The sequence below is a fragment of the Symphodus melops genome (genome assembly GCF_947650265.1).
Source record: "Symphodus melops genome assembly, chromosome: 20".
Lineage (NCBI taxonomy): Eukaryota > Metazoa > Chordata > Actinopteri > Labriformes > Labridae > Symphodus > Symphodus melops.
This window is the reverse complement of record NC_136710.1, coordinates 3653804-3725175: the sequence shown is the minus strand read 5'-3', so window position 1 is coordinate 3725175 and position 71372 is coordinate 3653804. Positions and strand designations below refer to the sequence as shown.

Genomic DNA, 71372 nt, shown 5'->3' with positions numbered 1-71372 from the left:
GAGAGCACGGCACCACCCCTCCTCTCTCAGGTTAGATCCTGCAAGCACGCGCACACCTCTTTAAACCTTTCCCATCTTCTCCAATCCAAACAGGGGATCTAAGTAATGCAAATTCAATTAAATGATAAGACGGCGTTGGAGTGTGTGGGAGAGGCGATGTTATAAGCAGATCGTGTGGATTTCCCCAGATATAAACTGTTGCTCGGAGCCAACACAAACAAATCCAGCCAGCTGGTCAATTACAGCCAAACCCTCTTCCTCTAACAAGGAGTTTTTTTATGACTTGTCTTACCAAAAATTCAACACTGCTTCTGCTTTTACATCCTGGCATTTATTTCCAGTAAGCGCAGTCAGCTGGGCAACACTGTTCAAGCTTGTGAAGGTGCATTGTGGGAAATTTTTGTGGGCTAAAGTCACAATTTTTCACATTCTCTCAGCTTTGTCTGCCTAAAAACAATGGACAGAGGGGCTTATTAGCCACAGCTTTTGGACTCACTCCATTCAGATTTATGGACATTTCTCAGTTGGTTTGGTCTAGGTTCCCGTGAAGCCTCCAGTCATGTGTCTGCTGCTGCCATGCAGAAAGTTGTGGGGTAAAATAATACAATATAATGAAGCAGTCTTTGTGACATCCTTGTTTTTCTTTCTCAATTTCACGCTGTCTGGATTGAGGACATTTTTCCACCCTGGAGAAATTGAAACCCCCTTTTAAAATCCATTGGACTCACTCAAAAATGCTCGCAGGCCGATGTACTGTCGCTGAAACTGGTCAAACTGAAGCTGAGATTTCAAAGATGAAGGTTAACAGCAATGGCGTGTTAACTCCTGATTTTTTTTGTTCAACCCCTTAACTCTTTGTGTCCCCTATCTGTTGAACTACTCCTCAGGTCTTTTCAGTCCTGGAGTCCACCTATCAGCACGACAGTCTTCGCTACCTCCTGGACTACTTCGTCCCCGCTAAGCACCTCCTGCACAAACTCCAGCAGCACGCCTGTGTGAGTACCATAATGCAAACACTGTGGATGGGAACACACACGTTGATGTTTAATCAGACGCAGAATCAGCTGTCGAACGTAAAAAAAAAATTTAAAAAAAAAAGTGTGAGAACGCTATTTCATTTGCTTTCATGGTCTTGTTTAAGTCTTTGAGGCAACCGAGCACAAGTTCAAGTCAAGTTCCACAACCTCAGTCTCAAGCCCTTGTTTTTGTGCCATGAATCTAATTGTCAGGTCTTCAGTCTCCTATCACAGTACCATATAACAGATCCACGAGTGCAAAGGAGAGTTCAAGGCATTTATAATTTGACACATGTGTGACCTGACTTGCGCTGTGGAGGGTTGAGACTTCTCTAAAGCTGTGCACCGCCGTCGAAATGAGCGAAAGTGGCTGGTGAAATTTGAGCTCTCCCAGCCGCTTGTGACCCGCAGACAAAAGGGGTTGTTTCCTGCCTTGGAAGCTGCACTGAATGGACGGAGATGAATGAAATACAGTGTAGTCGAGTGTAAATAAAAACTTCTGATGGTTATTTCTGCATGGTAGCAGTATGCTATAGAGTGCATAAGGCACGCTGCGAGTTTGCGACTCTGACTTTGTGTTCTCACATCATTCTTTGGTTTCTGTTTACACTGAACAGCATTCCTTTAGTTCAACTTCCAAACACACACACACACACACACACACACACACACACACACAGACACACACACACACACACAGACACGGATAAACAACGCACAGAGTTTAGCAGAAGCTTGGAGGCTAAGAACTGTCTCATTTTCCCCCTTTACGGTTTCTCTAGACTTACACACACACACACACACTCACACACACACGCACACACATATGCACAGGCATTGTGAGAAAACTGTGTTTTCATTGTCGCTGAGTGGAGCAGCCTGGGACGGGAGTTAGACTGTGAGTCATGGCAATAATTTCTTCCATATGTGAGTGTGTTAGCTGTGGGAGAAAGAGAGAGTGAGGATTGGCGAAGGAGAGAATGAGCATGTCTTCCATTCACAGTCTGCGCTCACTTGATGTGCGTGCTCGCGTGTGCTTAAAAAAAAAAAAAAGTGAATGCTGGCCTTCGTGGATTAGAGTAGACTGATTGAGGGATTTCTGCGCGGTGGTAGGTGTGGTAGATGGAGCAAACACTGGGGTACATTGAGGGAGAAGCAAAAGGGGGGGAAGGAGGGGCAAAGTGGAGAGGTTGTAGAGGGTTACAGAATGTGGACTGACTCGAAACAGACAGGAGAAGTAACACATGCCTTTAAATGCTAAATACCCTGACAGATATCAGCGTTTACTCTCCCAAAGTCTTCGCAAGAGAAAAGGCAAAAGGAGAGACTTTGAAGAGAAGAAATATAATAAGGTACAGAGATACAGGCGAGGTTGGAGAGGTTGAGCAAGGAATATAATTTGATCATGACTCGTGAGTCTGGAGGGCCCGGAGAGGGAGCAGCCTCGTGTCAGTCGATTAGATGAGACTGAGATGGGTTCTTCTACCTCAGACTGCAAAAGAGAGGACGCAGAGCTGACACGGAATTGATTAAGGCGTGCATAGCGTTTGGACTGAGGTGCTCTTTCATTCTTTCCGCCGAGGTTCACATAGCTCTCTAGTCGACGGCTCCTTGGGAAGCGTTCTATATTTAGAGCCTTTTCGCTCAGTGTGCTTTATTTAGATCGATTTCCTCAGTCTTTGGGAGGTTCTCGTCGGGCTTTCTGCTTGTGAAACGGCGGACTGTCTAAACAGTGGCAGACTGTTGTGACGAGGTGGTCATCAGTCTTTCTGACTCACTCTGCTGCTCTCTGGAGTCTTCCCATTGTGTCATGCCAGCTATGCTGAAAACACCGAGTGAGTCACATGTCTGATGCTTGTATGTGGCGCTGGCGTTCGGCCAGCTGCAGCCAGCAGATTCTGCTGACTGGTGCAGGTATCAGTTCTGGAAATTCGACTCATTGAATAGCTAAGCCAAGGGCTGACATGCAAGCAGCCTCCAATTGGCTCACGTGGGCTGGGATTTGTGAATGGGCCTGCAAGATTGTGCATGAGCATTAAATTGGATATTCTTTGGTGAAAGGGGGCTCTAAAGGACAGATTAGCACGCTATCTAAAGAGGTACAGAAAGAAGACTTGGCACACTATACTCGTTTTTCTTTCTCTTATTCAACACACTCTTTTCCTCTTCCTCTTGTCTTGTCAACACAGTCTCAGTACCTGGGTTGCTTGTTCCTTCACTCCGGCTGGCCTCTGTGTCTTGGCGAGAAAGTGGTTGTGCAGCTCTCCACCTTGGACTGGAGGCTCCTGCGCAGTAACGACTTCTACCTGCAGGTGGTGCCCTTCTCGACACGTTGCCCCCGGCTTGCTCTGAAATGTCTGGCCCCTGGGGGTCGCACCGTTCAGGAGATCCTGGTACCCGAGTCTCAGCATCCTCTTGTGTTCACCACTGAGTGGCTGCACAGCATCAACAAAGAACGAGGCCACAAGAGGGAAGGTAAGAGATCTTCGTCCTGCGCTGCTGTTTTTGAGTTTCTTTAGTTTCGTGCCCTGGCACACCAGGCAGACGGCAAAGAAGATGTTCAAAAACTTTGCTCTGCCTTTTGATGAAATTGGTCTTTTAATCTGTTCATAGTTGGAGGAGGACTGGACACCTGCTTGGTCAGTACCTGTGATGGTGTTGTACGACTTCCGTGGAAGGAGGTTGTCTACCCTAAGTTCATCCACGACCCTTCGGAGGGGCTTGGCCTGATGTCCAACCACGACAACCGCCTGCCCAGTGAGGGGGGCAGCAGCCTCGGGGGCTGGGGTGGCTCATCCTCTGGAGAACCTGACTCCTGGTCCTGGGATGAGGAGGAAGATGATAGTATACCACCAGATGGCGTGGACCAGGGGCCTGCGCTTCCCAGGCGAAGGCGCAGTGAAGATGGGCTCGGGCGGACAGCGAGGCACCCTCAGCTGGACGGGGACTATGTTGAGCTGTTGGAGCCTAGATTGGGTCCTGATGGAGGGGTTGATACAAAGCAGAGGTACCTGGAGATGCATGGCATTTGCAAGACCAAGACTTTGCCTTTGGTCAGGAGGGGTAAAGCTATCAAACTCAGGAAGGGTAAAGCTTGGGGATACGGTCGCCTGGAAGGGTCAGGAAGCTTTCGTTCTGTCCTTGGCGCCAAAAGAGACACATTATCCCCAAAGGGTGACATTTTACCACCTCGGCCTCCATTGGTGGTCCCTGAACCTGGGAGAGGGAGGCGCTCCTACTCCTCTTCCGTCCAGGACTCTGACGAAGGAGATAAAATAAGCAGAGACTCGGAAGGCCTGGAAAGCCATCGACTGTTTTTTGACGGTCCATTCAAAGAGAGAAAGCCTGGCGTGGGCAAAGAGAGAGACAGTAACAGTCTCCCGCAACTGAGCAGAGAAGACCACAGAGTAAAAGACTCAGAGAGTGGTGAAAGTTTGGTCCCAAATGGAAACATTGGAACGACGAACCACAACATCGGGCTTGGTATTGAGGGCCACTCCGATTGGTCTCAGTCAGACTCTGTTTTCGAGGACACGGATAAACCGCTGAGTGGAGACAGTGATGCCACCACTCCAACATCAGATGCACCTGAGAGACCGTTCACTGGGGTTTTGGAAAGTGTAGACACAACCAACAGTGGATCTAAAATGAAAAGCTCCTCGAACCCAGAAGAAAAGGACGAAGGAAAGACTGAGGAGAGGACGTGTCCCAGGGGAAAGGAAGTGAAAACAGCGGGATTCAGAGCGCCAAGGTACTGATTCATGTCTTTTTGGACACCATGTCCCTTCTTCGTATTTCTTTTTATTTTCCATATGAATGTGCAGATCTCTAACACTTTGGTGCAAACTCTTCGCACACCGTTTAGGTTGTTCCAACTTTTGCACATTTTTTCCCCCGAAAGTGATGGCGCAAAACAAACCCTCTAAAACTCATTCTATTTCAAAACAATGTGATTCCTAAAGTACAATACGAATGATTAACTGTCTGCTGTACACCATTCGGACTTCCTGTGCTTTGTCTTTAGGAGGAAAAGGAAGGGAAAGGGGGCCAAAAGTAGGGCCAGGTCTGGGGGACGCGCACACCAGAGAGGCTCAAAACCGCAGGGGAAAGCCTTGCAACCAAGTCCCACTGTCACCTCTGCTATGGCTAACCTGCCAATCACAGAGGAGAACCAACTGGAGCAAAGAGAGCAGGCAGATGAACCGGATGGAGTGCCCACTTCCACTAATGAGGCGACAGGAGGCACAATGATAAGCAGTACAGGTGAGTGGAATATTTAAGACTTAACGCATGACTCAAAAAGTCCAAAACAACAACAACAACAATCGCTGTAACTTGTTTTTGATCTCTCAACAGACACAGACGTTGATTCCACGCCAATCTGCAATGGCCAATCAGGAACATCCCTACTTAACAGCTCAAATGCTGAGACAGGTTCAGGAGAGACAAGTCCCGTCCAGCTTAATGGGCTCGTATCTAAAGACCCCCCTCTTCTGAGAGAGCTCGACACAGAGCTTCTCCAATCAGGGAAGCTAAAGTTGACAGGTACATTTGTTGTCGAGGTTGTTTCAGCTAGTTCAAACTTCTGTTAGCCTTGCCGCTAATAGCTCAACCTGATGCCTTTTGATCGCAGGTACAGTGGACAGACTGGGACGTGCTCTGGTAGTCATGGACACGGATGCATCAGAGGAGAGCCAGTCAGAGGAGGAGATTGCCCGGGTCCTGGCCTGTTTCCACAGAATCACGCGGTAAAGGCTGCTACGTCTATCAGTCCATAGATATGCTTCAGTGTGAAGAAAGTCACAGAGCGTGACAGTCGACCTGGCACGCCATTTGTCTTTTTGTCTGAACAAGATTAAGAAATCTAGTATTACATGAGGAACTATATTTAAACTGTTTGATGTCCTATTTGTTTCTGGGCAGCAACGCCTTTCCAAAGAAGTTGGGACAATGACAACAAGAAAAATAAGTTTTTTAAAGGAGGTGTTTGAAATGATCACATTGAAAATGTAAAGAACACGCAAATAATTCATCATTTTTAGTTTCCGCTTTTGCCATGTTCACTTCTTTATGAGGTTTCAATGGTTTGCAAATCCTAACCTTCTGTTGTTATTTACATTTAATGCAAAGCCCACACTGTTTAGGAAATGTTTTTGTAGAATAAAACTCTTCTTTTTCATAAATTCATACATAAATGTTCTCTTTATCAGGCCTGACGCCAAAGAAAAAGGTTTGACAGTGTTAATGGACAGCAGACGCTCTCCGCCCTCCACTCTCTGCCTCTCTGCTCTTAAATTGTTCCAGGTGAGATTTAAAAAAAAAAAACAAACACAAAGTTGTTCTGCCAAAATGTGCTTCATGTTTGCCTGTGTGGTGTTGTGATAAAGTAGCTAAAACACGTTTCTGTGTGTGTGTGTTTCTTTTGCTAATTTCCAGGTGTTGGTTCCTGGCGGTCTGGGATCTGTTCTGGTTCTTGTTGAGGAGCAGCAGGAGTCCCCTTCTCCTAACCTGGAAGGAGCAGAGGTGAGCTCATACTCATCACATGTTTCACATTTTTATCATCCAGCACACTGAGCGGAGCCTTTGTCTCAGTTAGTTTAATTTCTCCTGTTTGCACGACTAAATGTTAAAACAGGTTCGAACACCCACGTGGAACATTAGCTGAAATGAAAGTTCCTGAACCCTCCATCATCCATTATCATCATAAAAGCGGCGATAATTGCTCATATGTGAAATGCAAATAGTTCAATCAGGGAATAAAAATTTATAAACCAAGCTTTGGTTCCATTCATTGCTAAAATTAGATCAATAACAGATGCTTTCAGCCGCAGCCAACAACATTCACAAAGTGCATTAAAATCTAAATGAACCTGATTTCCACACATTCGGCACATGTGGCGTTGCAAATAACGTCCATTATAGCAGGTAATTCAAAATCGTTCGTTTTTTTCTTCTGTTACACACACGTCTGATATTATTTCAGAGGTAAAATGTCACATGTTAAGATGGAAATCCCATCCAAAATCAGTGCCGCAAACACCGCAAGAAAAACAGCTTCTGCAGATCTGACCCGTTTTAATACTCGGAAGTAATTATTTGCACTCCTTTGGGTAATTAAGAGTCTATAAAGAATGGACGGTGAAACACCTCACCTGAAGTGAAGCCTAAAAGATTTTGAGCTCCCCCTACTGACTGGTTGCAGTGTAGGTCACAAACTCCGCCTCCTCCATGTTATCAGATGGACAATGGGTCAAACTTTCAAATCTAAATACATAAAATAAATGTCTCTAAAACTAAAATTAAAAATTAAAATTAAAATTAAAAATTAGTCCGAAAAATATTATCTAAAATTAGTCAGAAAAACATTATCACACATCAAAAATAAAATCCTTTAAAAGTTTCTATTTTCATATTTGGTGCTTTGAAGTAGTTCTTTAAAAAGCCATGATTAACAGCTCTGTCGATGAAGGCGGATCCTGTCGCACTATGTGCACTGGATTCGGGAAACGGCGTGAAAGAAAGTAACCCTAACACAGGAGTCGTCTGCTTCAAACGAACACAAGAACCAGTTCTAATGTCGACTGTCATGACCTGTGTGATGGGGAAGTTTAAGTTCTGTTTTGGTTCGTGAATGAGTCTCTACTGCGACACTCTGGCTTCAAATTCACCTGGTCAAAGGTCAGCGGGCATTTTGGCTTCATATTTGTACAACAGGGGGAGGCAGAGCTGCGTTGTCCATTTTTATATACAGTCATGTAGGGTTTTTTTCTGAATGAAAAATAAAAAGTTAGAGGCTCTCTGAATTAAACAAAGAGGAGAAATGATGTGATGCCTGCAGAAGATTCTCATACCGTCTCATTCATACAGCATTAAGAGAAAAACTTACCAGCTTAAATCCTCAGCATGATATCTGTCTACCATATGTGTTCTGCTCGTTTCACTTCCTGCCCTTCATTTTGATCCCTTCCTGTCCTGCCCAGGTCCACATGGTTCGAGGAACAGGGGTCCTTCAGCAACACGTGGACAAGCAGCAGCTGCCCGTCGAGCTGGACGGAGACTTCACACACTGCCACTCAGACTGGCTGGTCTTCAGACTCGTACGTGTAATTCATCAAGTCCTCCTTATCTCATAGCTTGTCCTTCGTTATATACACAGCTGAGGTAGTGGAGATGAGATTTATGCACAATGGATGACAGACCATTAAACGTCTCTTGTTTTGGCGTTGGCCCACAGTAACCGGCGTTCAATATATTTTAATGTATTTTTTTAAATTATTTAATAGATACAAAATTCAAGGCGACCCTGTTTGAATTCCAGGCGGCCCAACATGGGGTCACGACCCAGAGGTTGGGAAAGCCTGAGTTTTGGGAGGATTGGACAAAATATGATGTGATAGGAGAGAAAAGATGAAGTGTTTGAGTTTGGATCAGATACGATGTGATACGTGACGTAGTAGGATACAAGATGATAGTTTCCGTTTAAATGCAGATTTTATGATTCAGTATTTTAAGAAAAGTTTGAGTTGTCAAGAGGACATTTCAAGATTTTCTTAAAAATAATTCTGAGGTAAAACTTTGGCTTGTTTTATTAATCAAAGGTTTCGTACAAACAACCTGGTTTTTCTTTTTGAGGATTTACGCGTCTAATCGTCGAGGGAGCCGAGTGGAAGAAAGAAAGTTTGTGGAGGAGGAAGCACAGTCAGGAGGTCGATGAACTCAAACATTAGTGATGGACTGGCTGTGGAGGATAAATCTAGAGAGCGGGTCTTAGAGGGATCTTAAGGACTCTTAATGGCTTTTTAGCAGACCGTCTACGTTACTAATCCAAACAGATGAAAACATGTTCCTGTCCTCTGCACTTTCCCTGAACTTTCTCCAGACTTCAAGGAAGAGAAAGAAAGGATTGTAACCCGTGTCTGGTTTTTGATGGAATATGTTAAATAAATCTGTGATTTTTCCCATGCAGAGCCTGGAGAGTCTGACAGAACGCTGTGAGAGCGCCCTCTCACTGCTAGGAGAGGCATTGCAGTCTTTGGACACTGAGCCGATGCCAGACAACATCAAGGTACCAAAGTGCAACCTTAGGGTTAGGGTTACCTACCTTATGACTGTCATCAACGTGACAGACATAAAACAAAACAAAGAAAAGCAAACAAAAAAATTGTCACTGATGGGATCAATTCACCAGTGAACGTCAAACAAAATGTGTTTTTCTTCAGGCTGTTCCTCTCAGCATCGACAAACACAGACAACTCATGGCGAGCGTCCTGGCCGACCAACGTTTAACTGAGTTGCAGCAAAGGGGCGGGGCTTGGCTGGCAGGACTGACCAACAGCACGTCAGGACTGGCTCAGAAGTCGCCAGACTGCAGGTACAGTCGAAGGGGTCGCCTCTCAAAACTCCTCTGAGTTCTTTTTTTGAAGTTCCTGTTTTCAGATTTTTTATTTTTTTCCCCACAACTTAAACGTCAAATCAAAACCTGCAGTTTATTGGTCGATTGGTCGAAGAGACTCAAACTTTGGAATATAATCAGCCCCAACTTCAACATTTACAGCAGCTCCTGAATGCATCACGAGAGGATTCACCGAAGGAAAATATGATGAGAATTAACTTCTCTTCAAACTTTTTTAATTCCACTTTTTTTTTTTTAAAACAACATAATCTTCATTATTTTAATGACTGATTGTATCACAAAGTACCAAAGCTTTAAAAAACAAAGAAAAAACTACAGACGTTCTTTTATCCCAAGTCGCAGGCGAAAGAGTGAGACGCCCCAAATTGCGCAAAAAAACATTTTAACACTGAAATGATGCCACTGTATTTATGCAATGTGGACAGAGTGCAGGGGGGGGGGACTTCTATTTTAGTCGGGGACTTCTATTTTAGTCGCTGTGGTATCGAAACAGATTTAGATTTGGTGTCATTTTTTGCCGGTGCTCTTCAAAACTCGACTTCCCTTTTTTTTCCCATTTCTCTTTAAAGGCAGATTTGAAAGTCAACACTCGTCATTTATGGTAATTAGTTTTGTGTCTGCATAAGATTTAACCGTCCTCGTTTTCTGGTGTGAAACACCGCAGACACAGGCTGGTGCAGTCGTACGACTTTAAGACTTGTTGACAAACACAAGAGTTCTGCCGGAGGAAGGAAAAAAAGAAAAAAAAAGATGCCGAACACAAATAAAAGCTCCACATGAAGTGTTGTCTCAAGGGGCGGGAAAAAGGCATCTGCACGTCCTGGCTTCTCTGGTTTTTATGAGTGCAGATGAGTCATGGGTTAAAAATACTTCTCATCTTGCAAATAAATTTCTTGTTTTTCTTTTTCTTTTTTTTTTTTAAACCAACAAATAAAAAAGCAAGAAAAAGAAAAGGAGTAAACAGGAGGTCAGAGCGCTGCAGCTTGTTTGTTTGTGTGTCTGCAGCTTTAAGATGATCTGAAGACGGCTGCTCTTCTTATCCAGTAATGAGTTTTGGCTCCATCTTTACAAGAAAATAGGCCAAACACAAGTATGGGCTGATTACTGATTCTGTTCCTTTCTCTGGCCTGACAGTTTGTCTGCAGTGTGCTGCCTTTTTATTGCTCTTTATAATGAAAACATTTCTGCCATCTGTGAAGTACAAATCCTCTTTGAGTTAGAATCGGAATAAAAAAGAAGAGCAGAAGATGCTTCTTGCTCCTGTTTATACACATGTTTTATTTTACTTTGGTTCCATCAGGGCTGCTCTCGCTGCAACTTCGAAGCTCTACGACAGCGTGGACGATGCCCTCCACCGACTAGTCCGAGTGTCCAACCAAAGAGGTCGTGACCTTGAAGCTCTGGGACGGCTGGCGGGGCTGGTGGACAAACTGGAAAAGGTGTGTGAGGGGGAGTTGGTTTGATCCTTTTTTAAACGACTCCTTCTTAAAGACAGTGAAAAAAAAAAAAAAAAAAAAACAGTATTCCTTCTCATGGCCAGCAGGGGGCGTGTGCACTCTTTAAAAAGTCTGATACTACAGAAGTCTTTCAAATAGACTGTTAAGATGTACATCCGAGTGCACAATAGCACAAAAATAACAAATAGGTGGACAAAGCATGAGTCAGCATTTATTTCCCACGCACAACTTTCTGATGAATCCTGTTTCTAACTCGCCCCAAAAACTCAAAATTCACCTCGTAACACAAGCCTACGTTTGAACAAGAAGATACCGTCCCTGACGACCTCTCCTCTAACGCGTCATTAAAAGGTCACAAGCAGCTCCAAACATCCGACATGACGACGTTTCCATATTGAATGGGATTGATTGAACAGCTCTCTGATTAGCTTGTTTGTGCTTGTTTGTGCTCTCTTGTTCTGCTCACATAAAACCACAACAGCAAAGGTAAAAAAAAAGAATACCCAGCCTGCTTCCTTTCTAAACTCCTCTGCAGACTTTCAATTCCCCTCCTCATTTTTAATTGTATTTTTTTTTACCCAACAAGTTTCTTTTCTTTTTTTTCCCAATACGTTTTTTTTTTTGTACCCAGCATGTACAGTACTTTTTTTTTTTGTTGGTGTCCTCTTCTAACCCCCTCTGTCCTCACTGTCTCTCGCCCCAGTGTGATAAGGAGATTGAGCAAGTCCAGTCCCAGCTGGAAGACTACAAGGAGCCTCCTCTGTCGCTCAGCAGGCTGTCGCTCAAACAGCAGAAGTTCAAGACGTTCAGAGAAACAGCCAACGTGAGCGTTTGACTTATTTCATCTGGATACTTACTAACCCTCTTCACATAGAAACAGATGAATGCTGAAAGAATAAAGTGAGCGTCGTGCTGTGATGGAGCAGATATAAACCCTGCAGGATCTTGTCGACCCCTTCAGGATCTGCACAGTGAGACTCTGTCCGTGCTCAGTGATTTAGAGGGCTGGAGCGAGCTGGACTGGGCGGGCCTGAGCAACGTCCAGATCCGTCTCCCTCCGGTCAGGGAGAAGCTCCGAGACATGTCCCACTGTCTGTCCGACTGCTGGACCACCCTGGATAACACGCAGAGGCTGCTGTCCACGCTGACCGAGGTAACGCCTCTCCAACCTTTTGGAAGCACGTCGGGTTTTATGAACACACATCTAAAAGGTTTTCTCTTTCACAGGCCACCCAGTGGTGCGACGCCGTCTCCTCCTCCCCGCTCTCCTCTTCTTTGACCTGCCCCCTCGCCTCCCTCCCTCCCATCCCTCCGTCTCGTTTCCAGGACGCCCGGTCCTTGGCGATCGAGCTCGGTGGCGGGCAGCTACTGGATCTTTGGACCCAGACTGTAGAGCGCTACCAGCGGACCGTGGCCCAAGTCAAACCCCGGTTCCTCCAGTCTGATAGGAACCAGAATCAGGGCCAGGGGAAGCCGAAGACGCCCTCGGCCAGCTCCCTGTGGGACCTGATGGGTCCAGAGGGGGAAGGCGACTGGGGGCTGGGAGCCGGGGGAGGAGAAGGCGGGCTTCAGTCCTGGGGATCCCTGGCGTCGCTGTTCAGACCGCAGACCTGCTCCACTCTGAAGATCGGAGAGGAGAAAGGGAACAAGAAGGACGGGGCAGGAGGAGGAGGAGCAGGATCAGGAGGAGGAGGAGGGAAGTTCCTGCAGAATCTTCTAAACCCCGCCAAGAAAAGTGTGAGTTTGTGTTATGATGTACTCGAGCAAAGAAGCGAATGATTCAATCCAGTTTACTCTTCCTGAACGCATTTCCCTTCTCCGACAGCCAACCGACTCCCCGCTTCCTCCCAAGCCGCCCAGGAAACGCCACCCGAGCTTTGACCTCCAGGCTCTTCTGGCTCCCCGAAGAGGCGCCTCCACCCCGAAACCCGAGTCCCCGGTCGGCGGGGTCAGCCGTAACTCCCCCATGTCCTGGCTGGGGAGACGAGCGGTAGCCGACCCGGTTATCACCACGAGCATGGCCGCAGCTATACCTGGATGGGGCGCGGGAGGAGGAGGAGGGGGAGGGGTGTTAATCAGAGGCGTGGAAGTTAGCAGTAAGGAGGTGGTGGACCACACGGGGTCGCCACGGCAACATGTTCTGCTTGGGAGGACTGAGAGGGAGACCGGGACGGACAGAGCCGGTTCAACCGCACAGAGGCAAGTTTGTTGTTTTATTCTTTTTTGTTGTTTTATTCTTTTTATTTTTTTCCAGTCGTTTCCCGTTTTTGTAAAAAACTTCTGTTTTTTTTTTTTACTTCTGTTTGGGGGGAAAAGAAGCATCAGAAGTCGACCAAGACTAACGTCCTCTTCTCTTTCTTTGTCCCCCCCCCCGTGTCCGTCCTGCAGTAAGCTCTACCTGCTGTGGTGCCGCATGCTGAGTTCAGAGAGGCAGTACGTGAGCGTGCTGAAGGGCGTCGAGGAGACCTACCTCCCTCTGCTGGAGCTCTCCGACACGCCGGCCTCCATCAGGGGGAAGGCGGACGCACTCTTCCCCAACTGGGCCAGTCTGAGCTCCTTTCACTCGCAGAACCTGCTCCCGGCCATGGAGGGCGCTCTGGTGCAGAGCTTGTTGCAACAGGACTGCTTCAGCAAATACGTAAGTACGGTGAGGCGGAAGATCGACGTGTTTCACCCTGTTAGTCATATTTAAAACTTTAATATCGTCAACACACATGAGTTAAACATGTTTTTTATCTGCTGTTAAAATCGACGGGTTCATATGTTGGGATTTCGTTACTTTTGAGGCTAGCCTCAAGTGGACACCCGAGGAACTGCAGTTTGTTGAACTTCAACATTTTTTTTTTTTTTTTAATCTTCTTACCAAAACCAGAAGTTGCTGCTTGTGTAGGACACACTGTTCTCAACTCGTGCGTTGTCTTATTCAGGACATTTAAGGCCATAAGAGGGAAGAACTTTGTCTTTACACAACATGAACGTCGGCCATTTTATAGTCCTTTTTGTCTCTCTTACAGCGGGAGCAGTTTCTGCAGTATTCACACTACATCAGGGCCAAAGCAGACCTGGACTCTCCGCTGGTCACTCAGGCTGCAGACTTCTTTAAGGTAAGCATTCACAACTCCAAAATCTAAATTAAGTTCTTCTCAGTCATTTTTTTGTCGTTATAATTTGTCGTCATCGTGCTGAGCGTTCATTTTTAGAAGAAGTTTAGTTTAAATGAGAAGTTCGGAAAAAAAAGGGGACGTAAGGTCATGATTGACAGCTCTGTTGACAAATGAGAGTCCTGCAAGGCTGTGAGCTCCTGATGAGCAGAGTAGAGTCACTGCTTTGAATCTTGTAAATGAGTTTTTTGTTTTTTTTCTCAAGCTTTGTAAAAGCGCTTCATGCTTTGTTTTTGCACTTCACAGCCACCGTAGTTGTCCATGTTTTGCCGCTCTCATTGTGTGTCAGTAAACAAACTTTCAATTAAACGAAAGCCGCCAGTTTTTCCACTCTCCCCCCCCCCCCCCCCCACACACACACACACAGTCTTGAATATATAGACAGAAACTAAGGGCGTCAGGGTCGCAGGGTTTCTCTTCGGGTATTCTCTCTTTAGAAATCTCTTAAATCTCCCAGTAAAAAACATCATTATGAGTATTTCTGCAGCGGATCACAAGCACAAACCAATTAAAGTTGCTTTATTCTGCTGCGGCTGCAATTAAAAAATGAACTGTATACAGTAAAGCTAATTACGTGTTTAATGTACACTAGAAAAGCCAATTAAAGGCGGATTATAGAGACCGTAATTTGAGCTCGCAGGCTACAATTAACTTAAACTGATACATCGACACCATCACTGAGAGGACCTTACAAGCAGAGATCACAGAGCCGAAGATCTCCGAGGCTGCAGCCCAGGGAGTCATTAAGGGGAATGTAAAAGAAACGGCCACCAGGGGGCGGTGTGAGACAATCACACGTCCCGCAGCAGCAGCAGCTTTAAAACGGATGAGCGCGCGCCGTGGATTACAGCTGCAGGAGGGTTTATGGGTAATGTGACGGTGATGGACGAGACGCCGGCGCTCAGGCTGGATGGCGACGATGGGGAACATCTGAGGGACGGAGGAGATGATTGTTTTTACCAGGAGGAAACAAAGAGAACATGTTGGAATCACAGTTTGTGGTTTCACAGTTTCTCTGAGCAGTGGAACTAAAGAGGAGAATAAGATCTGAAACAAATCATCGTTTTAATATATTTATATTTATATTTAAAAAACTAAACGTGTCTCAAACTGATAACTTGACATTGAAGAGTTTTAAAAGTGTCAGCAGATTCTCGTCATTCTAAAAAGGGATAGTTCTGCAAAATGTGACTTTTTTCTTTTCATGTATTTTGTATGCGAATGTTTTAATTGATATTATAAAATCAGCTTTCTGTTCCTAAAAGGTTTTTTTTTATTTTTTTTAAACATTTTGTGATAATTACAATTGATTTGTTTTCTTATACGAGTACGTATTTCTGATCTGGTCTGAGTTACGCGTGATAATCGACAGGGATGACATGCAGGGAACGATCCCAGGCCGGATTCGAACCCGGGCCGTCCCCTTAGTGTGCGCTCGCACTGGTCAGAGTTGCCCGATACCGTTTGACGTTTGAGTCAGCACCTGTGCTTTTATTTCCACTTTGACTTTTGCTTTGCCTTCATGCTTTGTGTGTGTGTGTGTGTGTGTGTGTGTGTGTGTGTGTGTGTGTGTGTGTGTGTGTGTGTGTGTGTCTGTGTGTGTGTGTGACTCTAAGCTAACTTGTGCACCAAAAGCCAACATTCATGATTATTATTGGTTCCTTTACAAAAAAAAGGTTTTGATTTAGGAAACTTCAGAGGCTTTTATTTTGTAGTATTTCCTTTCTGTCACTTGTCGTTGTGAAGAGTTCTTAACGCCAACATCTTCACGTCCCTCTTTTTCTTTGTCTGTGAAATGCATCATGGGAAGTGAATCATGGTGAAGTGTGTTGTGATGCTCGATCCTAACACGTCTCCCCCTCCTCTCTCTCTCTCGCTCGCTCGCTCTCTCTCTCTCTCTCTCTCTCAGTCCAAACTCCCCACGGCCTCCCCGCTCTCCCCCCTCTCCTTCCCTCACTGTCTGCAGGCTCCCACTCAGAGACTGGAGCAGTACTGCGAGGCCCTGGAGGAGCTGGGAGGGATAAACCCCGCCTCCGACTCCGCCCTCTCCATCCTGAGACACGCCCAGCGCCACGGCGAAGACCTCCGGGCCAGCGACCTCATCACGGGATGTCCGGTGAGAACGCCTGTCCCAGTTTGTGAATCAAGTCCCAGATTCTTTTCTTAGAGAATCAAAGTCATGTTGACGAGGTCGGGCAGCTGAGACTGAAGAACCGTGTCATCACTTTTTCAGCTACGCTTCATTATTTACAGTTTGATTCAAACGGGGGGATCGAATCCTATTTATTTAGAAAAGGAAAAATATACTGTGTTTTTCTCTCTGCTGAAACAGAACTTCAAAGGAATCCTTTGGAGTGCATCAACAGAATCTCATTTGAATTTTTTGCCGCTCTTCACAACAGAAATGTACTTTCTGGTGCACAAGGAAACACAGCAGCTCTCGTCGTAGAGCGAGTGAGGGAGCATCGTCGAGGGAGCGGATATTTAAACATTCCAACACCGTGCTCGTTGATATCTATAGTTTAGTTGCCATAGCAACAGAACCAGAGGTGCTGCTTGTCGACAGGACCGGGGACCTGAGACCAAAAAAGGCCTTAAAGACTTACAAGACAATGACTTTGTCCCACCTCTTCGTTGTATGATTTCAGTCCAAATCTTACGTAATGGTCCTTTAAAAAACAAACTGAGATTCAAACGTGGCATCAAAAAGAGAACTCGCACGACACCATCGGTGTGATTGAGTTAGCGGCTAATTAGCACTGTAGTGAAGGCTTCGACGTACGGTTGATGCACGTCGCACTTTCTGACGAGCAGATACGAGTTCAGGGGGCGGCTGGGAACTCGGAAATGTCCCACTTCCCAGGTGACCTGGAACGCAGCACGAGTCTGTGAGCGAAACAACGTTAAAGTTGTCATCCATTATGTTCCAAGAATCCCGAATAAGGAGCATCTGTCGTTTGTTTAAACGTGGTCTGAGTGCAAAGACTCGAAAACAAAAAGAAACAGAGAAAGAAAATCGAAGAAGAAGAAGAAGAAGAAGAAGAAGAAGAAGAAGAAGAAGAAGAAGAAGAAGAAGAAGAAGAAGAAGAAGAAGAAGAAGAAGAAGAAGAAGAAGAAGAAGAAGAAGAAGAAGAAGAAGAAGAAGAAGAAGAAGAAGAAGAAGAAGAAGAAGAAGGAGAAGGAGATGTTTCCTTTCAGACTCACCCGTCTGTTCTCTGTTAAAAACATCAGATAACACTTCAGCCTCTTGCCCCACATTGTGCTTCTCTGACACAGCAGGATCATCCAAATCTAGTCGTGATGCATGTTCGACTCCCACACACACACACACACACACACTCACACACACGCTACAGCCGCACAAACACTCCCATCGAGCTCTTCCAAATTGTGCTGAAAAAGCTCTTCAAGTTAACAGAAAAAAAAAGTTTGTGCAAGTGTGTGTGTGTGTGTGTGTGTGTGTGTGTGTGTGTTAGAGGTGTTCATTATTAGTGTGAAGTATCACTTACATCATGGCCCACACATCTCTCGAGGTTTAAAAATAAAAATCCTGTCCAAACTGATTGCCATGAAAATAACAAATCATTTACCTGCAGTGGGAAAAAAAAAACAACGTTTGACTTGTTTTTGTCGAGCTGCTCGTTTCTGCCGCGTTCTGACGCCTCACTGAGGAGTTTGACACAACACGTGACTTTCATTGACCTCGATGAGCGTCTGGTGGGAGTTGTGACAAGTCTTCTTACTCCGTAATTGACATGAACAAAGAAGTCAAGTTTTGACAAAAGGAGTGAGTCAGCTCGCCAATTACAGCACAGAGCCGACACAAAGAAAGCCTCCTTGTTAAGTCAGAATGTCACCATGGAAGGCACCGGAACAATAATAATAATAATAATAATAATAATAATATTGCTTTGTTCTTTTCTATTGACTTGACAATAACTCAAAGTCTCAAGAAGAAGCCTCTTTCTTGAAGTTTGAAATTTTCTCCTCGACGATAACTCACGTTTGAAACTCGGACTCAAGTCGCACTTGAGTGCGTACAGATGGGACTTGAGACTTGACTTGGATTTGTGCTCACAGGTTTGAAGACTTCACTTCATTTTGAGACTTGACGACTTGGACTAAAGATCAGATAAGATATTGTTGCGCTGCAGCGGATGTACAGAAATCGAACAAGTCAAAAACTCAATAAAACAGAAACAGAAAATACAAATTGAAGAGGAAATATACAGAAGACTGTCCATGAACTCAACGGGAGCTAAAAGCAAAACGTTATTTACAACAATCAAACTGAACTCATTCAGAAGGAGGTGAAATAGAAAAGAAAACTATTTATATTTAAACTTAGATAAAGCCATACGAGCTACGTGAGTCTCTGCCTCAGGCCACCTAAAATGATGTGTGTGTGTGTGTGTGTGTGTTTCAGATCCCGGTTGCGGAGCGCGGCGAGCTGGTGCGTCAGGGCGAGCTGACGGTGTGCGGGGGAGCTCGGAGGAAGCGAGCTGGCATCAGGAACATTTTCCTCTACCAGCACGTCGTCATCTTCACCAAACAGAAGAGCCCCGGCCCGGGACGCAGCGCCTACAGCTACAAACACAGCATCAAGGTGCGCACGCCGACTCTGCCTCTCGGCTTGTTTTTTCTCTCCTCCGAAAAAAAAAAACGAGTTTTGAGGAAACGTCTCGTCTCAGTCTTTACTGTGTTCCAGGCTTTTTCTTTAATTTGTGGTGTTTTCATCTGGCAGACGGGGGAGATGGGTCTGACTCAGAGCGTAGGGGACGACGGGCTCAAGTTCGAGGTTTGGGTCCGACACGCTCCTCGAACCAAAGACTGCATCACGCTGCAGGCGAAGGACCGGGACCACAAAGTGGCCTGGACTCACGACATCGCCCACCTGCTGTGGACTCACGCCATCAACAACACAGGTGTCAACACCTTATTTAAAGAGACAGTACGCCAATAAGAAAAGGCCTGAACTCTCTGCCAAAAATGTTTTTTCCTGAAGCGTCTTGAAACTAGATCAATTTATTAATTCAGATAATCAGTGTTTGACTTATATCACACATCTTTACAATTTGAGTTTTCGCTGTGACTTTGAATTCAAGAAGATAGCTCTCCCTCTGCCGAGTGTTTTTTCTTTCATCTCATTTCAAACTGTTCATCTTTTGATTGCAATGCTAAGTCAGTTGAATCTTAGTCAGACACGCTGCTTGGGGCCCCAGACAGGTGGGGGCCCAAATGGCAAGACAAAATGTAAACCAAAGCAAGGCCTCAAAATGTGCACATTTTGCAATGACAGTAGGATACCTCCCTAATGGGGCCCCGTCCGACAGCGCTGACTCTCAATGTTAAGTGTTGCCCGCATTATTACTGTGAAAATTATAATGGACGCTAGTGGGAGGGGCCCCCAAGGAATGTTTGCCAAGGGCCCCAGCACTAGAAGCAAATCTAATCTTAGTCAGTGGTTAAATTGTTGAAGCTTTTATTTTGAAGGCGGGCTTACAAAGATATAGGTTATAGCAAATCAGATTTCTCTGCGTAACTCCATCCAGGGTATGTCGTTACCTTTTGTGTTCTATTAATACAGAAGGCATTAAAAATATAAGCGGCAGTCTCGTCTGCTTTCCAAGCACAGCCACTGAGGCGATCACGTTTCATATCCTCCTCCTGGTATCTATGAAACCTCTCATCTCTGGATCTCTTCCTGCTGCCGGCTCAGGTTTCACTAACACACTGGATCAAATGCACAGCAGCTGGCATCGAAAGAAGAGCTGACACGTTTTAGACACTGATCACTTTGTGTTCCAATGTTATTGTTTAGAGCACCCAAACAGTGAAAAAAAAAAGAAAAAAAAATCCATTCTCTCCCCAGTCCCCCCCCCCCCCATGACACCCTCATGGGGGGGTTTCATGCTACAAATCTCCCTGTTGATTCAACACAAATGTAAATTCAGATTTGGTCTACTTTTAAAAAGACACTTGGATATTATAGGTTTACTAGTTTAAGATTGTAATGTTACATCTTTACACTATAAATCAACTCAAAGGTTATTATTGGACTCCAGACATGTCGGAAAAGTAGCGACAGGAGCTGAGAATCGAACCCCTGACCTTCAGGTTCGGCGACGACCAACACTCCCAGCTGAGCCTCAGCCGCCTGTTTGTTTTGTTTAGTGTTCTGTAACAAGGTGCATGTGATCTTATTAAATAGGTTTGCAGTGTAGCTAAAGTTAGCAATGTTAGCACCACCTGCATTCGACCCTCCTCGCAGGTTAACGCCCACTTGCTTGTGCTGAATGTGCCAAACCATTGCTCCAGTTAATACGCCAGTTTAACCCGACACGGCTTACTTTCCTTTTCCAGCTTAATTTCCTGGATCAAAATACTGACAAACCGCTTCAGGCTATGAGATGCTACTGTACCTGTCCACAGTGCTGGTTTACATCCAGGTAGAAGAGCATTACGGCGGTGGCTGTTCAGCTTTAGCTACGGACCGGGTTAACGACAGGCGGCTGAGTTACAGGGTTTTGAAACTTTAACGGTCAAGTAATCCTGTGATGACGTTTACAAAGTCAAAGTCGTCTTTATTGTTCATTTGCTGGATGTGACAGAAAAATCGAGAAAAAAAAATAAAAAAATTCTCTTAGCCACACGTAAACTAACAGTAGAAAGATTTTAAAAATATATGCAAAATATAAAGGAGACGAATAAAACTATAGAGTTACAAAAATTTCAAGATACTGTGCAAAGACGTGCGAAAAACAACAAATGTGCATGGACTTGTGTTAACTGCAGTTTAACTGATCTAGTTAAACTAGATCTAGCTAATCGAGGAAGTGTAAGCAGCCAGTGAAGTCACGTGACCTCTGGTGTGAAATAAACATTTAAAAAAATGTGTTGTCCTCTTTGTTTCTTCCAGAGTTGTGTCTGAAGGAGACGCTGTGTATGGCAGTTTCCAGTAAGCTGCTGCTGGACGCCACAGGGACTCCAGGCTCTGAGCTGGACTCCATCTACAGTCTGAACGACAGAGGTGAGCTCAGAGGGACAAACACATGTCCCGCTAATACAGTGTGTGTGGGTTAGAGCAGCTACCTATGAAGAACCACTGTGCTCTTTGGAAGAGACACAGATTTGAATTATTAATGTGTTTCAGAGGGTAAAGAACTGGCATAAAAGTAGTCTTTGGCACAGGTTTTTTTTTTTATTTCTTATCTCACCTTACAAATACAGGAAGTCCAAACTGTCATCAGTCAAAAAAGCAGCTCCAGGAAATCACGAGGTTTAAATTTACCCGATTAGATTACTGAATTGTTCACGTTGCTTCCTGAGCTGAAGCGATGTGTTCTTGAGATTACAGACAGGAAACAAAAACGGGTCCTATGTGAATCTTCCCATGTGACAAGGTAATAACACACTACATGTTTTTTTTTCTTCTCAATCTCATGCCCCCGGGCGACTCTATGAATTTTTGATATTTGTCTCACACTGAGAAATTTGCCGAGAATATGTGAGCTCCATTATGGGAACACGTTTCAGCGCCGCTATGATCAAATCCCATGACAGACTTCAGTCTCTGTTAAACCGGAGCTTTGTCATCCTGTACTGTAACCACACACGGCGAATATGAAAGGAAATATTCAGCCTGAAATGCTGGTGGTCTTTTTTAAGAGAACATCTGCAGATTTCTGAGCTTCAAGGTTTTTACATCGACTCTTAGCAGGATCAGATCTACCTCATTATTCCATAACAGATTTTTGTGTTATTCAAGTGAAAGTAAAACATAGTTTTATTATTGTATTCGTCACATGTAGCCATACCAGGATTTATCTGCTTTCTTTTTATGGCAGCAGAAACGTTTTAAACCAATTTAAATCCCATTTAAAAGAAACAGTTTTAAACGTTTAGAAGTCATGACCCTCACTAGTCGACACGAGTTACAAGTGGTTTATATGTTGGTTTTATACTCTAAATTGCAACACAGCCTCTCGCCATTAGCGGGCGCTGTAGCCACAAATGGGTTGTAGCTCTGGTTAAGGGGCCTACTCTCCTGGATTGATCGCCAGAATTTAAACAAGCACCTACTTAGTGTTCAATTTTTACTCTTTTTGAACATTTTCCTCCCTTTTTACCAGCTGGTTAGTCTCTATTCAACTTCCTGTTTGACAAACTAGGATAATAACGCTATAATATAATATCCCTATAGCGGCTATTCGTGGAGCTAACAAGACCTGCGATGACAGTCAAGTTAAGTGCTTTAAAAACAATAAAAACAAAAGGCTAAAAGATGCTCAAAAGCTCCGGAAAACTGTGGCATACATAGACTGAATTTATAAAGAGGATTTACAGACTCACTGGTCTGAATAAACACAACAGGTGGAAAAGGCCTTTAACCTGCATTTTTTTCTCATGGCCAGCAGGGGTCAGCTGGCTGGAGAAAAATAAGATGTTACTTCCTAAATACCAGATTTGAGGCTTCAAAATGAAAGTCCCCAAACATCGCACATAATCATATTGAAGCCTGATCAAAGGAGCCTGGACTGGTTGGAGTTCGTTCAGCTCTTGGAGAAGTGAAAGAGATTTTTAACCATTCGATCCACCTTAAGATGAAGCTTTGACAGTGACCATGACCCGGGTGACTGAGAACCTACACATATACGATGATTAAATTGTATTCAAAGTTTTGACCCTCTATTCCCCATTTATCAGAATCAGATTTATTGGCCAGAATTGTTTAACACGCAAGAAATGTACCTTTGGAAGACTGTGCTGTCTTTGTGCAGATGTAAACATTAAATATTAACAATTAACTAAAAATATAAACAAGTAATTAAAGGCTGCTATGTAGAAGATTAAATTTGAAAACTAACTCTTGTGAAAGATTGAAATATGTTCTAGTTCACTGCCGAGCTCTTTGAACATATCCAGTCATTGTTCAGCCTGCAGTATGAAGACATCAGATCTGCAAATTTTATGCCAAATTCATTCAAGTCTTTGTAAAAAAAAAAAAAAAAATTAGAATTGCTCTTACTATTAATGCTGTCAGCAGCATAAGAGCCCTCTCCTCCTACACTGCTAATCAGCAACAGGTTCACAATAGCTCCCTGCTGAATTCACTGAGTGTTAGTCACAACTTAAATTGAAAAAAAAAAATGAAAAAAAAAAAAAAACCTGAGGGAATTACAAACTCAGAGAGAAACCATGTAAGGCATAAACAACACCCCAAGACCACTCGTTAAAAAAAAAAAAAAAAAAAAAATCTGTTACGTCCATTGTGTAACGGTGGAGTGTCCCTTTAAGAAACAAAGCCTGACCATGGAGTTAAAACACCAAAAAAAAAAAAAGAATCAAATCAAAAACACACAACCATAAATATAAAGCTCAGATTCCAGACCCACCATCCAGTCTCAAAAGGCCACTGCTGCCCTCGAGCCAAAGTCATTTCCCATTCATAGCCGGGTGTAATGCACGCACTGCTCACCAGGTGTCTCATTGAGTGCAGCGGCTCTCGATTTCAATGCATGAATTGTCCTCCGGGACAGAGCACAGTGTTAGAAATTCATTGAACAGGATGAGAGAGAGAGAGAGAGAGAGAGAGAGAGAGAGAGAGAAAGGCACTCTCTCTCTCTCTGACTCCTCTTTCTTTCTTTGTCTCTCCTTTCCCCCCAGTTCTCCTGTTTGTGACTCAAAGAGAATATTATGGGAATGTGGTTTGTACCTTCTGAATGTGCAGACATGTGAGGGGAGTGTTGCAGGATGGTTTCAGTATATTTACTCTACAACCTGCTGCAGAAAAAAAAAAATATATATATATATATATATATATAATATTTATAAAACCTGTTAAAGTAGATCCACTGTGTTTTCATGGAAGCTGTTAACCTCTCTCTCTCTCTCTCTCTCTCTCTCAGTCCACAGTAGCTGCTCAGACTCCTCCTCCGTCGGCAGTCAGAAGGAGGGGGGATCCCCGGCGTCTGGGAGGGACCCCCGGAGAAGCTCTGGATCAACAAGTTACTCCCAGGTGGGGGAGTTAACCGCACTCATGATCCTGTGACTCTAAAAAGCATTCATGTTTGCCCAGAGTTTACCCCAAAACTTCACCGTGTTTAAATATAGACTATGAAATGTGAGGAATGTGAAGTGATGATTAAAGTCAGGGTTTGGCCCACTGGGACCAATACTTATCAGGAAGTCTAAGAAGCCCGTTATTAGACTTCCTTATGGTCCAAGAACTATCAGGGTGGAGTTTGCAATGCCAAATATGTTGAAAGATAAACGTTGAGATGTTTAATTAGCAGAGCGTTCTTTCAAACTCTGCACTGGTTGACACTCGTGTCAGTTCACTCAGCCGGCTAACCTACAGAGAACGTAGATGTTATGATGTGAATATAGAGCATTTACAGCTTAATATTGCTAAAAATAAAAATAAAAAAAAAATCCCTTTAAAAGGAAAACATTTAAAGTTGGCACATCCAATCTGACTCGAGGAAAAACGTTGTTACATTTCAGTGGTCAGCATTAAAAGGTCATGGTTGCTACCATGTTGTTCTAACACTAACATGTGTCTCTATTCTGTCTACAAAGTCGCCCAATTATGAGAAAAGTCCATCCTCTGCGTCTTCCGCTTACTCCATTTTTTTCAGAAAATGTCTGCTCAAACAGGCCGTTTGTAGATTTTCCCTTTGTGACATCACAAAGGGCAGTAACCCCTCCCCCAGGTGGGTGACACTCCCACAGCTCGGTGTTCGTTTTGCCCTCTGAGTCTGCCTTCTCACCGTGAACTAAACTCCGTCTTTTAAAACCAGACTTTGAAAAAACAAGTTGGAGGCGCAGATGGCCTAGCGGTAAGGCTGCGTCCCATTTACGAAAGCAATAGTCCTTTTAAGCTGTCGGCCCGGGTTCAAATCCAACCTGTGGCTCTATTTCTGCACGTCATCCCCCTTTATTTCTGACTCTATTTACTGTCCTGTCTCTCCAAATAAAGACATAAAAAGCCCAAAAAAAGAAACCTTTAATGGAGGCATCAAACTGCAAACATAGCAAACACATCAACCGTCAATGTAAAACATTGTTCCTTTATTTGACAGCATCAGTAACGCAAACAGAAGGAGACAAAGTATAGTACTTCCATTGTTAGCTCTGTTCATCTTAGATGCTGTTTGTCTAAATAGCAATGACCCTGATGTTCATACATTGTTTCTTCTTCTTTCGAGACACTTTTCCACTTTTAAAAAATGTATTATTGCCATTTTCAAGTAACCTTCACATGACTGATATTTTGCAAACAGCTGAAGGCTAGTTAAGAGAAGACAATGTATCGTCTCTGCTGTAAGGACACATAAATACCTGCCTGCCATCTCTCAGGTGCAAATGAATGTGCTGTGTCAACACACACACACACACACACACACACACACTCTTCTCAATCTCCTTATCCTGCAAACAGAATATGACAGATTGGCAAACAGACTGTGCGAGGAACAGATTGACAGACAGACGGACACACGCAGCATAAACAGATAGGGCAAACACACAGACAGCGATATGCACATATTCGACAACAGAGGGAGGATTGACGCTCGTGCCCACGGACACGCACGCTTTGGCACGTTTAAAAAAAAAAAAAAAAAAAAGACTGTTTCTGATTGTGTTTTTTTTTTTCTCTCTTCCTCCCTCAGAGTCAGTCCCCATCTACGGCTGTGTAACTTTCATCTCATTTAAAGTAAGTCACTCTATTCTTTAACGTTTTTTTTTTTTTTTAAAGCTCTTTCAATAATTGTCTTGCTCTGGCACCACCCGTGTCTTGAAAATGCTCAAATTAGATGTGAAATAAGCTTTTTCATTTTACTTTCTTCTCTACCAGAAACTGGATCCTGGACTATTCTGAAGATTTAAACATCTCAATTGCACCTCTGGGCGCGCCATACTGGATTTTTGAAGGAGCTGGAAGACAAAAAAAAGAGAGTTTGAACTTCCCCCACAGACTCGCTCTCCCTTCACCTCCCTAAAACAAATAAAATGCCAGCAGATTAGCCGGAGCAGCGCTGCACTGTGTCCCCCTTCCAGCTCAGATAAAAAAAGAAAAGAAAAAAGCTGCCTCCAAAAAGGATCAAAACGGCCCTGTTCAGACCATGACAAGCACCAGCGGGGCTCTGCTGTGCGCTTCCGCCATTTTGGATCTGCCAGTCTCAGTTGCTGGCAGAGTCATTGACACCGAAGGCACTTCAGCCACACAGTGCGGCCATTGTCTGCCCCGCGGCTCCCCACTAGGCCAAACCACTCGGTCTGAACCACTGACTGGCTGGCTGACTGACTGTACACATCACATGCTCCAACATCTGATAATAAGACAGGAAGTGAGACATACACGGGCGTAGATCCACCGTAGGATGGCAGATTAAGAATGTTTTATGTACTCTGTCATTTCTGAACGCTGAATGCAGTACTGTAGGCTCTGTGTGCAGAACAACACGGCATAGGTCAGGTGTGATTGCATCTGCTGTATGTAAATGAGACGCACGCATTGTCCCTCTACGTATGCAGTCCTTCTTATTGTTATAAGACAGTGGAGCACTATTCACACGCTCACACTCTCACTGAGGCCGCTTTACAGCCTGGTACAGTGACTACATCTGGACTCGTACGGTTATCGAGGCCTTAAAGATGAACGGGGCAGTTTTACTGTTACATATCTACCAGCTGAGGATTATTTTACAGTGTTTGTTTAAGCTAAAATATTTCAACGGTGGCAACTATTCAAGGGCCAAATGTATGAAGTCTACTTTGAAGTATAACTTATGTCAGCTATATGAGCTTTTTACTGCTTTTAAGTTTTTTGAAGTGTACTGAAAGGCACTTATATTGAATTTCATTTCAGACCTTTTAATATGAGGTGCCATTCGTTTTATGCCAAAGGTGTACAATGGGTGTCTGTGCAATGTTGATTAGTGTACAAAGAAGCATTGTTGTTGCGTTTAGTCATAGCTTTACTGATTGGAAATCTCGCTCCATCAAATGGAGAAAGGTGGATCTCTGTTATATTCCAGTTTAACTGTCGTCTGCTTGCAGCTAAAAGTCATGAACCAGTTGATTCTATTCTGAAAAGTCGAACCGCAAATCACCTCTGCAACCCACCCAAAGGTTTGACTCTGAGTTTGAGGCGACAGCTCAAAAAGTGTTAGCAATATACTGCCTTAAATGTGTTAAAAATATTAGAAATTTAAAAGTTTTTTGATATTGATATATAATGTGTCTTCCTTGGCCGAGTTTAACTGACAAAAATGATACCACTTTTGTGTCAGTAGGTCTAACTATGAGGCTTTCAGGAACTAGCTTATTAGCCTAGCCTAGCATAAAATGCAGAGCAGAGAGCAGTTAGCTTGACTCATCCTAAAGGTGACACATGTCCCAGCACCTCCAAATCTCCCAGGTTAATATTTCTTAACCAGTCAATTATTTGTCATTTAATCTGTATGACAACAAATGACTGAAAAGTTAAAAAGCATGTTAAATTCTGGAGCGTTACCTCAATTGTCATCCATGTTGGTTTATCTGAAACATTGTAGTTAGACTTCAATGTAGAAACATGCATCACGATGTAACAAAGACGATATAACCTGATTACATAGGTGGTTGTGAGTCGACTCTTAAGTTAAGCTGAATCTGTTTCCCTCTGCTTCCAGGCTCCATGCTAAGCTAGGCTAACCAACTGGTTGAGCTTGAAGATCCATACAGATCTCTGACATTAGAGGGGTGTCGATTTAATCCTTCCAACTTTTGACAACAAATTTGATAAGTTTTTTTTTTACTTTATTGAGAGTAACAATTGACTCCCAGTGGCAGCAGAGACTGAAAGGGATAATAATCAAAATGAACGCTACGCGCAACGGATACAACTGCCACCTCCAAAACTAAACGTCTGCCACGCCAAAGACTGGAAGTATGTTATACTTTGTAGTTTTATTAAAAGTCTTTCTATCAGGAAAATAAGATTTTTACAGCGAGAACATGATGGACAACACATCTACTACGTGTTTGTTGTTTTCTAGAGAAAGGTTTCGGTATTCCATATATAGTTGTAGTTCATTGATTATAACAGCAGGCATACAGTCAGTAAAGCCTGTAATCATCCACTCACAGGATTTGATTGGGTAGCATGTGTATACATATCAAACGATATCACGCTTAAGGTACAAAATGGAACCATCAGGTAGCGAGAGCAGCGGGAGGTTAAGCCCGAGACTGCAGACAGCAGCAACACTTTGTCGCCGTTATCAGATTTAGCACGTTTCATATCTGCATCCAAATTCAAAAATTGCAAATGGCTATTGAGCCGTCTCTGAATCAATATGTAATTTGTTGGCTTCGGAGGAGCCTCGTACACTTCATAGCCTTTAGCTGTCTGGTACATTGGGTTATATTGGAAGCAATGTAATGAACACCATCTTTCATTTGTACTGCAGTATGGATTGTCATATGCAAAAATCCTCTGTTTTTGTGTGCTACAACAAGGCAGTATTATGTAAAGAAACTTATCTTGCTTTTTTTTTGCTATGACACATCTGCCTGATGTTTACATTTTTTTTGAAGGAATGTTTGAACTGCATGTTAAGCTTACTTGATATTGTACCTTTTTTTTTTTTTTTACTGTTTTATATTCTCTGTGTTGAATTAAAACTGGATGGCAAAGTGGCTGTGGGGTTAAAAAGTGGTGTTTGAACCTTGCAGCAGGTCAAAACCTTAAAAGTGAAACCTCTAACCTCCCAACCTTAAACTGGCTCTAATGAGTGGGGGTCTCTCATCTGAGGACCAGCTGTGCTGCTGCTTCCTCCAGGCCTCACAAAGAGCAGGACGATTAGATAACTACAGTGCAGCGCCATATCAAATAGTTCCAGGGATCAAATTCTCCAAAGCAGGGGAGGGCAGTTTGAGAGCGAGTGTGTGTCCATCTGTGCATGTGAGGGACATGGAGAGAGAGAGAGGAATGAGAGATAAAGGCCGGGCAAAGAGGAGGTGGGAGGGAGGGGAGGAGAGGAAGGGGCAGAACCGAGGGAGAGAGAGAAAGGGAGCGACAGAGGAGAAGGACAGGAGACAGTAGGTGGGAATGATGGGAAATGAGCGAGGGCGAAGGGGCAGACAGACAGAGAGGCACAGTCAAGGGGGAGAGCAGGAGCACGAGGGGGAGAGAAGACGGAAAAAAAAGGAGAGGAAGAATAGAGAGGGGGGCTTATAGAAAGAGGGAGACACAAAGTAGAGTTAGAACTTTTTTTTTTTTTCATAATGGAGAGAGCTAAGAGAGGGCCGAGTGAGCTGCAGAATGGATGAAGGAGAGAGAGCGAGCGGGGTAAAAGGGGGGATGTTGACAAAGCAGCGAGACTGTGGCGAACAAAGAGAACGTGAAGAGAATGAGTCGGGGGAAACATCAAAGGGATTTTTCAGGCCCGGTTACCGGGACAACAGACATTTGCATGCGATTAGCTTTTTACATCATATTAAGAAGGGTTAGGGTGAGGGAGGGAGAAAGGATGGAGGGAGGAGGAGGAGGGGGAGGCAGGGAACTATAGATCATACACACACACACACACACACACACACTGTATGAGATAGTGAGAGGGGAGAAAAAAAAGACAGAAAAAGAGGGACGTTGGTCATCTCACGCGGATAAACTGACTTATAGGCAGCCAGCCAAGCGTTCCTTTTGTAAATGAGAGCGCATGTTGGGGGGAGATACAGTAAAATGCCGCCGCAGACATTTTAGTGAAGGGGAGGTCAAAGCAGGAAGTGTGTGTGTATATATGTGATTCTGTATACATTTCTTATTTTTGAACAGCTTTGAAAACAAGTTTGACATCGTCAACGAACCTGGTTTAAGTGTTTCAACGTTCATTTGACTTTATTTTGTTTTATGGAATCAGCTGAACTCACTTCTCATGTTATTTGTTTAAACACAAAAACCTTCCGTAAGTAAAAATGTCAGAACAATTTAAAAAGACAAACCAGTTGCAGTTATGGGGCACAAAAAAAAACAGAATATCAATATAATAATATCAATATACTGAGTATAAAAGAATATTATTGGGGCGCTAGTGGCCCAGTGGTTAGTGTGCACGTCCCATGTACGGAGGCTGCAGGCGGATGGTCCGGGCTCAAATCTGATCCTGCACGTAATTCCTCTCTCTCTCTCTCTCTCTGATTTCTGAATATTTCCACTCTTATCTCTACAAAAAGCCCCAAAATAAATCTTAAAAAAACAAAACAATTATTGCCTTCAAAATAAAACCAAGTATCCCAATCAGTGAGCTCATGACCTTCAGGTAATCAGATTGATTTATGATCTATCTCCAGTGCCTTTGATCATCAGATTCACACTGATGGTTTCGAGACATCAGAGGAGGGATGTCACACTAAGACGTGGCCCAATATTGGGTACCATCTTGTTTTTGATTACCGAAACTCTCGGGCAGCCTCGTCAATTACACCGTTACAAACACATTGACAGTGTTTGAAACTTTGCCAGGTAAAAACACACCATCACTGTTTTTGATCAGTTTTCTCTTCTTTAAGTTCAAGTTTTGAAAAACGTTGATTCAGAGCGCAAAGAAGCAATCCAATGAACTCCGAACAAAAGCTCGAAATTCGATGTTTCAGGCATAATTTCTGTGTTTTATTGTGAAAAGTCATCATTGGAAACCGTGCTTCTCCAACTTGTAAAGTTTCTTTTTGCGGTGAATATTTTTGAAATGTTCCCAATACAAAAAACAATAAAATACCTCAGAGATAAGCATATAAATATATCCTTTAAGATAGGGCAGCCATTTTTATTTTATATGAGATAAATGACAGGTAGCAAGATTTTAACAGTCGAGAAAATACAAATTCTTAAAAGCATAATCTGACGCTTATTATGCAAAATATTTGAATTATGTCTAAAAGTCTACTTTAATAAGAGGCTGTAAATGCATTCTTGTTCATAAATCCATACACACACACACACACACACACACACACACACACACTGTCTAGACATGGGAAGGTTTATAAATCAATACATCCAACATGGAGCCACACAGCCACACAATAAATACCATGTTGAATGCACATGCAGTGCGTTCATCACTTTGCCATAAAAACACACCTCACACAACCTTCCCTGCAATCATAAAAGCCATTAAACATGTTTCTATGGGCACACACCCTCCAGCATTTACACATGTAATATTATCCCGCCATATCTCTCCTCCTTCCTCTCCCCTCACTCTCTCTCTCTCTCCCTCTCCTGTCTCTCCATCAATCCACGTCTTCTCCTTCTCTCTCCTCCAACTCCATCCCCTTTTTCCCCCTTTCCATCCATCTTTTCTCCCTCCTTCTCTCTTAATCTCCACCTCTCTCTCTCTTTCTCTCTCTCTTTGGCCTGCTCTCTCTCTCTCTCTCTCTCTCTCTCTCTCTCTCTCTCTCTCTGAGTGTGTGATGCTTCAGTGCCCTCTGTATTGTGGCTGCATTGTGCCAGTAGGCGTCGCCGCGACAGCCGTTGTCACGGCAGCATTGTGATGGAGAGGGTGGTGGTGGTGTGTCTGTGTGGGGTGGAGGGTGGAGGATTGGGGGCGAGGGGGGGAAGGAGGGGGGGGGGGTGTATTACAGTATCAATACCCTGACACTGCGACAAAAAGGACAGCAGCCGTAGCCACATATCACTCCACCTCTGCACTCCTCCTCCTCCTCCTCCTCCGTCGTCTCCTTCCCTCCCTCCTTCCCCATGACCCCCCCCACTCCACCTCCTCTTCCTCCCCCCGAATCAATTCTCCCCCCCCCTCCTCAAATTGATTTCCCACCATATCTCACTGAATATGTACATATTGATCCTCTCCTCCTCACCCCTCCTCAGCCTCATCCCTCACTCCTTTCTTCCTCTGCCTCCCTTGTTTTTACTCAAACATCTATCAGATTTCATCCCCCTCCATCTCTACACCCCTCACCCCTCCACCCTCACCCCTTATCTCACTCCATCTTACACACACACACACACACACACACACACTCTTTCCACGTCTTTTATTTCATCTCCCCCAATTCTTTCTCTCTCTCTCTCTCTCTCTTTCTGTGCCCCCCTCTCTCTCCATCACACCTCCCTCCCCATCTCCCTCCCTCACGGCTGTTTCTTTTTTTTGTTGTTTTGTTTTTTTTCTTGTGTGTGTGTGTGTGTGTGTGTGTGTGTGTGTGTGTGTGTGTGTATGTGCGTCTGTCTCACTCACTCTCTGAATATTAATTGGTGCATTTCTGCTGCTGCGGAGAAAACAATCAAAGCGTCAGGGGCGGGTGATGATGCCATTGTGGCAGCCGCAAACACGTACACATATGTACTGTGAGCACACACACACACACACACACACACACAGACAAACAGTTGCAGGGACACATCAGGAGACAGAAAATGCATCCGTACATGTATGCACTTTCAGACACATATATCTGCTGCTGACATGCAAAATGCGCTCACACACACACACATACACACACACACATTGATTTACTACGCACACACACTGAGACAAGCATGCACTGCACATATGCCAAAGACTTAGTCAGATACACAATAGCGGGCTTACAATGGCTGATCCAGGAGATATGTTCTGCGTCAGCAAAGACATTTGAATTTCCCAGCCAACATTTACCTTCACACAGAGCACATCACATTTAAATGTTAAAACCGAGGCCTTCAGCTTTCACAACATTCACACTCACAATGAAGTCATATTTCTCTCTGAAGTCAGGTAAAAAAAAAAAAAAAGGAAATACACAAAAGGCCATCTAATACTTCTTAGATTGATTCTGGAGCAGAAAAAAAAAGGAAGGAATCCAACAGTGTATAAGCGAGAGTGAAACTAAATGTAACTGTGAACACGTCTGTGGAGTTAACAGACATTTTCGGTGCGCTTTCTGTTGTTGAAGCCGTTCTTTACTCCACTCTGTGACTCTCTTTGATAAAGGCTGAGAGGTGGCAGAAGAGGAGCGTGGGCTTCATCACTCGGCTCGCATCCTGGCGATCTGACTCTTTACATTTCGTTGTTGTGGTCTGCCCCTCACACAGAAACAGCGCGCTCACTCGCTCGAGCCACTCGTACAGGAATAAGTCGAGAGGAAAAAAAACAAAGTCTGTGTTTTAAATCAGCCCGAGAGACTTTTAAACGCTGATGTAGACAGAGAGCATGAAGCCTATGGCGAAGGTCCAGTGAAAATATTTGAGTTAGAACGAGAGCAAACTTTTTTCAACTTCTAATGTGATTGTGCATGTCTGGATCAATTGGTATCAGATGTAGGTTATAAGACACTTATATCCTGGTTTCAATTGTAGCTGCCGACTGTATTTAAAAAGTGAGTCAATGAACTCACCCCTGATTATGTCACAGTGGCGAATCTAAGATAGACGAATGTATCCGCCTTTCTTCAGACAATGAAGGAAAGGAGGTCATTTGATGCCAAACATAACTCAGGGTTTATTGTACACCAATTCATCAGAGCTTGCGGATTTGGAAGCATCCTCATATTAGCTGCTACAGCTAACACGTGGACGTAGGGGAAGAAGCGTTTCCGCAGACTATTGTGCTCATAGATGTGCCTAATCATGCAAAAGACACCTGGAAAACACACTGAAGTGCAAATAACACCAGACAAGGCGCAACATGGGACCTTTAAGTTAGCTATGTTAGCTAGTGTAGGGTGAAGCTAGGAGACAGGACCAGCGCACAGTAGCAAAAGGACAGGCTGGTGACGCGGCAGAAAATCCTCCGTAGACCAGACCGCCTCATCTCAGCTTAACCTGAGTGGGCTACACAGGTTAGGAAGGCTCGACTAGCCTGGACAATCTGGACAATCTGGACAAGGGGGCAAAACTGGAAACAAGAAGTAAGCTAACTCATAGTCGTTACCTTATAAAGGTATCCGCTTACAAAAGAACTACATTTGTAGTTTAATCTAATTAGGATTTTTTTCAATAAGTGAAGGAGGGGTGGGTGGGGGGTAAACTACCAACAAATTAGACACATTTTCCGTTTGTATCAAACTCACTGCTCTCAGAATCTGTTTCTTGGACAGTCCCACTGTAGCCAACCTGTCCAAGTTAGCGTGTAAAGCTAAACACAGAGGTATTTTCATCCTGAAGTATGTCATGTTCAGGGCGAAAAGGAGAGTTAGTATCGGACTAAATTAGGTGGTAGGAATTATCACTGCAAAGGGATCACTATGTTGCTCCATTTGTTCAGGTTTGTTGATGAAGTTCATCGCGTCAGAGTACAGTTTTCCCTAACCAAGGTGTTGGTACTTACAGTACACGTATGAAGATTTATGACCAGTCTTCTTTTCTTGTGCAAAGCCCGGCGGCATTAAGTCTCGAAACCAAAACCACCATTTCAAAACTGCTATGGTGATAACAAACGCTCCTTAATCATACTTAATCATAGTACAAAGTCAAAGTTGACTAAAAACTTAACACAGTGGGCTTTCAGGTCAACAACAAGTTTAGGTCATCAACCAGGTTGACATAACTCATGAGCATTCGTGGCTTTTGAAGTTGATGACTCTGCATCTAACTGTGTTTTTCCCCGTTTTGAGTCATTCATCTTCCAAACGGTGAAAAATCAATCGATATAACTTTGTAGCTTGTGAGACATTTTTTTTTTTACTTTTTAGCAATGTTTGGTGCATCAACCGGTCTCTCCTGTTGGATGTTGTCAAACCAAACCTAAACTTTAAAAAGTGAGAGCATAGTGTTAAGAGTGACACTCGGCTTTTTATTATGTGTAATGTGAAAGTCTATGAACTTGAAGGATGTGCATCTTTGTTCAAACCCGGAGAAATCTGTCATTTTATAGCTGTAATGGGACGTGTCCTGCCGCGGCAGACAAGATGTTTATCGTTGCCGTGGAAACACTGGATGTCTCTTCAAAGACCGCCACATAAGTAAAGCTTACGTACTGTCTCTGTATCTGCTGCTTTGATAAATAAAACAATGGTTTGAATGATACTTGGATACATCGTCGGTAAACATTCTCTTTCTCAGTCCCACGATTTCCTGCGAGCCTCGACTCCATCGTTAGTTGTTTTTCTGATTGAGAGCCTCCTGGCGGCAGATTTTACAAACTGTGCCTTCAAAGAACTGGTTTACCATTGTTCCTGACATTCATCAATGTTTTGTGCTGCTTAAACCTTAATTACTCCGCCAATTAAAGCATGTTTGTTAAAATCATCTTCGACCTTAGTAAGGGTACTTAGTACACTGTACACTCGCTTGCTCATCTAACGTCATTGAAAACATTAAATCCTCAAGAGATCTTAACTTTTTTTTTTTAAAGCAGTCACAAAAATCAGGACTCAGGAACGACATAAAACATACAGACAGGAGAGGTTGTTTCTGCAATTGTGTTGACAAGGGTGTATGGGTTCAAGTGGATGAGCGCCTGCTACAAAAACAAACCTAAACTGACTTAAAAGGGTGGTTTGGAAAGTGTATTTAGAATGGGACAGATTATTATGTAGTGGAGCCAAAACTTAATAGGGCGCCTTTCTTTTTTGTTGTTTTATGTTCCTTAACTGATAAGAGTACTAGTACAGTGATTTTCACTTTGCTTCTTTTTATTTTATTTTATTGGGGACCCCCAGGAAACCTCCTGAGGCACTCCTGGTGGTCCCCAGACCTTATGTTGGGAAGCCTACATCCAAATATGTGCACTTTTGTTTCTCTCCACCCTGAAAGTGGCCATGTGCTTCCGGGGTGGTTCACCACAACATTTCGGCTGCCTCTTGTCCCTGTCATCACTTTTAACACACTTCAATCAGTGTCAAACTTTTTTTTTTTTTTTTTTACCCCTCTTCTTCTTCTTCTAAAAAAAAAGAAGGGAGAAGGAAAAGAAAAAAAAATGTCTCTTCTTACTGTCAGCTACCCGCCACCCCAGATGCCATATTTAGGATACAAATGTGAAGAGATGACAGCGTTGTAAAATGGTGCCCGTGCTGAGATTATAATTAACATTTCCAACCTACATCACTCTCCCTCCCACTTCTCCTTTTTTTTTTTTTTTTGCTTCTCTCCTCTCTATTCACCAACTCCTCCTGTAGCCTACAATAAATGGGAAAAAATGCAAGAAGAAAAGGAGAGAAAGGGAGAAGGAAAAGAAAAGAAAAGGGAGATGGAGGAGGACAAGGAGGAGGAGAGTGAGAAAGAGAGAGAGAGAGAGAGAAGAGGGTGACCAAAGAGAGGGAGGAGGGAGGGGGAAACGGCGTATGCTTGTATACAACCCTGATTTCCATTTTTTTCCCAACTCGTAATGTATTTAATTCAAGTGAAACGTAATCATGACGTGTCGTGTCATTAATCTCCTCGCCGCCTCTCCCGTAAGTACACTGAGTCTTTACTTTCAACATATATCCTATATCTTCATTTATCTAGTTACATTTAATCCACCACTCTGTTTACATATACACTTTTATGCATGGTGGCGTGAAACACCGGGGGTGAAACATTTCCAAAATTGTTGAATTTATTGCGACTGTTGTTGCCCTTTTTCGGCTCACGAGCAACACTCGAGATAATGGCCAATTTTGAGTTGTTGTTGTGTTTTAATTTCTCAGCCAGTTTTTTGGATCCGTGTGTGTGCGCGCGTGAGCTCGCGAGCCATGAAGCTATACGTAGGACATGTATGTATGTTACCGCGCGCTCCGGGAACACTTTACGTGTGTGTGTGTCATGTATGTAAGCCGGGTGTATGTGCGCGCGTGGCCGACATTCATGTAGCCCCTCACGAGCCCTCTTATAGCCCGTGACATGACAAAAAAAAACGGTGTAGAAATGCGCTGTTTTCTCACATAATTCCGGCAACATTCGGTTTAACATGTGAAATAAGTCGATTTGGGAAGTCGACAAGAAGATGAGAGGGGACTTTAAAATGGTTGCAAGTGCACTAAAAAGTCACTCGGAGTGGGTTTAAGACTTATTCTTTTCAAATTCGCGTAACTTTAACCAAGTTCTGGGAAGCTGGCTGATATTTTCTGCCCGCGTGAGGAAACGCAGTTTGGAAAACGAGGCAGCGTTATGACCTCCTCTCCTTTAAATCAAAACGACGTTTGACCGACAAGAAAAGTAGCTTTGACACAAACACACAAAAAAAAGAGAGCCACTAATAAGTTCTCGGTGCGTAACCGCAGATTTGGACATTGTCCGGGCGTAAAAGTGGATTTTTTGCACGTTACCGAGTTGATGTACAAAAGCGTAATTTGTGGGCTAGATGCGATTAGCTCGACTAATTCTTTTGTTGGACTCGCATTAGGCATTGTGTTGTGCATTGTTTTCCGAGATAAGCACCGTCACTTTGATCTGTGGATGTGCGCACAAAAAACGGATCCGCAGGCTGTAAATAGTCTCCTTAAAAAAAAAACGGTTTATACTTTCTCCACCTTTTTACTACAATGTTTACTACAAGCCGTTTACTTGTCCTAACATCACCTCAAGCTTCGGGAAAGTAGCATAGCAAGTGTGGCATGCAACCATGTAGTCGTGTATGTGTGTGTGTTGCCAAATTGTGTTCTGCAAAGAGAAGTTGCCGGTTTTTCACCCCTAATGTAAAAAAAAAAGAGAGCGTTTTTTGGACAAGATGTCGCTTTTATGGGACTGATGTCGGTCTGCGAGATTGGCAGAGGATCCAAGATGAAAACCATGATGGCACTTTTTTCCTCTCTTTCCTCCTCCCGTCCTCTCCCTTTTTTGCTCGCTCACTCGTCTTTTTCCCCTCCCTTAATCTTTTGTATAGAAAATTTAAGAACAAAATGGAGCAGGGGAGAGAGAGCGATAGATAGGCTGACATGACACACACACGCCACCCCTCCGACTTCCAAAAAACTACGTCCCCACTGTTTTTGATGTTTAATCGCGTTTTTCTTCTCTGGATTGTGCGCGGACACAATCTGCGAGCGGGGTTAATCTCATTTTTTTTTAGAGAGAGGAGGTGTGTTTTTGTTATTAGTGCATTGTTTGTTGATGGTTATTTATTTCATTAATGTGCCTCTAATTGAGATGGCCGCGAGAGAGAAGAGGGGAAAGAGCGACTGAAAATGGTTGCACGTTATTGACGCACATCACAGGGGCGAGGAGGAAATTCCTCATGAGATAAGGCGCAGACGTGTCATCTGGGTTGACCGAAGACACTCCTGTCGCCTTTTTTTTTTCTCTATATCCAGAGGAAGATGTTTAGGGATCCTGAAATGCCCTATTTTTAAATCCTCCAGAAATGTCAGACTTTTTTTTTTTTTTTTTTTTTTTTTTTTTGAGAGAGAGAGCGAGAGTGCACAGGAGAAGTAGGTTGACATTGCTGGCTTGTCCTACAAACAGAGATGTTGTGAAGGGTTCTTCAACTCTGATTACTCCATCTCTCCTTTTTTAAAACGAATATATTTAGCACACGTATATTGTATAGCCACATTCTAGTTTGTCATTCTCATTGAATTAGCAGTTTTTATTATCTGAACTTAAAGGTGTAAAGTCCATAAATAAACTAAAGATTCTTATTCAAATCACTGCTTTTAACGGAGACTTTTCAAACTCCAAATATTATTCCTGCTCTTTTCCCCTAAAATAGAAACTTTTAAGACACACATCTCCACATGATGTGGATTTTTTTTTTTTAAAGGAAAAGACACCTCTTCCCTTTTTCAAATTCAAAAAAAAAGAAAAAAGTATCCCCCCCTCCCCGTTTCTCCTTTCTCACACAAGATGATGCTTCACATTGCGAACGCTCAAACAAAAACCTACAGTACTAATGCATTATATAGTGTCCCCCGCCCCCCCATGTTAGAAAGGGTCTAATGGTTTTGCTTCATTCAGACATTTTTTTTTTTTTTGCTATTTGTGCTCAAGTAGTGTCCTCGTCCTCCGCCTCCGCCACAATCACCTCCGCCCCCTCCCGATCTTTGTACACACTGTACTGTACTTGAGGGGGCACATACACCCCATCCAGGTGGCTCTATGGGGAAGAGATTGTATGCAGGAGGAGAAAGACACAGAGGGAGAGAGAGTAAAAAGGAGAGGAGTGTAGCACCAATCAAGGCTTCTGATTGATATAATTGGGTCATTAGTGCGCTGCGGGAGAGGCACCTGCTTGCCCTCGGTTAGGGAGAATCTACTGCATTGTGACATTTTGAGACTGTTGAGAGTTCTGCTGGCTGCTCGGGATTAGTGTGTATTTAGAGCATTAGGGTCTTACTTAAATAGTACGCCACTTGTGCCACTTGTGTCGAGTTGGCATGACCAGTTTAAAAAAAAAAAAACAGAAAAGATTTTCACCACCGAGGCAGACAGGTACGTGTTCAAGTCTTCTGATGTTTGGGCTCGACTTCAATTCAAATCAGAATTGCGGATGGCGAAGCATCAAAAGGTCCCCCGGGGGTCCCCTGGGAGTAAAAAAAAAAAAAAAAAAAGCAGGTCGAGCACAACACATAGAGCCAAAGTGGTCGAAACACCTCGACAGTGTGAGGCCTGAAAGAAGAAGGATCAATCTTCCTCCCGAAGTTCGAAGTGGAGCGTGAATGGACGTGACCGTTTCCCAAAAACTGCCGATCTGACACGTGCGCACCATTTCAGCGAGGCCTTACACCAGTCAGTGAAAGTTAGAGCGTGAAGAGTTTCCCACGCTCCCTTTATTTTTAAACTTGTGATACTGTGACAGTCTGTACAAATACAATCCGTACTGTCATCCCAATGTTACAGCCATTAACGCCACAATCCATCCATCTATCAATCCATCTATCAATCCATCAATCCATCTATCTATCAATCCATCTATCCATCTATCAATCCATCCATCCATCTATCAATCCATCTATCCATCTATCAATCCATCCATCCATCTATCAATCCATCCATCCATCTATCAATCCATCTATCCATCTATCAATCCATCTATCCATCTATCTATCAATCCATCTATCCATCTATCTATCAATCCATCTATCCATCTATCTATCAATCCATCTATCCATCAATCCATCCATCCATCCATCTATCCATCAATCCATCAATCCATCTATCAATCCATCCATCTATCAATCCATCCATCTATCAATCGATCCATCCATCTATCAATCGATCCATCCATCCATCCATCAATCCATCAATCCATCTATCTATCAATCCATCAATCCATCAATCCATCAATCCATCTATCAATCCATCCATCTATCAATCCATCCATCTATCAATCGATCCATCCATCCATCCATCTATCCATCATCCATCTATCCATCATTGCTTCATTTCCACCCTGATGACATCCGGCTTGTCCTGCTGTATTTCAATGATGAGGGTTGTCTTCACGTTCTGTCTAAGTGCCTTTGAGCAAGCATCAAAGTGTCGAGGCCTCCGCAGAACGAGCACCTGTACGTTTTAAAAGTCATTGGGAGCGCGTGAAGAAGGTTGTTGCCAAAGGAAAAGAGCACATGCTCTGCAGATTTCCCCTGAGAGACTTCAACAGTCGTCCCGTGTGAACACTTTCTATTTTCTCTATAGGTGCTCACACACGCCGTACACATATTCCACAAGGAGGTCGCCGTGTCGGGTCAGCGTCCCTCGGGGGGGGGGGTTGGTAGTTGCTATCTTCTTCAAGGACAGCAGGGGTTTTTTAAATGTTTGGCTCCATTTGCGTGAGCTGGTTTGGTGTTTGAGTGACAGTTTTGAGGACTCGCTGGGAAATTTGATTAGAGATCCAAAAAAAAAAAAAAAAAAAAAAAAAAGGTGGCGCGCTTCGTTCTCGACGCTTCTTTTCTCTCAACCCCTGCAGGTGATCGTCAACGTTCAAAGATAAACACACTCAAGTGCTTTGCCTCTTGCATGCTCCAAACCAAAAAAAAAGGCCTCAGTCTTTAAAATCCTGAATCAGACGAGTCAGCCGCCGCCGCCTCCGCCTCCGCTCATTGGTTTAGACGCAGCGCGGCCCGTGTGACTCCGTCGAGTTGCTGTGATGTTTCAGACTCACTGGCTTCAGATCTTCCAGTTTGGCGCTTTGCTGCTGCGGGGTGTAGCGTCGGCTCTGCGATCTTCAGCTGAAGGAGGGATTCATTCAGAAGGAGCAGGAGGAGATCGGAAAGGTTCGAGAGGGAAGGAACGCAGGAGGGGGAGAGAAAGAAAAAAAGAGCAATTTAGGAAAGTGTTTAATGTGACGAAGGCGGAAGAGGCGAACGTTGGCTCGTGTTCTCAACTGGACGACTTGATTCAGGAGGTTTTGGCAGGAAATGCAAAAAAAAAAAAATAATGAAGAGAATGATTTTGTTGAGTGTAGGGAAAGAAAAAGTTTTTTTTTTTTTTTTTAACCAAATTGCATTGGTGGCCTTCCAAGAGATCAAGAGGCTTCGGCTTCAGGTATCAATTTTGGACAACTTTTTTTTTTTTTTTTTTTTTTTTTTTGCCTCGCTCACAAAGTATCAAAAAAGACCAACCACTTATCAAGTCTGTTGCCTTTTGAAGGACGATTCTTTCCAACAGCTTTTGAGTGCCAGGTCGCCTCGTTTTCAAGGTAGACTTGAGCCTCTCGATTGGCGACATGACAAAAAAAAAAAAACAAACACCTCCAACCAAACAGATTCACAGACGTTGCACTTCCTGTACCTGTCATATCTTTACAGTAAGCGGTAGCGGCACAGTGGGAGGCTTTTCCTCTTATCATTACTGGAGGGGAGGATGAAGACGAGGGGAGGGGTAGCGGGCGAGCCAGACAAAGTCGGTGCGAAGCAGTGAGTGGAGGGGGGGGGGGGGGTTCAGGGAAAGGTGAAGTTAAGGAAATGAATCCCGTCTGTGGGGAAGTTCGCCACGTGACCACGCGATAAAAACCACAGGGCCAAATTATACTGTACCGCACAGAGCTCCGACTCCCCCCCCCCCCTCTCCTTCTCTTCCTCCCTCCCTCAAGTCGCTCAAGCTCACTTTTCCTACGCATTCTTCGCGGTCAGCCTCACATACAGTCATCCCCCACAGGACAGCTCACCTCGCTCAGACTTCATCACATGAGAGCTGGAGTCACAAAGTTGAGAGAAAGACACACAGAGCCCGACACCTCGGACACTCTTATTCTAAGGCTCATAAACGCACGTGAAGGAGAGCAACACTACAAGAAGGCAGTTCAAGTACATCTCACCCCTGGTGGTCTCCAGAGTTCCCATCTTAGACTTCAGGCCCGACAACATTCACCCGCAATCGATTTTGCAATTTCTCAATGTTTTCATTGTGTTTTAACAAATCTTTCAATCAGGAAGTAATTTCACGATTCAAGGGTGCAAGTCACACTCACAAGTTATTTAGATCACTTTTTTTTAAAAAACAATGCACCGAGGCTTTCTCTTCCTCGCGCCTGACGTAGTTTGACCTCATCAGACGCGCACACGCTCGAGAGATGGGACGACTCGGGGCGGAGTTGTAAAAGACGACCTCCGAAGGCGAGCAGTGAGCGGGGCTCTGTAAGCAGACGGATGTTTCCAGATGCTTTAAAAGACGTACATGTTGTCGGGTGACCAAGTTAAAAGGTGGTGGGTTCTTGATTGAGTCCCGGCGTGGTCGCGTGATCTGCACGTCTCTTTAAAGACGGTCCCGCGTGACGCCGACGCCGAGCGGAAACCAGAACATTTCAGACAAGGCGAACATCTCATCCCTCAATTACAGTTTGTGTTTTCATCTGTTTATAGAGATTAGGTGTTCAAGAAGTCTGCAGCCAGCAGCGAGTGCGAAAAAGACAAACGGTGTGGAAACATGGAGCTTACAACACACTGACGCTCGTATCATTAATATAAAGCTTAACAGATATAGTGCTTCCTGCCCACACACACACACACTCACACACACACACTCACACACACACACACTCTGTTAGAGGAGCAACAAAGTGAAAGGTGTTCACGCCCTCACATTTACAATTATGATGTGTTTGGTGGCGGCATGTACAGACCTGCACTAACTGCCTTCACAATAAAAGCCTATCACTCAGTGGATATTTACACAATGACTTAAAAAAAAGAGAGAAAAGAAAACCGAAATAAACTTGTCTGAACATATTGTGTTCCAATTCCTTTGGCAACTATTTTTAAGGGACGTGATGCATGACTCAGCAAACCCCCCCCCCCCCCCACCCCCTTGCTTTACACACCTTGCAACACAGGCGTAGGTGTCTCTTTTTTTTTTTTTTAGACAATGCTTATTCTTTGAGGGAGTGGCAAAAAAAAAAAAAAGGAAGTTGGCATATTGACCTCTGTCACACAAAAAAAAAGTTATTTCCAGAAATGATAAATGAGGTCTTTGAAATCACATATTTCAAGTTACGCTGCAATTACAGTAATGACAACATCACGGCTATGCTTAACACAACAGCCATGTGCTTTTAAGCCGTCATTACCGTACGGATTGCAATGTCGTTACGCTGAATCCAATTTCATCGGGGTCGGAGTAGACGAATGCAGAGGTAAACAACTCAGTGAAAGAGCAGAGAAAAGCTTTTTTCCCCCCCCCGTACGATTTAAGCTGCTCACATTTGCACCTTGACATTAAAAATGCATTTCCTCAATGTGCTTTTAAAAAACAAAAAAAAAAACAGGTTTCTCCATGCCTTGCAAAACTGCAGCATGCATCACGTCTCCTACAGTATTCAAGTCTTTTAGAAGTGACAGTTAAGACCTGGTTGAGTACCTGCGTGAGCTGCTTGCGTGTGATTTAGGAGCGCAGTTGCCGATGAAAGCGCAGCAATCTGCACATTTGGAATGAATCTAATTGCAGGTAATGTGGACAGATGTATCTCGGACCATGTCCAGAGGGGGCTTAATGTGGGTGTCTGGATCTTCACTTCGCTCTCGTTTCATTTACACCTGCTTTTTAATGTGCTTCTGCTCCACCTGTTCCCATCTGATTTGTGTCCCTCAAACGCCCCAACCCCCCCCCCCCTCCCCCACCCCCTTTTTCCCTGCATCCTTTGCTGCACCTTATCTCCCTCTCTCCATCTATCCAAATTGTCTTTATTGGCATGACAGGGCCGGTGGTTGGCGACGGCCACCGTCACGGTAGAACAATGCATTGTGATGGTTGATATTCATATGATAATTCCATCAGACTTAACACTGCTGCAGATACATTTTGTACCCAGTCTGCTCCCCCCCCCCCCACCTTTTCTCTCCCCGTTCTGTTTCTCTCCGTGCATACGTCTTTGTGTTGACTTTTCAAATGATTTTCAAAATCTGTTGTTCTCTCTTCATGTTATGCCCCAGCCTGCCACTCCACCGCTCTGATTTCTCTCCCATTCTCTGTTCCAGCATGTCTGTCCCTTTACCTTTATTTTCCCTCTTTTCCCCTCCACACCATGCTGGCAATCACGTTAAATCATTTTCATTCACATGGCTTCTGACTATTGTTTTTCTTCTTTTTTTTTTTAACAACACTGCCCACTTTCTAACTGCACTGTGTTTCCCTGTGTCTCTCTCTTTCTTTCTCTCCGTCTGCCTCCTTTCTCATTTTTTTTTTTTTTTTTGCTCTTCGCCATGTTGGCAGGGCCCAATCTACCAGCTGATATCAGCATTCCCTGGCACGCCGCCAACTGGCAACACTGCAGGAGAGAAAGAAAGAGAGAGAGAGAGAGAGAGAGAGAGAGAATGAAAGAAAATTAGTGAATAATAGACGGAGGGAGGGAGCGAGAGAATGAGAGGGGGATGGGAGGAGTATGAATCAGAGAGAGAAAGAAAGACAGAGGGGAAAGGAAGACAGGGAGAGAAAGAACAATAATGGTGGATTAAGAAAGGACTCTATGTGTGAGAGTGTGTGTCTGTGGTTGTGTGTGTGTGTGTTTGTGTGATTGATATGGTGTGATATCCCTGTGAGTCATAGCTGAGCTAAAATGTCAACTGGCTACATGAGAATCTCTTTGTCATCCAGGCTCGGTGACACTCACACACACACACACACACACACACGCAGAAACACAAATCCAACAGATCTTATAAACACATATGTGGACATACCGCCGCGTGAACACAAATATGGGCGTCACACCTGCGAACACAGATGTTCCATTGTTTTTGCCACAATGATTGATGACCTTTTGTTTTTTGTTGTGGGCGCCTCTGCTGCTTCTCAACTCCACCGAATGATGGACGAAAAACAGCCGATGTGCATAAATCCACTGGAACTCGTGCACAAACTGCTGTGCACTCAAAATATTTGGGTGTGTGAGCGTGCCTGCCAAAAGCCTTGTGTGTGTTCAATATGCTGTATATCACACTTTACGTTTTAGCTGACTGTGTTATCTGGGGTGACGGTTGCAGTACAGTCAACAAAACATTGGAATAAGCTCACATTTGTACTTAAAGGAGTAACCATGACTAAGCAGAGTACGGGTCAAATCCACCACACCCAAGACCCAGATATAACAAATATGTCTGTGCATAAGTGCATGCATTGAGTGTGTGTGTGTGTGTGTGTGTGTGTGCTTCAGTGTAAAATTTGCAGACACACTTTAAGCAAAAAAATTGCTTCTGTATGAGTGTACAGGAAGGGTGTGTGGGGAAGTCAAAACATCGCGCGCCCATCCTGTTTGGGACAGTCCATGTCCTGCAGTGGTGCCCTTAACTTCTAAACACACACACACACACACACACACACACACAGACAGATACACACCGGTGCAAATCACACTCCGACTAATCATCCCATATGTCGCTAACAGTAGGCTATGCTGGGAGCGCGTTGAGAACACATGCAGGAGGAAGAACAGGTGCACACCTGTTACACGTTCAAGTGTACGCACACACCCACGCAGACTGAAGAGGAGAATTAAGATCAAATACAGACTTACTTTGTACCGAGCATTAACATGCATTTAAGAGGCGCCGTAATGAGCATGCATTTGATATGCTGAAATTAGCATTTGTCATAAAATACATTCAAAAGAGTGTCGGTGCAAGTTGGCTTTTATCCTGTTTGACTGAAGTCTGCAGCCTGCAGTTTATTGCTCAAACATTTCAAAAGCAGGCACACCTGAAATCACACTTGATATTAAAGTGTTTATTTAGTATTCATTTTCCGTTGTGTTGAGCCCCATGTAAAGAGGATATAGTCCTCCAAGCGACTAGCCTGGGTTCAAGTCCATCTCAAGTCATTCCCCCATCCACTGTCCTGTCTAAATAAGGTCAAAAAGGCCAAAAATAAATCTTAAACAAAAAAACAAAAAAAAACAGCACTGCTTTTGAAAACTGGTTACAACTTAATTTCAAGTGCATCATTATTGGATTGTGGGATAAGAACTTGTGCAGATTAAAGTCCCATTAGTCATCATGGTGTCATCTGGGTTTTATTTTGCTTGTTTTTGTCCCCAGACAATTAAAGGAGGAGGCTGCCACAGAAGTGTGTCCCCAATCAGCCAAGACACTAAAGAATGGCATAACATCACACGCACTGCTGGTAATCCTCATCCTTCTAATTCACACTCAGACATACATACACGATGCATTCAGACACAGACATTGTAACCCGCTATGCAAACAATTTCCATTTGATTGTGTCTCTGTTTTTGGTTGTTTTTCTCGATCTGGTCAAGGTCGTAGCAGTTGAGGATGAAAATGCACAAATGCAAATTTAACCTTTCCTCTAGGTTTTTTTTTTTTAAAAGCCTTCTTAAGTCATCTGCTCCACTCACTATCTGCCTCTCTCCTTCTGTTTGTGTTTTGCACCGATAGAGGATGGATTCTCCACCAGAGTGTGTGCTGTCTCTTTCTTGTGAGCAGCCCCAGTCCCCCCCAACACTGCCATCCCTGGACCACAGCCCTCAGGCCTCCTCTCCTCACACCCTGCTCTCTCTACCTGACAGCCCTGTTGCACTGCCTGGTCAGAGTCCCGAACCTTCCCCTCAAAGCCTGGACATCACACCTTTTTTCCCCCTCTCCCCTTTTCCCCTTCAGGAGGAAAACAACCAACCTGAAATTGATGAAGAAGATGAAGAGGACGGGCTGGATGGAGATCCTCCATCTCCAACCCCGGCAGTTGCTTTGTTCCCAGGAGGAGGGGGACAAGACGCTGCATGCAGCCCATGTTTGGACTCCTCTCCTCCTTCTACACCATCAGCACCAGTCCTTGGGTTTGGAGCCCTAGAGCTTGCCCTGTCATCAGGGCAAAGTGGAACCTGCAGCGATGAACTAGACCTCCAGTTATTCCAGAAAGATACTGTTACCAGGGCGATACCTGGAGTTGGAGGGGCCTCATCAGGACCTGCGCTCAGGTTTCCCTGTCATGTTTGCGGGAAGAGATTCAGATTCCAAAGTATTTTGTCCCTTCATGCTAGAGCTCACAGTCTGGACCGAGACCGCCGAGCTTCAGCCTTATACCGGACTGGACTCCCCTCAGCGCCGCTAAAGCAGCACCTCAAAATCCAAAAGAACCACAAAGACTTAGTCAAGAATCACAGAAGTCACCCAAACCAGCATTTACTGCCAGGGACTCTTATCCAGCATCTAACAGAAGAAGAGGATCTTGATGGTGAAGTCAAAGCTCTAGATGATGGCCAGACAGACCAGAACCCAAACTATTTACTGGATGACAGCACACCACTGACCCCTCCACTTACAGAAGACCCAATATCTGTGACCTCTCCCTATTCGTCTACAATTTTGGAATGTGCATCCACTCCCATAGCACCTACATTTCGCTGCCATGCTTGCAAAGGAAAATTCCGCACGGCCTCAGAGTTGACCCGCCATGTCCGCATCCTCCACAACCCATATAAATGCACTCTTTGTCCTTTCTCTGCTAGCCAAGAAGATAGCCTTGCATCTCACTTGCAAGAGTGCCACCCTTCCCCTGACATACCTGCCCTACCAACAGCCTTCAATTCCAGGCCAGTCATTGCAACCCCTGACACTCCTGTTCCCACCCCAACGCATACCCCAGCCCCAGCTCCAAGCACCCCACAGCAGACATCAGCTGCTACAGTGGCAGCAGCTGCCTCGCTGCCAGCTTTTCGATGTGAAACTTGTGGACAGAGGTTTACCCAGTCTTGGTTTCTAAAGGGACATATGCGTAAGCACAAGGATTCTTTGGACCATAAGTGCCAGGTATGTGGCCGTGGCTTCAAAGAGCCTTGGTTCCTCAAAAACCACATGAAAGTACATCTTAACAAACTTGGGCTGAAGGCAGGGCTGGGAGGCCTGGGGGGACCAGGAGGTGCAGAGCACCAGGCCAAAGGCTCTGCTACTAATCAGTCGCTCAACGCCCTCTATTCAAGCCTTCTTCTGGCCCAGCGAGGAGGTGGCAGAGGTGGACAAGGACGATCAGAGAGGGAAGCTGGAGCCAGAATTGGATTGGGCTCGAGCAAGTCAGCCATCTTAGGCTATCTGGGGTTGCCCAGTGATGGCAGTGGCGCTAGCTGCATGGAAAGACTTCAAGCAGTGGCTCAGGTGGCAGAGATGGGAAATGGTGGTGTTGGATCAGGAGGAGGGGGAGCAACTAGAGGAGGGGGTGCGGGTGAAGCTACAGCTTCAGTTTCAGAGGGAGGGGACCAGGCAACTTGGTGGCAGTTGGTGGCTCGAAGCTTGGCAGTAGCCCAGCAACAGCAGCAGCAGCAGCAGCAGCAGCAGCAGCAGCAGCAGCAGCAGCAGCAGCAGCAGCAGAGGCCCAATCAGAGAGGTCAACAACAAGACCCGCGAGGCCAAGGTCGGAGCTCGGTAATTACTGAGTCAGACCAAGTCAGAGCATACCTTGGAGGCCTTGATCCAAGAGACGAGTCTGGAGGAGCAGGAGGGCCATGGGAATGCCCAGATTGCGGAAAACTATTCCGCAGCCTGCAACAGGTTGTGGTCCATGCTCGTGTTCACACTCAGAGGCCCCAGAAAAGAGGTGGCTGTGAAGAGGAGGGGAGTGGTGGGCGCAGAGGAGCGGAGTTTGGAAGAGGAGGTGGCGGTAGTGACATGAGACTTGATTCTCAGCTACACGGTAGTGGATCCCAACAAACAGGAGACGTGAGGCAGGAATCAAAACTGCACAGTGGTGGATCACAACAAGCTGGAGCAGCTACGGGGTTTCACTCCGTCATCTCAAGCTTCAAAGGTACAATCGCATTCCTGCTTTTCTCTTTTGTCTTAAGGTTGTGTTTGCTCACATATGACGGTGTTATCACAAGAAAATATGGTTTTATACTTCTCTTCTATGGCAAATAGAAGCTCTCAGGGGGGCCTTTATGCCAGCTGTTATCTTTACCTTCCTTCTATTGCAGGAGAAAATGGCATGACATCAGTCTCCTCCATTCCTTCAGTTCCCACCAGGGAGCGAGTGCGTGGTAGAGGGATTAAAGACTGCCCCTACTGTGGTAAAGCCTTCCGTTCTTCACACCATCTTAAAGTGCACCTGAGAGTTCACACAGGTGAGAACTGCTGTGGGTTTAACAAACCACCTTTTCTTTTTTTAACCTTTATAAATCCCTGGAAAGGTTTCATTGAGCATCCTCACTTTAGAAGCACTACTTTTCTCCTTTTAACACATTCCCCCAAGAGAGTTGGCTAGTGCTAATCATAGCCGCTTACTGCAGGCAACCGAGCAGCTCTACCAGAGCAACTTCTGTTTAAATGCCTTGCTTGAGGGTATATTAATAGTAGTTCTTCGAGGAAAATCAAGCTACTCCAGGGATTCAAACTGCTAAAGTCGCAGTGAAAAGCTCAATCTCCCCTTGGCCTCTAAACTTATATTCTAAGAAAGACACAAAACCATGTCTTTTATGACCAGGTAGTTTTGTAGTTACCTTTTTTTTTTCTAGCTCTAAATTATGCAACATGAAAAATGTTTGGCACAGGTTTTTCAATTTTTTTTGCATACGTAAAAACAACATGAAGTAAATGCTCAGCAGATCTCTCAATAACTCTCAATAACATGCTTGCATTTAATCTATCTGAAATCCTGACCTCTAAATCTGTCTCTGAAATCGACAAAATCTGTTATTTGTTTTTCTTTGCTTTACTTCAGGTAATTTCTAAATTATTCTCTGTACTAACGGTCCATATCAGACAGTCACCACCAGGCTTTCGCAACACATATCGAAACAAAAGAAGCATTTGAGTGTGAAGTTAATGAAACATTGGGAACTCTCACAGCACTCAGTCTCACTCCATATTCATAATACTTTAATGACGTGAGGCAATAGCATGTCTCATTTGCCTCCATTTGATGTACTTGATCACAATTCAGACAATTCCAACTTCCATTTTAGAGACGCCACCAATCCCCAGCAACTGGTATCTGGACCACATCCAAGTCTTTTCAGCAAGACAGTGCCCAAAATGCATTGAATTAAATCTTTTTGCCATCATGAATACTCATCCAAAGCTGACAGGACCTATCAAATCACAGTTTTATTATTCATGATGGCATACTGCGCTTTTCTCTCATGCTCCATTGCTTCTCTGTACCATCAAGTGATTACCACATGGTCAGTAATTTAAGTGAAGGCATCAAATTATAATAATACGGTCATGATATTGCTGTCTACTTGAGATTATCGCCCCTTGAGACTTTCATCCCTTTTTAATTTCTTGCTTAAGCAAAAGATCAAATGGATCACACTTTTGCATGTACGTGTGCATTCATTGGTAAAACTTGTTTGCTTATTGTGTTCCCTCTTAGGAATAAAATCATTCATCCTTTCCATATGTTGTACATTTCTGTTTTAGATAAGCCGCAAGTATGTTGCCCTCATGTCTTTCTGGCCGTGTAGTTTTATCCAGTGATGGACTGCTGCCATCTCCTGTTAAAATGTGTTACTACATCTCAAAATGAAACTGGACTTTGACAGTCCATATTAGTCTTCTGTGTGACTTTCGCTGATTTTTGCTGCTTGTTAGAACTCCAATACCCTTTCTCCTGCCTTATTTTGTTTCTCATTTTCTTAAGGCGAGAGACCCTACAAATGTCCCCACTGTGACTATGCCGGTACCCAGTCAGGCTCATTGAAGTACCACCTTCAGCGCCACCACAGGGAGCAACGCAATGCTTTAGCAGCCTCCTCCAATTCCTCCTCCTCTGGCCTCACCTCCGGTATCAACAGTCTGACCTCTGGAACTTCTGGGCTTGCCAAGCAGCGCCGCTCCCAGCTTAACCACTGCCCAGTCAACCGAGGCCAAACCGAATCCCCAACCTCTCGGACGAGTCAGCAGTCCTGGCTCCTGGGGCTTCCAGACCAACGGGAACATCGGAAGGCCCTTGCGGCTCTAAGGGATGTTGATCTGGAGACTCAGTACAGGTATCTGTCTGGGGTGATGGGGGCCCTTTATCAAGGTGGAATGGAAGGGGGCTGGATAAGAGAGGCTCCTGCAACTAAGACCCCTAAAGTCTCCCGTCGTAAGCCCCTTACTACTAGCCGGATGGTTCAGCCTTCAGGTGACAAGGAAGGATCTTCTCCCTCAACTCAAGGAGTCGGGTTTGAGCCCTTGGATCTGTCACGCCGCACCTCACCAAGCCTCGGAGGGATGGAGGAGGATGGAAGCATGATGTTAGAGGAAGGCAGAGATGTTGTTGGGGATAGAGGAGGGGATAGTTCAACAGGGGTCAAACTGAGCCAGTGTTTGTTCTGCCCATTCCGTACATCCTCAGCAGAGTTGATGGCAATGCATCTCCAGGTCAACCACACCAGTAAGTCCAGACGCAAAAGAACCCCTTCTACTAACTTGGATGAAGAGGGAGTCCCAAAAGCCACCAAGCCACGGACAGAGCACTCTGACTTGGACTCTCTGGCAGTATGGAGGCATGTGAGTGAAGTCGACTCCAAAGCAGCCCTGGGGGAATGGTCCTCATCTCAGACCAAGACCCTGAACGGGATCGCCGAAGACAGAGCAGAACATCAGGACGACATCGTCCTCAACCACTCAGACTCCAATACGGCCAACAATGCTAGAGATGGTTTTGCGCTCATGGAGAAGTTGGAGGGCAATGGCAGAGAACAGGAAGACGAATTTGAAGAGAATTTGGAGAACAGTAGTTTGGAGGATTCGCAGGACAAAGATCTGAGGATGTCCCTTGCTCTTTCACCTGCCCTGAGCTCCAATTACATGGTAGGAGAGGAGGAACGAGTCTTAACAGACTAAAACGCTTTTCACGACACCACCTCAAATGGATATTCAACTACAACTGACACGGGATAAACGAAGGAGGGGGTAGCTCTGCAGAGAGAAAAGGGGAGGATTCTTGTTTTCTCCGATTTTCGAAAGGATGGAGATAAGAATCACTGCCGTTGCGCTCCCTCCGACATTATTCATCTACCTTATTTCTGACAATGGTCGACAACAAAGTAAAGCCTGTGTACAAAAGAGCATAGATGCATCTTCTTAGGGTTTTGGAGGCCACTTTTTCTATGTTTCATTTCAAATTGACTTAAAAATAGATGATTTGGAAGAGGACCGCCGATTTGATAATGAAAGAAGATGATCATTTAAATCTATGGCAGATCCTACATCATTCCACATACATTTATTCAACAATTATAATGGACTGTTTATCCAAGACTACTATACTGCCCAAGTTAAAGCTTGCTGTAATAGAAATGCTCTCCTGACTGACCACAGTTTGAAACCTCAAACTTCAAGTTCTTCTACAGTCCACATAGATATGGGGAAAACGTTGTAGAAAAGTTTCAAGCTGTGAACCTTGGCTAAGCTATTTGGTATTAATTTAAGATAAATTAATGAGGTCACTGTTGCAGGCTGCACGCTTTTCCTCAACTCTACATCACTGCCTTGTTTGTCTGAAAAGCGTTTCAAGACGATTGTCCTAAAGAAAAACAGAACAATTTTTTTTTTCAGTTAGTGCCTGTTCATGTGTGTTGTAAGCGAGTCTCTGGTAATTCTTTGCGTCGAGGCTCTGATAGGTCATTTATTTTATCTGAATATACAGTTTAAAACGATTTAAGTACAGTATATTTGTTCAAAGTGGTTCTAGGGTGTTGTGAATAGTTAAGTTGTAAAAGAAAAGCTACTTTGCAGCGTGATGTCCTTGAAACAGGCTTTAGCCATTTTGGTTCAACTTGAGAATAAAAAAAAAAAAAAAGCAGTTGGTATAAATAATGTGATAAAAAAGAGGTTCAAAGCTAAGCGATTAGAAAGGGGTTACAGTTTGAAATCCAGTGTTTACAATGGTCCGGGTTGGGTTGCCAAGCAGCTTAAATGCATGGAAAAAGAACAAAACCACAGAGTGGGAGTCTGGCTGTTGGGACACAGCTCGAGCCCCCCCCCCCCCTCCCCCCCCGAACACAATCAACTGACACACCTTTTCAAAGAGACAGAGACTTAGTAACTGTGTCAAACATGGAACAAGTTCTTTTTTTCTTCGCTGAAGGGAAGATACAGGTAAAGAAGGACAAACAGAGCAGTAACCCTGCCTAAATCTGAGAAACTAACTGTTGTCTCCGGGGTACGGTGTCTTTTAGATGAGTAGGTTCCCTCTCTTCTTCTTTTTTTTATATGAAAAAGAAAAGACAATGGTAGGAGTTATTATTAAAACACTAACAAATGCATAGACATCCCAGTAGAATATGTGTAGCTTTTGTAAAAACAAGAAGAAAAAAAAAGCAGACTTTTGTTTATTTTCATTTCAAGATGCTTACAGAAAAAGGTTATCAATATAGGTCATATTGATTATAATGTTTGTGAGCTAAGACTAGTTGGAATGTCTATACAGAGCACTGTGCAAGGTTTAAGTTCCCAAAGTAGTTGTTTTTATTATGATTTTATGGATAGACCAAACGTTTTTTTTTTTTTTTTTTTCCCCCAATGGAAGTTGTCACTTTCTGTTGTCGTTTTTTTTAAATGTGTGACGCTGTGGTTTCAATAGATTTACTCCCATTGATTAGCCATGTCGCTCAGTCATCAGCTTAACAAAGATCCAACCGGTGAACTGGTTGTCAGAGAGTTCAAATTCAAACAAAATCAGAGTTTTCAAGGTATATTAAAGCTCCTGTGAGGAATTTGACATCATGTTAAAGTAGTGTTTTTCTGAACAGAAAATCTCCTCCTTCATTAGCATACTTTAACATTGTACCCAAAATGGTTTTTTTTAAAGGCTGTTTTGGCAGCATTCAGCCAACGACTTTGTCTGACACCTACCAGTGGATTCAGACTGTAATAATAACGATATAGAAATTGCAGATGCTTTTGCTGATGGTTTTATTTGCCTTTTGAAAGTCGTTAAAAGGCCACAGTATTGATTTATGTCTTTTACACAAGCAGCTAAAAACTCCTCATAGGAGCTTTAAAGGAAAATACATGAACATTAGGCAGGCAGTAATGTCCCCTTACACTAATTATCAACTTGGACTACATTTTGATGGAGGTATTCTATGATTGTTACCACACCTTAATGTGCATTAATGTGTTTAAGTTTCTTTTTAGAGCACCTTATGAGTTCTGTAGTGAAAGTCCCTTAGTGGTGTCTCCTTAACAACTACTGTCAACGCCATCGTGCCTTCTGTTTCAAGCACTTCCTGGTGTATTTTGTAAAAACTCACCAAAAGCACTTATTCTATATCAACACACTCTTTCCTCTCTATCTTTGACCTTCTACTTTCCTCCTTCCTCCTCTCTTCCATCATCACCTCAGCTCATTTTTCTAATCTTTTTCTCGTGTCTTTACTTCCTGACCCCTCTCTCCTTGGGGAAGCTGTTCAAACCAGATCTCTCTGCCACAATCCAGGCCTGTTCGGCCTTAAACAAGGTCACTAGGCCTTATTACAATCTAGCATGGCTAGACACTTGAACGCATAGACTACCTAACCAAGTTAGACACTTAAAAATTAATATATATATATGTAGGGTTAGACTACTTTTGGTCTTATTACTAACCCTTGGTAAACCAAAGCCCAAGTCTAACAAATGTTATATTTCATCTCCAAAGGTGCCAAAACATGTCCAATGTGACTCTAAAACTTAATAATTCACCTCTTTTTCCGCCCATTCCTTTTACTTTCTTGAACCCCTCTCTCCTTTTCTCTCTCTCTCTCCTGCTTGCTCTTTCTCCACGCCCCTCTCTCGTCCGTAAACTGTCAATCTCTAGCACCACTTGAAGGTGACGTGTACTATCTGGTATTGAGGCCTTTATTAGATTTTTATTTCAGTTCGTGTGGTGTTTGTCCAATGCCGTTGAGATGGAAATATGCTCTTCTTATAATGATAATTATTATTGTTTTTGGCATTATGGTAAAAAAACAAAACAAACAAAAAAAAAAAAACCAAGACAAATGTGTTGTTGAATGTTGTACAGATAGCACTAGAGATGTTGTGTTTTTTAAAGAGAGCACAAACCCGAGTGATGGTCCCTTCTGCTCCTCCCACTGGCAGATGGGAATAAAACAGCCTGCCAATCAATCCAAATGTCTAATGACAGAAATGGTCCCTGCGATGATAGACTTTCTCAACAAATCAATTGTGTATGAAGAGTTGTTCTGTGGAGATTTGAATGTAGAAAGGCAGCCTTTGACTCGTACTTATTTAGCAAATAGTCTAAGAGACTTAAAATCTGCACTCGAGACAATATTTCCACACATTTGGAGGTTATTGCTATTTATCCAATATCTAAGAGTCAGACAATCACACAAGCTCACTCCAACTTCACCTCAGAAATTTCAGTAGGATGCTGGTGGGAAAAATTTCCTGGTAAAGTCGGGAGTCAAAAGCTGTTCTTGTTCACACATGCAGCTCACGAAACCTCAGGAAGGTTTTCAGGAGTTTTGATTTGACGGCAACTTTTAACTCAGTTTAGCTAAAAATATTTAGATGTAAGAGGTGGAAGCTTTGCTGAAACTGTTAAAATGCACCTTTTTTCATTTCTCCAGTATTTGACAGTTGACCTTTTTAAACTTCCTGTCACATAGAAATGTTTTTGAAAAGACGTTAAGAAGACGTTTGTTTTTGCATCCTTCAGGCCACAGCAGGTAAAACACTGGGGGGTTTAATATCTTCACACAACTTTGTGTTAAAGGAGTAAAATCTGACTGACAGTTCACAAAAACACATTAAGAATAATCAGTTTGTCTGACTCTTAGCATTGTCTCTCAAAAAAAAAAGTACTTTCATTTTACATATGCACAGAAGAATACGACGCGTCTCCAATGTGAATTTTCAAACAAATGTGAAAAGCGCACCTTATCTCTCCTGATTGTAAATCACATCCTTCAAACTACAGATAACTCTCAAATTAAGTTTGCATCACACGGGCTGATCCTTTCATCCATGAGGAAACACTTTAAGGGTTCTGAAGGCGTTGTTTATTTGAAGTGACAAATCTCTGCGAGGCGAGGGGGCCATGCTGGGTTTGGGCTCTTGTGTAGTTTACTGCCATTGCAGTGAGGGAAAACTGATCTAACATAGTAGTGACTAATATGACTTTGTGGACAGATAAAAAAAAAAGAAAATAAAATGCATTAGAAATAAATAAACAAAAACAAATGAAGTGAGTCCTTCTTGTCTTTTTGCATCAGCAGTGATTTCTTTATTTTTTCCACTCTTAGTTTGAATTCTTCATATCCAGAGACGATCAACGTGACTTCCTCTTCGACTTAAGACTAAATATTTTTTGTGTTAAGAGACGCTGATGATGTGACATTTCCAGGCTGATTCAAGTCGCTTTAAATGCATCTACTTCATTTTGTCAGAGAGCAAAACAAAAGTTAGAAAAGGTGGCCCTCTAGTGGCTTAAAGTAGAAGTGCAAGAAGAAATCAAAACGTTTAAAGAGAATGACATGTTGGGTAAGGATAGATAGACTAGATAGATAACTATCATCAGAATATGATGTTTGCATTTAAGACTTTTAGTCATTGCTTTATCTGACTGTATTAGCTATCTTATAAAACAAGTTAAATTAATGTTTTTAACCAAGTAACCTCTGACAAAGTTACACGTTTTAAGTACCAACCTCAGGCGATGATGTTCCCTTGTTTCCACGAGTAATTGGCAAATGTAGTTTAAAATACTTCCATGTAAATGTTTGTGTCAGTGAGAATTTTCAGCTTTAATATAACTTTAAAAAAGTGTTTTTATTTAGAGACAGGACAGGCAGTGGACAGAGTCTGAAATCAGGGACAGAAAGAGTTGGGAATGACATGCAGGAAGTTTAGCCAAAGGTTGAATTCAAGCCTTCGTACATGGGACGTACGCACTAACCACTATCCCACCGCCACCCAAAACATAACTCTTAACCACTAGCAAATACAAAGGCTGAGAAATGACTGCTGGTATGCAGAGTGTGTTGCCAACATCCGTTATTACCTTGAAGGACCGCCGCAGTCATGAGCATGTCCTCCTCAGGTGTGGACTAATTAATTCTTTCCTGGTTATGTGTACCTGGAGAGAGTTTACAGGAGCCGTGAGATCCCCAACCAGGACCAGTGTGATGAAAGGATGTCATTAAATATGATGCAAGGACGCCCTCTGGTGGAGAAGTATGTGAAAAGGTCGAAATAACCAAGTCCTGCTCTACTGTAGATACATGCTAGTAATATAAAATTGCATTAATTAAAAAATGAATAAATAAGTATTTAATCATGCAAGTCAAAATTTATCATCCAAATTACAAAAGCCTGGCTAAATCTGTAGCCTAATTAAACCAACTTAAATAAAAAAATAAATAAAAAATGTCTACATTTAGTCTACACATGCATGGAGGAAACAATGCTCAGGGAGGTGTTTTAATATCTTTTGAGGGTTTTGTGCAATTCACTACCAGGAAAAACATTATTGATACAAGTAGACAAATCTATCACATACTAAAAAGACAACTCCATGACTCAGTTTAAAGTTATTTAAAAATAAAAAAAGGTTTGTGAGCCTTAAAAATAAGAAAGTGGAAAAAGTAAATTTTCATGTCATGAAAGCTAATGTGCATTTCCTCCTCATAATATTCCATGCTAGTTCTTTTTGCGTCCATAATGGGATTTATTTTGAAAGTCTAGACAGGAAGTCGTACATGTACTGTACTCTGTGTGCCTTGACAGAAGCGGTGTGTGGAAAATGTAATCCCTCTGCTTCAATGGGGGAAACATCAGCCCTGTTGCACAGTGTTTTGGAAAAGGCTAAAAAAAAACAACAACAACAACTTCAACCTGGTGGATTTGTTAGCTGTGAGGTTACACAGAACTCAGTCAGGACATTTGAACATGAAATTAATTAATGAATGTGGAACATCAATTAACAGCAGTCCGAGACAGGCAGAGTTAAACGCTCCAGGGTTAGATTTCTTATTATGTTCCTATTAGCCTACATCTCTGTACCAGGGCAATAGTCTGCTCCCTGGTGACTGGTTGAGCCTGAGTGGGCGAGACAGAGAGAGAGAGAGAGAGAGAGAGAGAGAGAGAGAGAGAGAGACGGGGAGAGAGAGAGAGAGAGAGGCACACACAGAGAGAGAGAGAGAGAGAGAGAGAGAGGGACGGAGAGATAGAGAGACGGAGAGAGACAGAGAGAGAGAGAGAGAGAGAGAGAGAGAGAGAGAGAGAGAGAGAGAGGGACGGGGAGAGAGAGAGAGAGAGAGAGAGAGAGAGACAGAGAGAGAGAGAGAGATCCTGTTGCCCATAAACCGCACCGTTACAGGCACTAAAGCTTCCTTCCATCATCTGTACCGGAGGAAGAACCGAGCATCACTTGACTCGACTCGCTCCCGGACACCGACAACTACAGACTCTTATCTCGTCAGACAAACACTGCGGCAAGCAACACTCTCCTTCTTCTTCTTCTACTACTACTACGGCTTGGCTCCGGTTCTGACGGTGAGACGGGGGCACGAGGAGAAGGCTGTGAAGTCCACTTCTGCTGCAGAACTCCCTCCACGCGCGCGTTTCCAACATGAGCGAGGTGAGTGCGCGCGTGCTCACACTCAGATGTCAGTTTAGAAACAATCGGCGCAGTTTTTACACGCCTGTTTGTGTGTTTGTTTTTTTTGATGCACATTTTTTCGTGTTCCCTTTTTTTTCACACCGTGACATGAAAACCCTCGAGTCAACATCACGCACCTGTGCGGAATTCACCGTGACATATCTCTCCACCAAGCATGCGCAGGCGGTTAGACCCGATATTTATTTCTTTCACCCCCCCTCTTAAAAAAGAAAAAAAGAAAAAAGGAGAGAACCGCAATCGAGGTGCAGATAAAGCAGGAACACAATGTTTTAGCGCAGTGCTCTTCACTCTTGTTGGCATTGCTCCCAAGTCTGACAGAAACACCGCAATGAGAGGCAGCAGCGGTGACACCAGCTCACATCGCCAGCGGCCACTGTGAACATCTGGTGGAGTGGAGCATGAGGGTTTCCCCAACCTGAGGTCCGGGGACCTTTCAGGGGCCTTTTTTTGGTGCTAAACGGGGTCCATGATATCTCGATTATTTAAAACAAAACAAATTTAAAAAAAAAAAAAAATCAACATTCTGATGCATTCGGATTGCACACATTGGTCCTCTCTGCATATCCACGCTGAGTAGTACAGTATGTGTTGTGATGTTTCCCCCTGCAGTGTGAAAAAGGCTTACTCTACATTAATCATGCAGTATATGAAGAACTTTAATGCTTGAAGCGTGGATCCTTCAAAAACTGTCTGCATGTGCATATTTATGTCTTTGCATAATAAAGTAGTTGTTTTTTTTTGTAAATGGATCAGGGGCTCGATGCTGCAGGCGTCAGCGCTAATGGTGGGAGAGTTGGGGTGTGTGGTCATGTATGAGTACAGTATGCAAGGTCTACATTATTTGTGCCAAACTCACTGTTGAAAATATGAACATAAGGTTGTGAGTTTTTTTTTTTGTTTGTCTGTTGGTCTTTAATTTGTTCTGCTTTACACTTCTTCGAGTTTAGAGATTTTTGTTGTTGTTGTGATGTTGAGCGAAAAGTTGTGCTGAAACACAAATGTGGATCTTAATCTGACATGCAGGACTAATGTAGATCAGTGTCTGCTCTCAGTTAAGCTCTCTGTCTGAGCTTTATTACTCCTGGGACTATAATCCTAAAGGTTTAACCTGCGAGTTGACCCTAAGTCAGCTTTACAATGAACAAGAGTGGAATAATGCATTAGACCTGTGTGGTAATCATGCATGTGAGGTGTCTCCACACTGCCAGATGGGTAGATGAAAAGATACAGTAACCATGTTATGTAACTCACTGGACCTCGTCAGGAGGAGAAACGATCGCAGCCCGATCAATCAATCCCACATCGATAAAAATAACATCACGGAGGTCCCCGCGGAGTGATTATTTTCACTTCTCTTTCACAGAAGTAGAGCATCGCTCCGCTGGGACCATCGGCTCCGTGCGTGTGCCGTGTTTCTACGGCGTGCACGCCGCTCGCTCGCTCCCTCCTCGGCCCTGTGGGCAGATGGGAAGTGTCAGAGAGTCTTGTGATACGTAGCAGATGATGCCACTGCTGCACATGGGAGAGTGGAAGTGTAAACACAGCGTGATAGATGAGGGGAACAAATGCTCGGCACTTCTGTGAAAACACGAATTCACTGTGCTTCGGAAAGGCCTTTGTGAAAATGGACTGCGCGGCCTGAGCTGAGAATTGTAAGAGCGATGCCACAAATCTCCTTCAGCTCGTCTTCACCGTGAGAAGTCAATGATTCAGTTGTGGAACTTACATTTCTAGACCTCAAAACTAAATTTAAAAAAAATTAAATACATCATAACGCCTGTTAAATAACTGAAATTGATTTGAAAAAATGTCCACATAAAACAAAATAAAAAAAAGACTTAATAACGTTTTCTTTTTTGTTCCCTCTGATAGTAAATTAATACATTTTGGGATTTAACACTACCTCCATGGAAAATCAAAGCGTGGGCCCTAAGTTGCTCTAACAGGCATTTCTAATAGTGTTGGAAACATTTCAAGACAAAATAATTGTTCAATTGGTCAAGATAAGAATAAACAGAGTATTTGAACCTAAAAAATCACGAGTACCTTTAACATATAGCCAAGAAAAAAAACAGTCTTTCTGTTAGTTTGTTGCTTATAATTGAATCTCTTACATTCCTTTCAGTAAAAACGTACATTTCAAAAGCAAGAACCTTGAAGTCCACGTCATCTTCTGCCTCTACGTTTGGCCCTTAACTGTTAAATATTTAATCCCATCTGAATGCAGCTCTTTTCTTTAAAGCTGCTGAAATGGGAGCGTGTACGGGATGGTCATTCTCCCCCGCCTGTAATCCCTGGCGAGCATCCTCGCCATCCTACCTCTAACGCATGCCATTTGGACGGATACAAGCTGAACCCATGAACTCGCGCATTAGACCGCAACCCGTCCCAATGGACGGGGCACTAAGTGGAGTGTAAAAAGCATTTGTTGGCTTCTGTTTCAGTTCTAAACCCAATTTAATCCAACATTAGATCATACAAACACACATGTGCATTCACAAGTCGAACATGGACAGAAAAGTACTCAGAGACACAAAGTGCAGATCTTTTTGAGAGGGAACAGGAAGTGATTCAGAAGGCAGACGTCAACTCTACAACCTGCAGAAACAACATCGTATCAGATCGTGTCTCCACGATTTTCTCGCCACAGCAAGACTTAATTTGATGGAAAAAATCTTCACGGACAGGAATTAAATCACCCAAAAATGTTTAAAAAACTGTCCATCTCACCTTGACAGGAGAAGATTTAGAAACCTGGCTGAAGTGAAGGAGCAATAAAAAGGCCAGCCTCTTGAAATGTCAACAGAACATGTTTGCATTAAACCGATGAGTCACGGGCAGCAGATAGCGTACTGCTCATGGAAAGGCTATCGTCCTCATCGCTGTGGTCGTGAATCAAATTCGACCTCGGCCCCGGGCTGCATCTTACTCCCTTCTCTCCTCAGCTGCCCTCTCCAATAAAACCAGAACGTGACTGAAAGTAAAACTTTAAAATTGATTGAACACAACAAATACACATTGGCTTTTGATATTGGTGTATGCAACATTACAGAGGCGCTTTTTATACTTCCAATGTAATAATTAAATATACATACAATTGGGAATGTAAAGGTGTTAAAGTTAAGGGTTTTGGATTTCATATACAATACTAAATGACATGATAGGTTACAATACATAATGTTACAATACTACACATGACAATACTACCTGTCACGATGCCACACGTTACGATACCACACGTCACGATGCTACACGTTACAATGCTACACGTCACGATGCCACACGTTACGATACCACACGTCACGATGCTACACGTTACGATGCTACACGTTACAATACTACCTGTCACGATACCACACGTTACGATACCACACGTCACGATACCACACGTCACAATGCTACACGTCACGATGCTACACGTCACGATGCCACACGTTACGATGCCACACATTACGATACCACACGTCACGATGCTACACGTTACAATGCCACACGTTACGATGCCACACATTACGATACCACATGTCACGATGCCACACATTACGATACCACATGTTACGATGCTACACGTTACAATACCACGTCACAATGCTACACGTTACCATAAATTACGATACCACACATTACAATACAATGCCATATGTTATGACACTTAAGATGTCATACCATAGATTTTATTGTCCCTTTGGGTTAATTTGTCTTTGACCCGGCTTCTGTACACATTTCGCTGCCTCCACAATAACTGCGTTTAAACAATAGAAATAAACAACAACACACACGGCCAAATTGCTTTTATTGTCAGTTACTCTTTTAAGTGTTCCACGATTTATAACATTTAATTGCCCTTCTACTCAAACAAGAACATCCTGCAGTAGATGAGCTTGATAAGCACTTCCTCTTCTTTGAACTAGCAGTGGAGGATGAGTGTGTGTGTGCGTGTCATAACTCTGCAGCCTCTCTGCGAGCTACACACACTCGCTGTGGAGTCACTGAAGGCGATGAGCGATCGCACTGCACCTTCCCCCTGCTTTGACAGACTGTCTCCTCCAGCTGAAATCTTGTCACCCACTGCCTCATTTCCTCCTCTTTCTTTTCATGAGCTTCTATTCATACCCCCACCCCCCACACTCTCGCTCACCCTCTTTCTCTGTTTGCTTTTCTTTTTCTTTCCCCCTCCAAAGGCTCGACTGTATTCTCCTTAGCAACAGCAAGAGAGAGAGAGAGAGAGAGGCGGGGGAAATAAGGCAGGGTATTAACACTTGCATGCGCACATCCGGGAGCTAACATCTGCACAGCATGAGGCACAGAAGAAGTCAAAAAAAAAAAAAAAAACACAGAGAAGGGGGAGGGTGAAGGGGTTTTAATTTGCAGGAATATGAATGGAATATGCAGAGAATTAAACGTGGATGTTATGTAATTCATATTTGGCACTGGCTCCACTTTTTAACAGCTGTTTCGTGGCTTTTCCCCCCCTCTTATCCCCCCGTCCAAAACAGAAAGCAAAATAACATTTTTAATATTCTAAAATTAAGGCCAGTAATCCGAAAGTGCCTTCATTTGCGGCACGCACACAAAGAGAAGGTAGCTCTCTCATTATGCTGGTAATTATCACTTAGCAGGCTTACCCCTCACACACAAAAAAAAGCCACCCTCTTCTTTCACAAGCTGGCAGGGGATAATTACCCAGGTCTGATGTGGCTCCGAGGCCAATCCGAAGCCAGCGAAGTAAAACCGAGAAAGCGCCAATCCTGGTTTTCTCTTAGTCAATCTGCCTCTCCCCATCTGTCAGTCCTCTCCACTTTCTCCCTCCTCTTCCTCCCCCTCGCCCACCTTCCTCCTCCCTCTAACTACAGCATCTAGCATGTGTGGAAATCACTGGCTTTCCCCGTACTCCTTCATGGAGGTATAATCCTTTTATTTCTGTCTATAAATATATTTCTGCTGAGCTTTTAGAGGCTTTCTGCTTCTTCCCCCCCCCCCACTCCAACCATCTCTGTGAGAGCGAGTGCAGCACTAAGCCCTGTGTGTGTGGCTTAAGAAATGTACTGAACGTGTGTTTTCAAAAGAGTTGAGTGGAGACAAGCACAAGCTAAGAAAAGGCGACCAGGGAAGGAGGTGTTTTTCTGTCAAACATGTACTGCTGCATTGTTGCTTTATTAGTCGCCGTCTCCCCCCCCCCCTCCGCTCTCTAACACCATCGCCCCTCTTGCCCCCTTCTTTGGTCTTCCACCCAATCACCTGCCTCCTTCTCCCACAGGCGTGAAGCTCTGAGTGTTTATCTGATATCAAACACTGAAATGTGAATAAGCGAATGTTTGATGACGGCGATGCGTGCTTTGAATATCAATTGCAATTTACTTTGAAGATGTCAAAGCCATCGCTGAATTTCCCTCCCTACCAGCAGTGCTTATTCTGAACATGCATACAGATCTTATATAAAATATAAGCTACTAGAAACATCTATTTTATGATAAACAGGATCTTGCGTTTGTTCATTATAGTGAAAACTTAAACCACAGTTAGAAAGAGTAATAGATTTCATATACATGTTTTCATTTCCTTAAGATTGTTGATGAAGAGGTTTTAGGTTTTGAACTCTTGGTTGGACAAAAGAAGCAATTTGATTTTTAAGAGAAATTGGGATTGTTGCTGCCTCTTTAAATTTTACTGGTTTTTTTTATTTTATATTGTTCGCATCCAAATTGTTACGGATATATTTGTCACTCAATTTAAATAATATATACAATAGGCTACAGTAGTTCTATAGATATACTGAAGCACTCTCAGTGCTCTTTCAGTGCGCCGGCCATTATCCCCACGTACCCCCCAGGAATCATAACTGTTCCTGAATCGTTCTCTTACAACACAGACCCACACCCACTGACTTATATAAAGCCATTAACTGGAATTGTGCTATTTTTAGTGGGCAGGTACAGTGTGTTTTTAGCTTGAAGAGATGGTTACGACTCGAGAACAGGGGCTGAGGGGAGCTGAGCTGCTGGCAGATGGAGGGAAAGGGCTCCAGTTATAAAAAAATACAAGTGGTCAGAGTCAAAGGAGCCACATCTGTGGGCGTACCAGATCGCTAAATGCAGCCAAAGACTCTTTTTCCAAGATTGTTTGGTAATTAATTCCCCACATGACTGTAAGTCCTTGTAAGCTTCCTATGATGTTGATCTGATCACTTTACACTTGGATTGAAAGGACCGTTTATACATGTAAAGTGACCTAAAGCATTACTACAGACAGGTTAAGCTTTTAAGTCCGAGGTCAGCAAGCTTTGGAGACAACAGCACATTTAATAATACAATACATTCATGGTAAGAGTTGTTACTGGATACCGGTATCCAATACCAATACCAGTATCTGTATCAGCCTCCAATAAAGCCTAAAATGTGGTGTCAGTATCAGTTTCAGTATCAGTATCGCAGAGTACGCCAGTCAATGAACTGATTTGACCTTAAAAATGGACAGGTTTCAGGGACAAACAATGAATTAAAAATGTCCAATGTGAATTGGGAGCAAGTGAAAGCTCGCAAAAATGCCCGTTTTTTTTTGTAATCCAGCTGTTATCGGAGGGATAAGTCAGTATTTGGAGCCTTTGGAAGCCTCAGGCAGAGATGGACAACTTGTCGGGGTTTCTGTGTCCAACCAGTCGTTCGCAGTAAAAAGACATTCAGCGAAGACTTCCCTTTCCAAGCATTGCACCGTTTACAGTCTGACGATCAACTTGAGAAGCAGGAATGGAGTTAAGAGGTGGCACCCGAAGGTGGCTTGTTAGTCAGTCTTGCAATCAGATATTTGTGAGATTCATTCAAGCTAAGTGGTCGTGGATGGATTCTGGTGTTGGATTACTGGTGGACTGGTTTAGGATGCATTCACATGTGACAATAACGAACAACAATGCATTAGATCAAAGCTAGCAAAATATCACAAGTGATTTTTTTCTGTTCATACTGTATCTTTGTGTTCATTTGGTAATGAAGAATATAGGAGTAAAGCCACAGTGTCAAATCAGATTTTTATCATGTGATGACGATGACCGCTTGTTGTTTAACCAATGTTTAGTGATAAATGACTTCTGGCCGAGCCTTCTTTTTCTCCGTGTTGCCATTGTTTGCAGTCTGACTAGCAACCTGCGCAGCAACAATGGACTGGAGATGACGCATAAAGCTCAATGCACATGGGATTAGTATTGTCTGGGGATCGCAGGTAATTTTAGAACTACCCTCCTTTGTCAGTGTTTGGTGTGACGTATTCGCACACAGGAGACGAGTTACATTTTCCATAAATGATCAGAGATCCCCAGGTGACACAAAACACATGAGAATAGCCCTCCAGGATGGATTGTTAGCTGAGGTTAGCTGTATGTTTAAAGAGTTGTTTGACGATTGACGAAATTTCCAATGAACCTTATACTTGGACTACTGACGGAAACTGGAACACTTCCGACACTAAAACATCATATAACCTGCCGATAGATTATGCAGGTTAGATACAGTTCGGTGAATGGACTTCATATACAAGGCATCAGAATGAGTTTCTATAAGGAACAATTAGATTGGAGCATCTCCACTCATGGAAAGACCTGCATCTGTCATGTCTCTTTGTCACACTTTAATTTCATAATCATCGGAGCATTAAGTTCCTTAGAACCTACAGCCAATCAAAGTCCAATAAAATCCATAATTAAAGCTTTAAAAGCAGCGGTATACATTAGCAGAGAGCGTCCAGAGCTGAACAGCTCGGTCCAGTTAATGTACAGTCAGAGCAGCTCTGAGCAGATGTTTAACTCGTACAGTAGCTCACGCTCAGCGGCGGGCGCACATCTGGTGGCCCGGACAATTCGCAGACCGCGAGTGGAGCATCCTGAGAGGAAGAGCTGTAGAGAGAGAAGTGGAGGAGGAGGAGGAGGAGGAGGAGGATGAGAGTGATGGGGGATAGATGAGATGGAAACAACTACTGGGTGAGTGTAAAAACTGAAGGGTAGAGTGCAGAAGAGGACAGAAGAGGAGATGAGTCCACCCAGGCTAAAAATGTACGCTCTCATAGAAACCATACGGTGGATGAAATCACCCACCTGGATGGCAAATTTTATGTAAGGGAAGAGAAATGATAATTTTAAGCAGAAATATCAAATTGAGGCCTTTTTTCCTTCATCTTTGCAAAAAAGGAAAAAAAGAGCAGAAAAACAGATCGATCCGTTAGATGGTTCGGGTTCATCATTTTGACCTCGTTTCGCTACCCGAAAGCAACACAACTCGACGGTTATTTTTGTCCGTCTACAAACACCCTGCATCACTTGGACTGGTTTTGATTTTGATCATCTGCGGCGATCGCAGGCAGCTTTCTAGGACATTATATAACTAATCAAATATTTATTGCGTGTACTCCGCGAGGACTCGGCTTTTGATATCGGGAGGGAAGGCTTGAAAAAAAAAAAAAGGAACGGACAAAGAAACATGACGAGGAAGTGCGAGGAAAACAGCTCCGAGAGGTGTACACCCCTGAGGGAAACCTTGTTGTAAATGAAGTGCATCGCATTGTGTGAGAGAAGGGAAGTGTCAGGGGAAGGAGGGGGGGGGGGCAGCATGTGTTTCTTTCTTTTGTATATGTGTACAGTACGAGCATGTGCACGTGTGCGTCCATCTGGACTCAATTTATGCAGCCAAGTGTTTTTCTGAATAGACTATGTATGTTCCAATCTTTCTCACCGAGCCACTCTCCAAGCTTCTTTTTTTTTTTTTTTCATCACCCTCTTGCTAAAATGCATGTCTCTTTCTCTCTATCTTCCCTCCCTCTCCCTCCATATGTGTCTTTCTCCCTCTCTATCACCTTCAGCGACTCCCCAGGGCAGCCTGTTAAATGCTGCAATCTGTCTCTGTCTCCCATCCTTACCCTTCCCTCCCTGCCTCCCCTTCTTCTTCTTCTTCTTCTTCCCTTACACTCTTTTCTCTCAGCCTTTTCTCCGAGGCTCGCTGCTCATGAATCAGAGCGCTAACGACTACATGTAAAAGAGGGAAATCCCTGACTAAAAGCAGAGGAGGTGGGGGTGATAAGAACGTATCTCCAGGGGGGGTTCAAGCCAGCGAGTCAATTGTGATTAAGAAGGAGGAAGCAGAAAGGACAAGAGATGAGGCAGAAAGGATAGGACAAGAGGGTAGACAATAGGGACATTTTCATTTTAAGTGATTTTTTTTTTTCTTCTTCTTTTGGCTAATTTGGAAAGGCAATATCTGGCCCCATTTCTAGAGCAGAAACTTCTTGCAAGTAGAAAAGAGCTGAATTTGACAAAAAAAATGAGGCTGACACTATTACAGTGACTTTCTCACAGGAAGCTGCTCTGGACAGTAGCATTAATCTCCTGTCGATCACGGTGCAGCTTCACTGGAGCAAAAGCGGGTTAAGTGCCCTTTGAAACTAATGGTGGTGAGAGGGGAAAGTGATTCTTGCACGCCATCCCCAAGCAGAATACCCCCAGAAGGTCCAAAACGCAGACCTGACGACCTTGTAGCCTCAAGTCCTGCGCAGGTTACTTTTAACCCCTCGGAGATTTAGTTTGTGTTTTGAAGAGGAAGTGAAGCGACGGCCACCGTGAATTGAACACTAACTGAAAAGACAAGCGTGGGGGGTGGCTGCCAAGGAGACGATAATTGAAGCAGAGATATGGAAAGAGATTGCTGTAATTTGGAGATAATGGGGAATTCTGTATTTACGCTTTAGAAAACAACCACACTGGTTTTCATCTGGTCAAAGATTTATCCGTTAATCAACCAGAACATGTTCCACGACAAAATGTGCCAAAGTAGGTCGTTTTAAAAGCTTCGGTTGATGAATACAAGCATCGGTTTTGATTAATTTTGCTTGTGGTGACATAGACCACAATGTAAACTTCTTTATTGTTTACTGGTTATTTAACCAGCAGAGCCATGTGCATACCTTGTGCTAAAGCTAATATCAAAATCTGATTGGATAATACAGTATACTGTTTTTTTAAGGACACAATCAGGCAAATGTGCTTCGCCATTACTCAGTGTTTGTTTGCCTTCTGTTCCATTGGGGGGGCAAAAAAAATCAACATTATAGATGATCACGAGTTCACATCTATTGGTACCTCGACCATATAAAGATATCCGATGGCTGTCATGATGTAGGTGCTCCAACACTGCCAATAAGCAGATTTGCTTCACCATTACTCAGTGTTTGTTGGCCTCCCGTTCAATTGAAAAAGAAAAAAACAACAACGTTATAGATGATGACTGTTTCCAGTACAGGTCAGTCTGTTGGTACCTCGACCACAAAGAAATCCCATGGCTGTCCAGATGTGGATGCTCCCAACACTGCCAAAAGCCGTTCACTGACAAACAACATGGTTGGGGACAGAGTCACCACTGTACACCATCTCATCTACATAAGGCTCTTTTTTTTATCACCTTCTACCTTCATGGTTAAGCAAAGTCTAAAGGTCAAAATGTAAAATATTTGAAAGGCCATGAGCACACTTATTTCCAGCTGACCTGCTTTGGTGTTCTGATGCTGGGTTTTTTTCAGATGTCGAAGGAGATTTTCTTTGCTTTCTTTTTCATCGAGTGTCCCACAGTTTTTATTATTGCAAGTAAAACGTAAACCACATCTCAAGCATACAAAGTTAAGTTGCTATAACCCACTTTAAGTGTCTGTATCACCTGAAACACCAAATGTGCAAAACTGGTTCCGTTTTGAGGTACCCTTAAAATCTGATTTACGTTTCAGTTCTGTTCTGTTTAAGAAACTCTTCAGTACCTTGTTTAGGGTACCGTTGGGATCTGTCTTTGGGGTACTCTCAGCATCTCTTTTAATGTTCTCTTAGCATCTTTTGTAAGCTACAATTTAGCATCTCGTTTGAGGTGTTCTCAGAATCTGGTGTGTGGTACTGTTAGCATCAACTGAAACATTTAGGAATCTTTTTAGCCTCCTTTTTAAGGTACGCTTAGCATGTGGTTTGGGGTACTATCAGTTTGAGAAAGTTAGCCATTACCATATACTTTAGGTTGCCAGTGCTCATTGAAATCACTTGTTGTCAATGTACCCTAAGCAGGTGTCTTTTTATATTAAACTATGAACATCTCCTTTAGCTTACTCTTTAGTCTCTGTTTTCTGCCATTAAGGCAAGAAAGCCTTTCTAGGCCGTTAATGTTGAAGTGTTGCAGATGTGTTGGGTTTAAGCTGAAGAACACTTGACCATGAAAACGTCTCAAATAAGTTCTCAACGCTTAACTCTTTTACAGTGATTACTAATCTCTCTGCTGCTCATGATCTTTATTCAACCCATCAATGGGTCTAAATGTTTCCAATGCTGTAAATGAAAATAAAGCTCCTGAAATACACGAAGGGTAAAAACACTCCTGTAGGAGAGGGTAAAGAAGAAGAAGAAGAAGATGATGATGATGAAAATCGTCTCTGACAGGCCTGATGGGTGTATTATGTCGAGCATTAATTCTGAGACACATAATCAGGCCTGAACAATTTGAATTTATTTTCCGGGTTCTCCTCGAATGAAAATGTTTGTCATCTGCTGCCAAAAAGTAGACATTGACCGTGTAATGGCACAAAAGAGAAAGAAAAAAAACCTCACTCAACAGGTCAGGGACAATTTGTACCGTGAATGAAGGCATATCCAATCTGCCGTGCGTCTGTGTCTTTTTCATGCTCCATCTTAATTTTCTCCCACACCTTCACTTACGATGTTGGATTTTTTTTTTTTTTTATCCCTGTTTGTCAAGGCCAAATTCAGTCCAATCCCTCTCTCCCTCTCTCCCAGCTTAGCAGACTCACTGTCGAAAGTGAATCCTTTCTGAGGAAAAGCCTGTTTTAATGCCTCTTTCACTGAAAGCTGCTGCACTTCTCACTGTGTGATGTGTACTAATGCTGAACACACAGCCTCCCTCTTCCTCTCTGCAGTGTTTCACCCTCTTACTGCAGAAACACTCACTCATATCTCTGCAGTCTTTCTCTCTTTCTACCTCTCCCGTGTCTCTCCACTTCTCTCTCTCTCTCTTTTTGTACACACCTTGTTCTTGCTGCTTCTCTTTCTGTAGCACCTCGGCTGCTTATTTTCATGTTTGGGCTTGATGGTTCAGAATGACTGCAGTGATGCAGTATTCACTTCTTTTGCTGGCTCTCCCTCAAATATGGATGTAAACAAATACAGATAAAAAGGAAATCTGGGGTCGAGATATTGTTGGGTTTTTGGCAAAGTTGTGTTTGCTAGTAACTATCTTTATAACAGTCTGGGCTTTTGTGCGAGTGAGAATGCAAAGAAAATAGCAAGTGCAGAAGCCAATGCATCCAATATTATTATTAGTTTACCTCCAAAAATGTTTCCTTTAAGCATAAAAAAGGGAACAATGTTCATAAACAGTAGCCTACACAGAAAGT

At 43.5% G+C, this 71372-nt stretch overlaps 2 protein-coding genes across 3 annotated transcripts in view; both read left to right on the top strand.

Annotated features, from left to right (window-relative positions):
• Positions 1-28737, top strand: part of arhgef40 (Rho guanine nucleotide exchange factor (GEF) 40) — a 36783-nt gene extending 8046 nt beyond the window's left edge. The window contains exons 2-27 of the mRNA XM_079371674.1: positions 1-30; positions 888-995; positions 3206-3491; positions 3630-4767; positions 5041-5279; positions 5373-5561; positions 5650-5764; positions 6227-6320; positions 6453-6539; positions 7997-8113; positions 8983-9081; positions 9236-9387; positions 10730-10868; positions 11590-11709; positions 11848-12039; positions 12114-12623; positions 12712-13085; positions 13275-13524; positions 13901-13990; positions 15957-16163; positions 18474-18653; positions 18792-18972; positions 20967-21077; positions 23956-24065; positions 25723-25766; positions 25908-28737. The exon at positions 1-30 is cut by the window's left edge and continues 60 nt beyond it. Coding sequence (XP_079227800.1) covers positions 1-30; positions 888-995; positions 3206-3491; positions 3630-4767; positions 5041-5279; positions 5373-5561; positions 5650-5764; positions 6227-6320; positions 6453-6539; positions 7997-8113; positions 8983-9081; positions 9236-9387; positions 10730-10868; positions 11590-11709; positions 11848-12039; positions 12114-12623; positions 12712-13085; positions 13275-13524; positions 13901-13990; positions 15957-16163; positions 18474-18653; positions 18792-18972; positions 20967-21077; positions 23956-24065; positions 25723-25749 — 5145 coding nt within the window. The 3' untranslated portion in view covers positions 25750-25766; positions 25908-28737. The remainder of the gene's footprint in view (positions 31-887; positions 996-3205; positions 3492-3629; positions 4768-5040; positions 5280-5372; positions 5562-5649; positions 5765-6226; positions 6321-6452; positions 6540-7996; positions 8114-8982; positions 9082-9235; positions 9388-10729; positions 10869-11589; positions 11710-11847; positions 12040-12113; positions 12624-12711; positions 13086-13274; positions 13525-13900; positions 13991-15956; positions 16164-18473; positions 18654-18791; positions 18973-20966; positions 21078-23955; positions 24066-25722; positions 25767-25907) is intronic.
• A 7394-nt stretch (positions 28738-36131) lies between these two features.
• znf219 (zinc finger protein 219) lies at positions 36132-53099 on the top strand. 2 transcript variants are annotated; one of them, XM_079371679.1, is made up of 5 exons: positions 36132-36427; positions 46421-46505; positions 46781-49142; positions 49309-49401; positions 50976-53099. In XM_079371679.1, exons 3-5 carry the CDS (start codon positions 46784-46786, stop codon positions 52163-52165), a joined length of 3642 nt encoding a protein of 1213 aa, XP_079227805.1. In that variant the 5' UTR covers positions 36132-36427; positions 46421-46505; positions 46781-46783; the 3' UTR covers positions 52166-53099. The 2 variants fall into 2 exon arrangements, with proteins under 2 accessions (XP_079227805.1, XP_079227804.1); XM_079371678.1 differs by having other exon boundaries at positions 36133-36427; positions 49309-49455.
• The last annotated feature ends 18273 nt before the right edge of the window (positions 53100-71372 follow it).

Bases quoted from the DNA above. Each gene is read 5' to 3' on its own strand.
- znf219 (XM_079371678.1), top strand. From the start codon at position 46,784: ATGGATTCTCCACCAGAGTGTGTGCTGTCTCTTTCTTGTGAGCAGCCC. The intron at 49,143-49,308 runs GTACAATCGCAT...CTTCTATTGCAG, and splicing joins CGTCATCTCAAGCTTCAAAG to GAGAAAATGGCATGACATCA. The intron at 49,456-50,975 runs GTGAGAACTGCT...CATTTTCTTAAG, and splicing joins GCACCTGAGAGTTCACACAG to GCGAGAGACCCTACAAATGT.